The 65736-nt window shown below is 35.2% G+C and overlaps 3 protein-coding genes across 5 annotated transcripts; 1 reads left to right on the forward strand and 2 right to left on the reverse strand.

Moving 5' to 3' along the window:
* Positions 1 to 1643: 1643 nt before the first annotated feature.
* LOC148270844 (circadian clock-controlled protein daywake-like) lies at positions 1644 to 28276 on the reverse strand (the record flags this gene model as incomplete). The annotated part of the gene is made up of 4 exons (XM_088242140.1): positions 28069 to 28276; positions 6436 to 6528; positions 4394 to 4541; positions 1644 to 1777 (listed from the first exon to the last, which is right to left on the reverse strand). Coding segments are annotated over exons 1-4 (445 nt in total), but the record flags the coding sequence as incomplete, so codon positions are not given.
* Positions 28277 to 36931: 8655 nt separating this feature from the next.
* LOC148270845 (uncharacterized) lies at positions 36932 to 54482 on the forward strand. 3 transcript variants are annotated; one of them, XM_088242138.1, is made up of 3 exons: positions 36938 to 37015; positions 49046 to 49170; positions 53389 to 54482. In XM_088242138.1, the coding sequence occupies exons 2-3, from the start codon at positions 49144 to 49146 to the stop codon at positions 54235 to 54237; spliced, it is 876 nt and encodes a 291-aa protein (XP_088098264.1). In that variant the 5' UTR covers positions 36938 to 37015; positions 49046 to 49143; the 3' UTR covers positions 54238 to 54482. The 3 variants fall into 3 exon arrangements, 2 of the variants coding, with proteins under 2 accessions (XP_088098264.1, XP_088098263.1); XR_015825266.1 differs by lacking the exons at positions 49046 to 49170; positions 53389 to 54482 and adding an exon at positions 47128 to 48000 and having other exon boundaries at positions 36932 to 37015; XM_088242137.1 differs by lacking the exons at positions 36938 to 37015; positions 49046 to 49170 and adding an exon at positions 49964 to 51708.
* A 6827-nt stretch (positions 54483 to 61309) lies between these two features.
* LOC148270846 (uncharacterized) lies at positions 61310 to 62867 on the reverse strand. The gene is made up of 2 exons (XM_088242139.1): positions 62069 to 62867; positions 61310 to 61855 (listed from the first exon to the last, which is right to left on the reverse strand). The coding sequence occupies exons 1-2, from the start codon at positions 62537 to 62539 to the stop codon at positions 61637 to 61639; spliced, it is 690 nt and encodes a 229-aa protein (XP_088098265.1). The 5' UTR covers positions 62540 to 62867; the 3' UTR covers positions 61310 to 61636.
* Between the last annotated feature and the right edge of the window lie 2869 nt (positions 62868 to 65736).

The raw sequence follows: 65736 nt of genomic DNA on the forward strand, positions 1-65736 counted from the left end.
TCTCCATTCTATGTCAATCGCATAAATCACATTGAATCAGTCCAACATCGCTTGCTTCGAAAAATAGCGTGGATGCTTGGACTAGAGAGAGATAATTATTCTTATGCTGAAATAGAGTCAATGTTAAATATTTCTAGTCTACAAAAACGTAGAACTAATATTGACTCCATATATATGTTCGGCATACTAAATGGTATAATCGATGTTCTCTCATTACTGGGACTAGTAAAATTCAATATTCCGACTCGTAGATTGAGAAACAATGAAGTACTGTTCATCGATCAGTATAGGACAAACTATGGCCTTAATTCTCCAATGACCTGTCTTTGTCGTATTGTTAACTCAAGACAAGATCTGGACTTTTTTGGTTTGAGTTTACAACGATTTAAACGAGCACTAACTAAATAGTCCAGATCTTGTCTCGATGTCCCTTATGTTTGTCAATGCTTCTTTTCTTTTTTTTAAAAAATGTTTTAAACTCTTCTTTTATTGTAATATTTAAACCTTATAAATTGTATATATGGACAATGTCCGTTAATAAATAAATAAATAATAAATAAATAAATAAATAACTTATTATTTATAATATTTCAATTTTGTTTGATGGATTTTTTTATTTCGAGTATTTCCAAATTATTTAATTTATGAGTTATATTATTTAAATGTGATAATAAAGAGGGCAACGTGAGTTGCAATTAGTCGGCTGTGACAGTAAAAAAAAGTGGTTCATTAAACAAAGTAATTTTACTAAATGTTATTAAATATTTGTATATAACCACTTACCGACTTTTCTATGCCTACCGGTTTCGAGACGTACCCGTCTCTTCGTCAGGACACTAATTAAGTCAACATGCAAAACCCACTATACACCTTAACCATAGTTGTTGCACAAAACTATAAAACCAACACGACATGCATTTTAATAAGCACATGCACTGATTAGGACAAACATGCACCGATTAAATTATGAATATATTCTGTTGTTTGATAATTAATGAAAAAAGTAGAGGGGTTGGAGGGAGGGGGTAAGCTTAATAGGTGTAATAGGGTGACCATTACAGTGGAACATCGTATAAAGGACTATATTGGAAGTTTGTTTGATTATTGATCAAAGGAACATTATTTTTTAAAGCTTTCCTAATGTGAAATATTTCCATATTATTTACTTTTAACGCTTTATTATTTGCATGTAAGATTTTGACTCCTGTAGTTTTATTAAAGTTATGATTTAAATTGATTAGGTGATTTGCGAATTCAGAGAAATTATTATTGTGAAGACACATCATATGTTCTTTAACACGAATATCAAAATTTCTTGATGTTCTTCCAACGTTGACTGAAGGACAAGAATTGCATTTATTGGTGAAGGTGTATAGTGGGTTTTGCATGTTGGTTTGCATGTTGGTTTAATTAGTGTCCTGACGAAGAGACGGGTACATCTCGAAACCGGTAGACATATAAAAGTCGGTAAGTGGTTATGTACAAATATTTAATAACATTTAGTAAAATGTTTGACCACAAAGTTAATGCTTTAAATATTAATAAAGTAATTTTATTTATTCCTTTAAAATATAACAATGAACTACAAAGTTAGTGCTACAAACATCCAAAATAATATTAATGAATTTTTTTCTACAACTTACTCATTGTTATGTTACATTTTCCCTTTCCTTGGACAACAAGCAGTAAGATTCGCCCGTCCATTACATAATCAGCCACAAAATCTACCCTCTTAGAAAATGAGTCAGTTATAAGTCTATAGTTCTTCAAGTCAGCGCTGGAAATAAAAAAAATCACCCCATTTAAAATGTGAGAACGAAAATAATTTAAAAGTTGACATAATTATAAAAAAAAAATGTAAGGATAAGGTGTTATATAGATATTGGTTTCAATAAATTATGGATCCACACTCAATTCTACGATAACTTGATTCTATTTTCAAACACAATATGGATATTACTTTACCATAGTACTGCCCTTCCAAGCAATAAGGCATTATCTAGCAAAAATTAAACAGTGCGTTTTCTAATGCAATATATAAATATATATTTATATATATACTATATATATTTATATATTGCAATGTTCGTATGTGTGTCCTCGATGGACTAAATAACTACTGGACCGATTTATGCGTGTTTTTTTGCGTATTTACGAGCTTCATCTCGGGTATTTCTATACCTCTTAAAATCTTTCATCTGTTCTGCAAAAAAAAGTAAGCATTCGACGAGAATGCATGTACTAAAAAATTGGGAGGAAGTTTTTTTTTACATGTGAAAAAAGTTTGTATTTAAATGTCTACCAACAACATTAGTTTTTTATGGATCCCAATCAGATTATTTCCTTAATTTCCTTGTAATTACTACGCATGTTTTTTTAAAACTGTATTTTCGGTAATACTAATATTGGTTAACATTTGATACATTCTTAAAAACCGCATTCCTACATTTAGTGCACCCCTGTTGGCAAAAAGAGCAGTTTGAAATTTACAAAAATAATTCTAAATTTCAATATTTATTATTTTAAGTAATGGGATTCAATCATAACAAGTAGGGGAGATCTATAAGGGTTGTAACAGAGGAGAGTTGTTACAATGGCGATTTCAAAAAATCTGTGATCGATAGTAAACTGGCAACGTCGCGCATTTATTGCTTTTTTTAATGCGCCACTTGATGGAATTGGCAACAGCAGTCTACAAGAAGTGGTTGGGTGCATACGACATCTGGACGGGAAAAAATACCAAAAGTAAGTTTTTGGCTAGTACTTTGATGGCCTGTTATTCGATACGTAAACGCTGACGTGATATTATTTTTAATATACCCTGAATCCCTATTCAAGTTTCAAAGCGTGATATTTGTATCTCACACGATTTGCGCTGGTTCGTCACTTACGTCTGCTGAAGTCAGGCTTTCCGTTACTAGCCTATACTCTAAAATATAAGCACTATTTTTTATTTTAATTAAATTTTTGTAGTGCAAGTTAATTATATGTATTTTTGCCACTAAACATGTTCTTTTTTTACTCTTTTACCAAAACATGATAACATCGGCTTAAAACAAGTTACATTAATTTACAATAAACATAAAAACAACAAGAATAACAATATATATACAAACAATAGATAACAAAAATATAAGACCAAGAAAAAAAAATTTTTTTTTGAAATAATGAACATATAACTAAACTAACAAAATTCCAACATAAATTAAAATAGGCATTAAAAGAAAAATCCACCAAACACCCGATAGCGCTTATTTAACAGAAAAGAGAAACTTACAGTAAAATATATAAAGGAAGATAAAACTAAATAACTAAAAAAATTACAACAAAATAATAACAAACATAATCTTATAATAATGATAAATTTAAACAATTTAAATAATAAACACAATGTAGCACAGTAATGAAGGTAAAATATTTTATATATGGTATGTACATAATTCTACTTAAGATTATTTCATTTCCCCGAAAGAATTTTTCATATTTTGTGTGTTTCAGTTCTTTTAAATTCTATCCCATTGTTCATAAAAAATCTATTACCAAAATACCCGCTCTTGCTCTTTTTTTATCTTGTAATTTATTATTTTTTATCTTTATTGTGTAACATGTTCGCCATTATTAAATTAAAAGGCATTTGTGCCGCGTATACACTAATAAATAAATAGTTTCAGCTCTTCAGCTTTACTAAAATCAACAAATGGATGAATTTAAGAAATATGGATGTTTAAACATAGGCATGTGAATGTTACACATTGTGTAAAGTGGTCACTCAAACCAGCCAATGACAGGTCATAAGCCCTTTAAATGCCTAGACTTCCATATTCCCTATTTTAAAGGTATTCTCCATCCATGTTGTAATTTGTTATTAAGATGCGTCTACTTTAAAACAACGAAATAATCGTCGTTTCCATATTGACGTCGAACAAAAATCTAAACTAATCGCTCACCTAATAGCAAATTTTGATAACTCGATAAACGAAAAATGAGTTTGAAAATAAAATTATTTTAATACTTAGGCATAAAATATTTATTACATAGGTACATTATATTTGTGAAAAACTTTAATTGGATTTACTATTTTTGTATAACAACCGTTGCTTTTCCCAAATAAAAATAAAATATAAGCCAAGAAATGTAAGAGAAATTTATTGTAAAAGAAAAATAATTAATTTAAACATACATTACAAATATTCCCCATTTCTGTTTAATATGTCGTTTCATTTGAGCTCAAAGATATTTTGTAACTAATTTAGCACAAATCACCAAAACGTATTAAGTTACTCATATGCTGCGGTTGTTGACAGAAAATTGGTGAGGATATTTCAGAAATTCTATGCGAAAGAGATGCTGTCTAAACTATCATGTGATAAAATACTGATTATGTTTATCTTACTTGTATGTTGTTAAGTTGGATTCTGTGATTCCATATATTTTAATATTTTTATACAATTGTCGAATATTAACTGGCCCTGATCCGGTATTTATATCTATTTCGGCAACTTCCAAGGGCTCCAAGTTTGGCACTTTGAGTTCTGGTATTCCTGAAAAAACAAATACATTAACATACTGTCATCTTGAAGGTAAAACTACTGAGCCGCAATATTTAATACAAAATACATCGCGGTATCGACATAAATATTAATGGGGTGTTTTCACGTTTTATAAAATTATTATTTTAAAATTAGATACTTTGCCATACAATAAAATGCTTTAATTTTTATCGCGTGTAAGAAAATATTTTTTATATCCATTTCCCGTAGCATTGAACTTCCTCATTGAAGTTCCCATGCAGTAACCTATGCACTACTGGGAGCGGATAGGGAAATGTTTTTTTTTGTGTTTAAAAAATACTTTCATTCATATTATCTAATAATTCTTATTATTGCATAACATAGTTACCACACAGCTCAATGTTCGACAGTCTTGTGAATTTTTACTTTCTTTTCTTTAATAAAAATATATAATTACACTAATTTTTATTTGGCAAATAAATTCCATAAATATAAGTGCATAATATTTTTGACCGCAACATTTAAAGTATACTTTTAGTAAGTGAAATACAGGGATATGAAGAAAATATTTATTTAAAATACCTTTATGCAAAAAATATACATTTCAGCAACCCATAAAAACTCGCACCCCGGGAATAACAATGACAAATTAAAAAAAAAAATACAGGAGAGCCCATCCCATCCGCGTTATTAGTAAACTAACATTCAATTAAAAAATAAAGACACAAATTAAAGTTTACTCACTTGAGCAATTCAGTTTTAAACGTTTTTAGAAATAGTAGTGGCATAAACACATAATATAGTATGTTTTTCATTGAATTGTTTGCTTTTAAGGCCACATAAATGTTAATAAGAAGCCATTAATTCTGCGGATTAGCATTATATTCAGAAACATTTCTGCACACTTAACTCAAAAGCGACAACTTTGGACTTGTGCCATTATTATCACTCAGGTGCAAACTTGTGAATAATATAAAAACAGTCAAACAACGTGGAATAATTACATAACTTTGAAATCAGCATTTTTGAGTTACTCACTAAAAACACATATTATTATTTCCCTCCATAAATGCTACAAACAGGCAGGTGCATTCATTGGAAATCACATAACGATGATTTGTATGCATTTTTTTTGTTTTATTATTTTAATTTAAAAAAAAGGAATAAACCCGCTGAACCTCTATTTTAGAGGCTTGTCAGCAGGTAAGAGAGAAAAGATATGGAAGGAAGTTGTGAATTATACACAACACCCAGACCAATTGAGAAAAAATACTTTGTTGGATTTTTTTTTTCGCACCGCCAGTTTCAAGGTTGGCCGTTTAGTCAACTGAGCCACGATGACTTGTCTATTTGTATCATTTATGGAGGAGGATAAAAAAATGTGTTTTTAGTGGGTAACTCACAAAATCTGATTTTGAAGTTACCTAGTTTAGTAATTACCCCGTGATAGGTAGTTTAATAATCAGAAATTTAACCATCATAATTGCATTATTTTTTACAGATGTTATTTTCGTACACTCGTATATTTATTTAATAAATAATTGCAGTGAAAAATATAAAGAACAACAAATAAAATGACCAAAGACTACCTATTCGTGGGCATATCATTAAAACTGATCGAAAAACCTTTCTCTATTATTTGAAATAATGCCAATAAAAACAAAGAAAGTTTAAGAAGATTTCATATAACATGATGTAATATAATTGTATTTATTTTTAATTAAAATATTTAAGAAGGCCAACAAATACGATAATTTCAACATCTGGTTGTTTTTCGAAAAACCACTTAGAAAATAATTTAAAGAAAAAAAAAACAAATTAAAAAAGAAATGTCTTAAAATTAATCTACTTGAACAAGTAGATTTTCTTGACGTTTTAACGACACTTTAAAATTCTACGTATAAAAACATAGTTCTAAATTTACCATTTTTCATTTTTCTTAAGGCATCAGGAACATTGAACTTCAGGCAATTGCTCACGTTAGGGTCATTTTGGCTGCATCGTTTGAAATTATCAGCTGTAATAAAATAAAGAAAACACAAAATTAAAAATAACTTTCATAATGGTCTATCCGAGGAAAACTTTTAGTAAATCACACATGAAATCACAGGTTGAAATGAATAATTTTTCATTTTTTAATTTAAGCATTTTAATTTTTTTTAAATTTGTTTAAAAAAAAAAAAAAAAATTATAAATCATATAACACAAAGTATTTTACAAGTATAATACGTTGAATTACATTTCCAGGAGTTGTAACAACTCAATTCGGGACATAAATAATATTAACATTTAGAAAATTACCCATATTAAGAACAACAAAGAAACAAAGCAAGTTTAGCACCTTTATAACTAAATATAGCACAACAATATTTACGCCAAAAATTTTTTCTTACACAAGCAGAATAAATATATAAAAAAACGCTTTTAAGAATAAAAAAAATAGTGAATCTACTAAGGGAGATAAGGTCAATAACATCACATGCCATGCAGATGATGTTGCCATAGTGATGATGAGAACATATCCATCTCAGTTAGTAAATATCTGGATGCCTAAGAAATGTCGTATAGTACAATGAACACATGATTATTGGAAATATAATTCGGATATACAAAACGTGTGTCCGACCAAATCATGGTGTATACAACAGAGGCGAAGATAGACAGAGATAAAATAAAAAATACGAAAAACCTAGTAGAAAAACTAAATAGAAAAACCAAATAACTGCTCAGAACGTCAGAAGAACGTGATCCTAAAAAGGATGATATAATAAATAAATTACAGGGAAAAATAATTTTAGTAAAGGCTAGTTTGGTTGTGAGTAACCTTTTTAGCTCGACCATGCCGTGTCGCCCGTGTCACATCTAGGAATATGAATATATTTTGCAGCCTTAGTAAATGAAGGAGAAACGAAGTACAGTGGCCGGTATCAAATAAATGACACCGGGCTTAAGAAAGAGACTGCCGGCCTAATCGGCTTTGTAAAGCGTCGTCTTTGTTATTCATACATTAATACAGATACATGACTCGTGCGATATAGACGACCCTCTACAAAGTCGGCAGTCTCTTTCGTAAACCCGACGTACTTACTATTCACTGCCGGGCAGTAGCGGCGTTAGGGTAGGGCGCGGTCGGGCGACCGCCCAGGGCGCCAGATATAAAGGGGCGCTGCAGGAGCCCCATTTTACTTAATCTAGCGACAAACTCGTTATAGTGGCCCACGATGAGACTATAACTACTCCAAAAAAGTAATTTGAAGTTGAATTTTTCTACAGCCTTTTGGACACTACCTTAATTTCACTCAATGAAAGATTTGAAAAGTTAAATGAGTACTTAAAATCTTGGTTCAATATAAAAAAGATTCCGGAAAAACCAGACCTTCTCAAACTCTGTGGTAATTTCCAATTTAAATTAACAGTAGATTCTAAATCCGATATAGATGGTTGTATGTTGTGTGATGAAGTCTGAAATAATTTTTGCCTGATCAGAATGTGGTTAATCCTGTCATTGTTTTGAATTTTATCAAAGATCGTAACTTACAAGGACTGTACCCAAATTTATGGATAGCGTTACGAATATTGATCACTATACCTGTAACGATTGCTAGTGGGGAAAGGAGTTTTTTTTTAAATCTTAAACTGAGAAAAACTTATCTACGATCGACAATACCCCAATCTAGATTCACAAACCTGGCATCTTTGTCAATCGAAAATGAAATTGTGGAAAACATAAACTTAAGTACGTATAAAAGGGTTCATTGATAGAAAGGCTAGAAAATCAAAATTTTACTAGTATTTTTTTAATAAATGGTAATTTCACTATAAACCTTGCCTTTTTTCGTATGGGTCTGAAGGGATGAAAGATAGGGGGCGCCGTAGAAATCTTGCCCAGGGCGCTGGTAGTGCTAAAACCGGCCCTGCTGCCGGGTACTGAAGGCTTGAGGGAGAAAGTGACCCGTCGCCGCGTCTGTTACACTTAGCTTGGTTTTTTAATGCAACACATTTCGTCAATTTTGACAAAAATGCAACAATTATTTAACTCTAAACTTTTTAAACACAATATTTTTTGGAGCAACTGGCTCTAAAAAATATAACTTATTATAATAAGGCCCCCGTGGTGTACCTAATGGCTAATGCGTTTGCCTCACGCATGGGGGTTTCCGGTTCGATTCTGGGTGAGGTCACCATAGTTGAAATGTTTTTTCAAGCCTGGGTGTTCTGTTTTATTTCATTCACTATTTTATTTTATTTGTTTGGTTGCCTAACACAGAAAAACAATTTACATAAAACATAAAAATATTTCGATTTAATGTTATTTTTTAAAAACAAAATTGAACCAGTAATAGTCCTTATTAAAATATTTTCAAACGAATCGGAAGACTTAGTAGACTGAAAATATTTATGTCAGTCTAGGTACTGAAATAATAATAATAAATATGTGGACTCAAATCAATGTAAACGCCAACTCAATAAATATGGTGGTAATTTACTTTTTATTGGAAGTGGTGATTAAACATCCGTATTCCCGGAAAATAAGCCGGTCTGAAAATGGCAGTTCCGGATAAAATCATATTACCCTCACATAACAAATTCTTGAAAATTTTATCGTACCGGTAACCATTTTGTGAGTTATGTACCTAATAATATTATACCCAATCAAGTGGCAACATTTTTTCCTATTCCGCAATGTTACGCGCACACGTAGGTACTATTTGGCATTTCTCTGTGGAAATTAAGTGTAAAATCGTGACTAGCGGAGAAAGTGCACAGCCACTTGTGTTATGTAAACCTGCTACTGTCTCTTCTCTCAAGTTCAACAGATTGCGGCCATTGGCGACCGTTCCCACGGTAAATTTGGTCATAGAAAAACATCATGGCCACAAAATTTCCAGCCCTCTTTGTAATAAATTGAATAAAGTTATCGAAATAACAGTAACGTATTATTAATTTATTTGTTTCTAAGTAGTAATACAAAAATATGTTATATTATAATATTCCCAGTGAGTTTTTGGAAAAAAACCCTTTTAGGGACAGTCAAAATAAATTACAAGGAAGGAACACTTATTTGCTGACAACCTCCGCCTGATTGAGTTTTCCGTGGTTTTCAGCAAATGCGGAGAAGTTCCTTAATAAGTCCACAGCCGATCATCCCGCCGGATCCTCACACAATAGTTAGAGCAGGTAGAAGGAACACACCTATTGCAGTAAATATAAGCCTTATACATATTAAGGATTGCAAAAAATAAGCAACTCACATCTAAAAAAAGCTTTCTACTAATAGAATTAAGAATAGTCCAGAAACCGCATACGCACATCAAACAGAAGGCGACTCAACTACTCATAAATGAGTAGGTTTACGTTTTAACCAATTAGTTTCATTGTAGACGTCGCTCAGTACGCAACTTCTGATTTGAATTCAACTATGCCGTGTTGTGTCCTTTTAAAGTTTAAAAATACTGCTAGGATCTTAAAGAAACGGGATGCAATCACATTTCATCTGTAATTTGCAAATGAATGTGTACAAAACAAATGCATTACTTGAAAATTGAATTATTTTTCCATTTGTCAGATTGTCAAAGAAAGAAAACGGAAATTTCGTTAATGTTGCCAGGGTAGATTTTTTTTACCCTACTCTGCTCATCTAGTAAACGAACTAATGAAAATTAGACCTCGGATTAAACAACGCCGTGGGGAAATTTGAACGGAATTATCTTTAAAACGTCAAATGTTATTTAACATGATTTAAAAATATCCGTTTTATGTCAAATAAAATTTGTTTTATATTTTAAGTTCAAAGTTCATTAATTCAATTACCCTTATTAAATGACCCTTTACTTATCTACTCTGTTGTGTCAATCAATGTTTCCGCGTGCACAATAAAATTTTAGAGAAATTAACAGATTACTTTTTTTTACATTATCAAGCAACATTACCCGGCGACTTCACACACACACTTGGACACAGTCCGATGTATTCAAATATCATTCTACGCTCCTTCTGGACTATTCTTAATTCTATGTTTCTACCTTTTTATGAAAAAATCTGTAAAATGGCAGAATTTTATGTAATTCAAGGTTAATCTAGTAAAAAAATTTATTTGTAATAATATTTTATTTCCATCGTACCTGTGAGTAAAAAATAATGTATTTTATTGTAACTAAATGGACCGAATAAGTCTGTAAATAAATAAATAAATGATTGGGATACAATGCAGTTCTCTATGCACCACTTGGTGCTCCCTATGAAGATAAACAATGAGGATAATGATAACCTACAATAATTAGTGACGCCAAGATGGATGTTAGAAAATGTCGACATATTTTATGGTTTTATAAAAGGCATTTAAGTGCGGATACTCATGCCAGGTACGGTACAAGTAACATAGTTTCAGTAAAGCTAGGGTTTCCTAGGACAGCGGTGCCCGCATCTTAACGGCCGTAGTGAACAATGATGCGGTGGACAGCCGTCGTAACATCGACTAGAGAGCGGTTTCCTAAGGAAACGGTGTTAAATGGTGTTGATAACACCGTTTTCCTAGGAAACCACACTCTAGTCACCGTTACGACGGTTGTCCACCGCATCACCATTCACTACGGCCGTTAAAATACGGGCACCGCTGTCCTATGAAACCCTAGCTTAACGCCAGGGGTGATATTATAAACGCGCTCGCGGCGGTAGAAAAAACTTTTATCTCGCGTATTTTGTATGTAAATACACGAGATAAAAGCGGTTCAGAATAGCACCGCTAAGACAAGTGTTTTGTCAAGCTCAGCGCATTTTCTCTGTACAAGTGATATGCAAACATTTTGATTCCGATTTGTCGCTTAAGACCTTAATTTTACGTTGACAATAAATACTAAAGTCATCATTATGTGAAGCAATCGAGAGACTTTTTCAATGTGTTAAGTTAGAGCCGACATTTTATTATTGAGAACTTCTTTTCTTCTTCTTTCTCAGCCTGTTACCGTCCACTACTGGGCAAAAGTCTCCTCCATTCGCCTCCATGTTATCCTGTTCTGTACAGACTGCATCCAGGATATCCAAGTCACACTGACGTGCTGATGTGCTGAACTAGGTGATCTCACAACCTTTTTTATAGGTTGGTAATACTGTCACTGACATATCTGTCAAATTGCCAATATCTGCATTTGTCCAATAGTCACGCTCGTGTTTTGTGAATAACGAAAAGTTAATTTAGCGAACTTTACAATGTCTGATTTTGTTGAGCAAAGAAATTGGATTAAATTTTGTTTGCGGAATGAAATTTCCGCAGAAATATTGAGACTGTTGCATAAGGCATTTGGTGACTAGGATATGTCACAAAAAAAATTACAAGTGGTATAAACAATTCAAAGAAGACAGAGAATGCGTCGAAGACAAAAATCACCGTGGAGGACCATCAACATTCACTGATGAACAACACGTCAAAGAAATCTTGGTTCAGTGGTAAAAAATCATCCATTGACAATAAAATACCTCGCTGGTACTGTAAACATTTTATTTGAATCAGTTTAGACCATTTTAAAAGATGTTTTGTGCCTGAAAATAGTGAAATCTCGTTTGATTCTAAAAAGACTCAATTTTTTGAAAAAAACAGCTTCACGTTGAAATCTGTGAAACAATGCTTCCTGACTATCAGGACAAGATGAAATGCATGATAACTGGAGATGAGACTTGGATCTATGCATACGACCCGGAAACACCGACCAATCAAGCGAATACTGTGCGAAAAATGAGTCAAAACTCAAGATTACGTTGACAGTTTTCTTCGATTATCGTGGTGTTGTGCATTATGAATTCCTTAAGCCGCGCCGGGCCAAACTGTTAACAATGAATATTATTTAGCATTATGTAACGCTTACCGGTTATACGCTTAGACAATACCCTGTCTGCTTAATCTATAAGTGTGAAAGCACTTCAATGAATGAAATGAATCACGTATATACACATAGCGTTACAACGCTTACGTGAAGGTATTCGCAGAAAAAAACAATTCTTGGTTTTTGCACCACAATAATGCACCATCTCACATTGCATTGGTGCTTCGAGACCATTTCGCCAATAATTCAACTCATATCATTCCACAACCATCGTATTTGCCTGATTTAGCACCGCGTGACTTCTGGCTATTCCCTAAGAGAAATCGCTCCGAGGATACCGTTTTGATACGATTGAAGAGATAAAAACCGAATCGCTGCGCGCTGAAAGGCCATTCCGAAAATATACTTTAAAAATTGGAAAAAACGTTGGCATAAGTGTATTGTACCGGGAGAGGAGTACTTTGAATGTGATAAAATAGATTTAAAAGAATAAATAAAGATTTTAAAAGTTACGCACGTATCAAAACTGTTTGTGGCGAAGGTGCTATGAACCGAACAAACTTACTTAAGTGGCGTCGTGAGTTTAATGAAGAAAGAACGAATAATCATGACGAGCAAAGGAGTGGAAGACCTTCAATTGTGACCGATGAGTTGGTCCAAAAAATCGACGATACTGTTTGTGAAGATCGCCGATTGACAGTAGATGAAATGTCTGCGATGGTTCCACAAATTTCCAGATCTCTGTTTTACGAAACAATTACAGAAATGCTGGAATATCGAAAATTGTGCTCAAAATGGGTCCCAAAACAACTGCCAGAGCAGCACAAATTGAATCAGGTCGCTAGCGCTCGCGAGTTCTTTGAGCGATTTGAATTGGAAGGTGAGGATTTTCTGAGCTCCATTGTGACTGGTGATGAAACATGGGTGGCTCATTACACCCCTGAGACAAAAAGACAGTCATCACAGTGGCGGCACACTAGTTCTCTAACTGCCGAAAAATTCAAAACCTCAATTTCGGCCAAAAAAATCATAGCATCCGTGTTTTGGGACCGAAAAGGGATAATTTTGATTGATTTTTTGCCTCAGGGGGAGATGACTACTGGAGCACGATACTGTTAGACTCTACAAAAGCTCGAAAGAACAATTCAAAACAAACGGAGGGGAATGTTGACAAAGGGAATGTGTTTGTTGCTCGACAACGCCCGCTCGCACATGGCTAACTCCACCAAGGCGCGTTTGAACTCGTTTGGTTGGAGATTTTGAACCACCCTGCATACTCCCCTGACTCACTGCTTTCAGATTTTGATCTTTTTACCTTCCTGAAGACTCGCATGGGTGAAAAAAAAATTCTCACCGATGAGGAGGTGAAACAAGAGGTCTTGAAGTGGACGAAGGAGATGGCAGGAGAGTTCTATGAGGGCACCAAAAAGCTTGTGCCACGACTTACAACCTCCATAGAACGGGAAGGCGACTACGTGAAGACTATGAAAAACTGGTGTGAAAAAACATATCTTGAATAAATTATTTACCTCGACCTTGTTGTATATTGAAACCGAGTCCTTACGCATGGTGAGCAAACGAATTAATCAGCAAAAGAAATTTGTAAAATTTAAACACAAAAATAAGCTAAATTTTAATTGAATATCCAACATGCATACATTATTTGCAAGGTAAAATACGAAAAAATAATTTTCTATGTAATAAATAAAGCGAATTTCAATTCTCGTATTTCATAAAGTGACACGGTAAGTCCTTGTTAGATAGAAAATAGTAATTATAAATAATATGTTCAATCAGCCACGGGACTTGAACTGTAAACTTTACTAAAACCTTGACTCGCACCATTTACCTAATTATGTTAAAGTAAGAAACATTACTTAATGAGGAATATTTCCGTCTTTTCTGTTCCCAAAACAAGCAATCAATCACTCTCGCTCTGCTCTGAATTTCATCTAAAGAGGACTTCAGCTCTACGGGAAATTGGATATAAAAAATGGTTTTTTACACGCGGTAAAAATAAGGGCATGTAATTGCGCTGCGAAGTTTCTCGAAAATGCATAAAAAAATAATTAAAATGAACTACTTTGAATGACGAAACGAGTTCTTGCGAATTAATCAATAATAGAGTGTTGTGATTTATTTCCGGTTTACGGGAAGCCAATCCACCAATCAGTAGAACTCACCGTAGAGAACTTGTGACGTCACAGTCGTAATTGCAAAACTTATTAAATGGCTTAGTTGATAGTCTATTAACGAATAAAAAAATGAACGTCCTCATTGTAAAACGAGAAATAAAAATATTCAAAAGCTTTACCTATTTACTATTTGTAATCCATAGGGCACTGCGTTGGTAAACTAAATGTTGAGTATTTCTATCATCTATTACATAGCGGTGAGGAGATGAGTCCTACGTTTTAGGTGCCAGTCCAGCAACAATGGAAAATTGCAGTTTTAACTACCTTTAAAATCAATATTTCACGTCCATTGGTAGGTGAAGACGGCAACTTCTACACTACGAGGCGGACTTATTTCCACTCGATTTCCTTTTTCGGAATTTTCACCTGAGAGTAGGAATCGCGAAAACACTCGTCCAGGGTTCTGGTTCTATTTCACACACATAACTGTATTCTTTATCTGCCTGGACACAGATATAATTACATATCTATGATATTAGCAATGCTAACTATTCAATTGAAGATTATGGAAATAACAACTGATATCGTTCGCCATAGTAATTATTTTATTTGGTAATGATTCAACAATGTTTGAGTATGTCCAAATGCTTGCAGACAGGCTGGATTTCCTCCCTAGGGAGTTATTCATATTAAAATTTATTTCAACAGAGATGGAAAACATTTTTGAGAAGGGAATATGGAAGTCTAGGCATTTACATGGCTTATGACCTGTCATTGGCTGGTTTAAGCGGCCATTTTACACACTGTGTAACATTCACCATTCTGCCTATGTTTAAACATCCACATTTCTTCAACTCTTCTATCTGTTTACTTTTGTGAAGTAAAAGAGCTGAAACCTTTATCATGTGGGTGAGATTCATCCGGCTGAACCAAATCACCTACTAGACCATGTTACACAGTGTGTAAAGTGGCCACTTAAACCAGCCAATGACAGGTCATAAGCCCTGTAAATACCTAGACTTCCATATTCCCTTCTCAAAAATGTTTTCCCTCTCTGCTGAAATAAATTTAAATAGAAATGATTCATTTAACATTTCCGACTAGTCTTGAATTACAACGTTTTGGACGCTCGATCCAAATGACAAAATGGCTCCGTATTGTAAAATGGCCAATCGACGATTAGCCATATTGTCAAAAATTTTCCTTTTTACAAATTTAGCCACGTTTAGCCGCTTTTAGCGAAAATTTTAAGTCTTTTAAAGAGAGCGTTAGGGTAACTAAATTAATGGTGTAATTTGGCTAGCCAATATGTATTCCGGCTAAAACGAAAATCCCAGTGCAACAGATATAAAAACAGTGTGACAAAAAATAAGAAATAATAATATCGTTAAATACAAATACTTCACGTTTTTAGCTTAAAACAAAAGAACTCAAGACGATTAAAAATACAAATAATTAATTTTGGATGAATAGGCACGAAAAACATCCTTTGAATACTGAGAGGTTAGAATATTTTATACGTACAAAGTTTGTATTATTATTTTGAAAATGGTCTGATGTCGTGATCAAATAATAATATTTATATTTTGTATTCATGCAACATACGTTTTGCCAGTTTCAACGTTAGTATTCTAGAATTTTCGAACGTCTTATAAAATGTATTTTACATTAATTTGATTCAAATCATTTGCAATACTGAGTAAAACCATTTTTATAAAGCGCTCTTGAGGTGATACCACGAATATAGATGTATTAAATTTATCCATGTTAATAATGAGGTGTCACAATGGATTACTTATATAGTGCCATTTTTACACCTCAGAAGTTTTGTGTAGTTGTCAATTTTGTCTATATTACCACGTTCTTCATCTTTTCGAAGCGGGATCCGGGAATTATGTCCGCGATCTCAATTTAGAACTAACGCTGTATTCCTTCACTATCATACAGGGAAACTGAATAACGTAAATGTACTGACTATGTGTATTCGATTGATTTATTTATTCATTCACAGTTCTATTTTTAATTTTCGATTTTTGAGACATTAGTACCGTCTCGTCGGGACGTTCTGGAATGGGGATACGTAGTAAATGGTTTTTCAGAAATATAAAAGAAATATTTATCTTACATTTTATGTGGTGCTTCTTGCCGATGGCCAGATTTTTTGTATTACTTAATATTAACATAATATCGCAATATTGATTCTACAGACCCTGGCAGCAGACGACGTTTTTTATCGTTACTTTTTATTGGGCCAACAACATTGATATTACTTTTTCCAATATAGTTTTATGAAATCAAAAACTGAAATTGAAAATAAAAAAAATCTTTCACAGGAGCTATCGACATCCGCTCTATGGAGGCAAGTTCAGCTTCCACGAAGTTGTTTGGATACATCAATTGCTGAAAGCATTTCACATTTCACAGTACGGCCGTGGAAGATTTTTGTTGATTTTTGAGCGTTGTATTGTGTAAGTTTAAATCGGTTCATTATAGGTTTCATCGGGACGTCGGGACAGAGGGCTCAATAACGGTGATAGTCTTGATATATCGGGATGGATGGTGACCCCAGACAAATTGATGGTGAATATGCGAAACTGAAGAAAGACACTTGTCTTTTTGAACAGCTTTGGGAAAGAGACGGGCACTTTCATTGGAATACCTCTTTTTATTAATGAATAATTTACTTTGTCGTGATAAGGATTTATTTCAATAAATAAGAAAAAAAGGTAGGTTTTAAGTTGTTTTCCAAGACATCACTTGCACTTCCGCTGGAAGAGCCATGCCACAGGGCCCGCGACCGCAAATGCTCGTTTAACTAATTTAGTGCGTTGCTTACGTTTGTGTATCATGACGTTTCCTATAGCTGTAGATTCCAAGTGAAGCATACAGTTACGTTGTGTATGAAATAGAACTAGAATCCGTGACGAGTGTTTTGACGGGTAAAAATCTTGTAAAATAAAATCCAGTGGAGATACGTCCGCCTCGCAGTGTAGTGGTTGGTGCTTCTGCCTGCAATGTTTGAGGATTCAGGTTCGATTACTGGCAGGGTTGACGTGAAATGTTTCACGGTCCCTGGAATGATACCTAAGATGAATAAGTCTCTCCTCACTTTTTTATGAAACAGACTGCATTTGTTGTATCAATGTAGTGTTTTATGCACCATCGCGTGAGGATCAGAGTATGATGAAGATTATTTACAAGTTTCGTCAATGAAAACTAAAAACATTTTTTTTATTTTGTACATTGTTGTGGTGAAGGGGCTAGTCAGAAGCAATGGAGCTGAGAGTTAGAGGACTTTCATAAAAAGTTAAGACTTCAAGCAAAAACAAAAAACAAATAATCTCGCTTTTTCCCCGTAAGGGTAGGCGGAGAGGATATAACGTCATATCACATATCTTCTTTTGCACGCTCGCCGATTATTTCGACTTTTCACATGTCCATCTTCAAGTGTTGACGGATTAAGTTAAAGACTAAAAATTTGATGTTTGACTTTTAATTACTCCTTTTTAAATTTGTTGTTCATTGTTTTAGTTATTATTTAATTTGTTTCCTATCCTTCATTTCCTATCTTCATTTGTATTAGAAACGCGCCGACAAACTAATATTTATTATTAGTTTAGCGCAATTCATCTTTAGATTACTTCTGTATAAGTATTTTATATATATCGACCCAGGGTCGCGATTATGAACGGCTATCTTAATCGGTATATACTGAGACGGTATAAACTAATAACGATATTTATGTACGAAAGTGTGTATATTTGTATGAAAATTCGAAGTATCTTCGTCGGTAACCGGTAATTGAACATGTTTAGAAAAATTGTAAACACATTCTACTTTTCATACAGAAAACTTAATTTTACTTTGTAGATACATTTTAACTTCCCATCATAATCGAGGCCCAGGGCTGCTATTCCAAACGCTCTCGCGGCCGTAGAAAAAGCTTTTATCTCGCATGTGTACATACAAAATACACGACATAAAAGTGTTTTCTATGGCCGCGAAAGCGTTTGGAATAGCAGCCCTAGTAGAGTAAGCAATAAAAGTTTTCTGTTTTTTTTTGGTTTTATATTAATAAAAAAAACTCATACATACCTACTTATTAATTTGGCGCAATTCCCGCATAATCTTAATAAAAAAATAAATACGAGATTCTTTATTAATTAAAAAAAAACAAAACATTAATTGGCTCTTCTGTAAAGTTGCTACATGTTGCTTGGTAAATTTTTCCTTTCCAGGGTCGGCGTCGATACATATTTAAATAAATAAATAATACATAATTCAACTAGTTGTTTAAGTGGATAATTTTACAGTGTCTTTTTTACAATAGTTCTTCTATAGGTTTTCTTAGAAAACGCAATGCTTATTGTTATTAATTTACATTACAGTATTTTTTATGCAAATGTACATCAAATGACTAATATAAGTCGACAACAAATGACCTTTGAGAAAGGATGTTAATAATTGTTCAAGAAACACATAAAACAAGTTAATATACGCATACACGTAGATCAACTTGCAAAGTTAGTAGAAAAACAGTATAAAACATATTGGAAATATGATCACAAGCCCATAAAGTTACTGTAGATAATGTTTTTTATAAACTAAATTATCAGTTCATAACAGAATCCTGGTAACGTACGAATACCGATAAAAATATATTAAATGGATTTAGAATAATAAATTGTATTGTCAAAATCAATATGTATATTGTGGAAAAATGTTTTCATACATAAATTCATAAAGATTTTTTTTTAAATACGTCACTAGAAAAACGCGACATGTTTGGCCTTGATATGTGACTGGAATTTGAATGGTCAGGAAACAATGGAATGGCCGTTTTTGCGGGAATTTAAAATTACTGTTTTAAAAATATTATTTATGCTACTAATAAGATAATACTAATAACTTTTTTTTACTGGACAGTATTTCACAAGCCTTTATTAAGAGGGATATTTCCCTATCGGCCTGACACTGGAGAAGAGACGCAGGGCGCAGGTGAAGGGAGGAATGGATACAGATTCTGGAGGAAGCCAGGGCCTACGACGTGCTGGGGCGCCACTGGTGTTAAAATCAAATCCTTACTAGGAAAACAATTTTGTGTAGAACGCACTTAGATGAGTAATAAAGTTATCCATGGAATGTCAAACGATAATCCTCTCGTTATGTGTATAATCAAAAGTGATTTTTATGATTTTTCTTCTATCTTCTATAAATAATAAGGAATAGTATAAAAACAGACAACTGGTTTAAGTCGTTATCACACGTAATAAGTAATGGGTAATAATAATTAAAATAATTCATCGTAAACGTCAAAGTTAATTCCTCTTAAGCTCTTATAAACAATGTAATTAATTTTCATGAATAATAATCACATTACATCTACAAGTGGTGTAAATGAAATCTTTATGATTAAGTAATAAATTGATTTAGATTCTTGAATGTTAGTAGATCGACGTGAATTCCATTTAAAAAATATTAATTAACGTATTTTAAATTAGTTAAAAATACAAGAATTCTTAAGTAAAATGTTCGGTAATGTATTTTTGACAATTGTGTATTTTAGAAAAATATCAATGAAGTCGGAATAAAAAAATAAGGATTTAATCTACGATTCAGGATTTTTTTTCCAAAATTAATTTCGGTTTTTGAAAAAGGATTCAGGAAATGTAATTTAATTAAGTAATTTTATTGACCAATAAAATTATCTTAAATAAATCAATCTTTAAATTTTAACATTTAACTATTTTTAGGAAGCAAATTTTATGAATTTACCCATACAGGTATAAAAACTGTACTGCTTAATACTTAAAATTTCCGTGTCCAAACAGATAAAGAGTACAGTTCTTTGTGTAAAATAGAGCCAGAACCCTGAACAAGTATTTTTAACTCGATGGCAATACTCAGGCAAAAATGCTGAAAGAAATCGAGTGGGGTAAAGTCCACCTCGAACCTAGGCTCCATTCCTGGCATGGTGGACGTAAAATAATGGTTTAAGAGGTAATTCTACACTATTTGATTGAATACCTGGGCTGGCACCTGAAGCGTAAGATTCGTTGCGTCCCATTTAAAACCGATCATAATACGATTTACTTGATGTGTCAATGCGGTGCCCTGTGTACCACTGCACCAAATAAAAAATAATATAATAAAAACCAATACACCCTTATTTTTTTAAGAAGGAATTTTTGCGTTCTTATGATTAACACAAATATTTTGATTTTGGGGGGCATTTTCAATGAGTTGTAAATAACTCACTATTAGAAAACGGAAAGCAAGTAGTGTTAGAGCGGGGTACGAACCTCAGACCTCTGATCCGTGAGTCCGCGACACTAGCCACGGGACCACAGCCCGGTTAATTTTATCGTGTCGCTGGCTGCAGCAAGTCGTGTGGATTTATAACTATCCAGCGTGAAATTGGCCTATTGCGTTGTATATGGGTTGTATCTATTATTTTTTACTTTTGTATATAACTATTTTATAAAATAAAATATAAAATACTTAAGTCCATATAAAAAAAATAAAGAAAAAACAAATGAAAAATTTAACGATGCTTCGAGATAATTATCAATGCGATAATTATCAAAGCGGAAGTGTTTGGAAAAAAATAGGTTTTAATAAGAAAAGCAAATGGACTTAGATCTATGAGCATGTTTTCATTAGTATAGGACTTTAAACCTTTGTCTTCAGGGCCCCGATTACAATGGGAAGTTAACATTCATCTTCAATTTTATTTACAAAGGAAAATTAAGTTTTCTGTATGAAAAGCAGAATATGCATACATTTTTTTCTTTTAAACATGTTTAATTGTAGATTACCGATAAAGGTACTTTAAATGTTTCTGCAAATAAACTTATTTTCGTACACAAATATCGATTTTTCTTTATAGACAGTCGAAGATAATTCTGTTAACTTCCCATTGTAACCTGGGCCCAGGAAGTCATACAACGAAGAGTTCAATTGGTTTCAGATTTAAAATGTAGTCTAGATTAAAAAAGAAAATGGTTTTAAGCCCCCTGCTCTCAACCAATAAAATTATTCTGTGATAACATTGCTGGGCCTTAATTACAATTTAAAGTAAACAGAGTTATCTTCTATACATTTTATATTTGAAGTATTAACTTTGTGGTTATTCATTATAATAAAATAAAATAAATAAAACAGCTTTGTTTTAAACCACTAATTAAAAAAAATAAAATATTCATAAGTTACGTAAACCTTGACGAAGAAGCTTGTTTGCTTTGAAACCGGTCGGTGAAAAAAAATCAATAATGAAAAATTAGTGGTTAAAAACAAAGTTGTTTAATTTATTTTATTAGTTATCTTCATTTGTCAATAAAGAAAAATATTATTTTCTCCACAAAAACGTGCATGTTTGCATTAATAATTAAAGTATCTTTGTCGATAACTTGTAAATGAACGAGTTTAAAAATACATTGACTTTTATTTTATTAATTTGAATCATAATTAATAGTCATAAATAAAAAGTAATATAAACATGAGTTTTATATAGGATAAGTCTGTTGACTTTCTACCTGAATACGGACCCTGAAATAGTTAAATTTTACATATATAGTAAACGTTTTACAAAGAAAATTTTTCAAAAATTATAATTATACATTGGGTTCACAGTAAATTCTATCCAAAAAGATGCAGAATAATTTTATTAGATGGTGCGTGTATGCCATTTGTGATTTAAAATATATCGTTTAAATGACTATCACAGCTTGCTCCTGCACTGATTGATCGGGTGAAGTAAATTTTCGATGACTCTGTACAGCATTTCAGATGGTATGGCGACCATGTTGCGGAGAATGGTTGTTGGTGTAAACCTGATATTTAACATAGCCCCACAGAAAATACTTTAGTGGTGTTAAATCACAAAATTTTGGTTTCAAAATCAAAATTTTCAGGCAATTACTCCATCGCGACATTTGCTGTATGGCAAAGTACAGCAAGGCGCGTCTTGTTGAAAATAAATATCGTTCTCATCAATTTGGGGAAAGAAAAAATAATTCAGCATGGCACGATAGCGCTAACCATTTACAGTAACGATACGTCTTTGCTCATTTATAAAAAAAAATATGGCCCAATGATGCCACCATACTATAATCCACACCATACAGTGAGTTTTTTCGGATGTAATAGAGCCTCATCAATCACATGAGAGCTTGATGAAAATCGGAATTTCCTTCACGAAACGCTCTTTGAGTAGCAACAAAACTTCTCGAATTTTGATAGAATATTTAAACAGTTTCCAAACCTTGGAGCATTGTAAAACGATTCATGATAAAATGGCAAACGTTACTGTTTGAAATTTAAATATGGCCGCCATGAGCTATAAAAATCCTATCGTCCCTATTGGCAAACCCTGAGTATGCAATGTTTATGACATGGTTTAAGATTTAAGTGTTTTATCAATTTACTGTATCGACGTAGTGTTCTTGGGTTTTATGGCTGTACTATCCGCCGGTAGACAAGGGAACGTTGATGATGGGGTAGAGAAAGGTGCTAACCTTTTGAGACTAATTTTTCTAGCAGTATGAGTGAAAATTTTATATCATGATATATTTTTTGTCTGTTCCTTGCTGTATTTTTTATTGTATTTTATAATGTATAATTAATTCCTTATGTTTCGGAACGAGTTTTAGTTTATCCTGGGAAAAAATATGCATTTGTATATTACGTCCGTTCATTAAAAAACACATTTAAAAAATCGTGTTCTATCAAATTCAAATCTTGCACTGATAGTTCATAATGTTTACCTTGAAAATATGAGATTCAAAATATTACCCACAGTAAATAAATAATAAAGAGTTCAAACAACTTAAAACCTTTCATTGCCATTGAAAAAATGCCTTAAGGTTTCAAGTTGAAGACCTTTTAACATTCGTTTTAATTAAATATAAATTTCCTTGACATTAATTTATAGTATTTAAACTGACCTTTGTAGTTTTTTTCTAATGTCCAATATTTTTATTGAAATTATGAAATTTCCACACTAATTAAGGTCGATACAAAATTATTTATTTACCTTTAATCAGAAAAAACATTGGCCATTTCATTAAAACGTTTAATTTTAAAAAATGTAAGATAGTGTTAAATGGCAAACGTTTTAAACATGTTTTTATGACGAATAATGAATGAATTTATAGAATTGGAACTCGGGAGTTTTTGATTCATCGGCTACTCTCAGGTGAAAATCACAAAAAAAGTAATAGAGTGGAAATAAGTCCATCTCGAAGTTTATTAATCAGAACATTTTCCTACCATGCTCGAGGCCCGCATTCTATTCACGACAGGCTCGATGGAATATCCGTTTTTGAAGATAATTTTTCACAATTATGTTTCGAGGTCCCTGGATTGGATTCGAAGTGTGAGACTGATCATCTTGCCTTCACGTATTAAATCATCGCGGTTTTCTGCATTTAGAGTACCAGCGGAGCGCCCTATGTATTACTCGGTGCGAATAGAGAAGTTATAATAGCTAGTAAAAATAAAAAAAATTAAGACATTTATTTTATTTCACGCTCTTAAGACTTTTACTAACATAAGAGCCATATAAGATACGAGGTTATAAACAACAAAAAGTTTAAAATACAATATAAAGAAATAAAAGGTAGAACAGTGTTTAGATAATAGAGTTGGAGAAAATATAAAGAAGCTGTAAATGAAAGAAAAATTTGTATAAAATATTAAAAAAAAAAAAAATAGCTAAACAAATAAATTATAAACTCATGTTACGACAAAAGACACGAGTGGACATAAAGGTGTTATGTGACGAAAATAAAAAGCAGAGATATCTGGGGTTAAACGGGGGGTTTCATTATTATTCCTTTTATTTTTTCTGTTCATGTATGTATCTTCTTAAATAAATAAAATAAAATTAACATATACGGCAAAGTTTTATACACCAGTACAATTATTATTGATAATACTTCATTTGCTCTAAAAATTAGTTTTCTGCTACGTTTTGATGGTCTGGTTGGTTTTATATGAAAGAGCTGTACATAAATTTTTATTTGTGTAAAAAAGTATATTTTTGAAAATTAGCAACTCCGAGCGGCCTTTATCTACTTACTGGTGGTTTAACTTAGGCTGGCGCGTTCAGAAAACTCACACGAACGCATTTAAAATCTACAGGTGTTGATTAAAAAATAAACGTTTTATTAAATTTTAACCAAATGTGCTACCTTTTTTTTAAAATTCGGTGTTGGATCAGAGGGTAGTGTTTATAAAAAAAAATGTAATAAAAATTTACCAAAATACTTTGTCTTATTATTTTTTATTTTTCAAATCATTTTTAAAAAGTTCTAGTTTACTAATTATAGTCCTTCTAAGAACAAGGGGCAAATCAAATTTGAAAAAATGATTTTTTAATAGTCAATTACTGTAAAACTAGAATGCGAAGCTGTAAATATGGTTTTAAGTATATAAATAACAACATTTATTGTTTGTTTGTCAATAAGTGTGTATAGGTACGTATTTTTTCCGATATAATTTGTACTGCGCATTTTAATTACACTCTATTAAATATTATTATGATGATCACAAAATATTAAATAAAAAAGAATGCTTGTTTAAAAATAAATACTCGTAAATATATTACATTTTCTTAAGTCATTGTTTTTTCCCGCTCTAATCCAAAAGAGATTTTTACAACATTTAATAAAACAATACATATGACATCAAGATTTTTAAAATCAGTATTCTGTACATTAAAAATGTTTTTGTGTAAGTTTTGCGAAAGCGCCATCACTACACAATCGACTTATTCATGATTTGATTAAATGAAAATACCTACATATTTATAAACCAGTATTTTAATCCATAACTTAATACTCGTACATATTTTTATATTTTTACCATTAAGAATCACAGCGAAATTCAGACGAACGCAGAAGCATCCTGTGTATATTAAATTACCATATCATTAGCAACTAATAAAGCAATAGTTTTTTTTATGTCATAAGCGCGTCTCAGTGCGAGAGAGACAGAGAATATTGTCATAATGCGTATGCCGTGCGATGTCATACGTCATACCATGGGCTTACTCACGGATACTACACAATGCGTATGTGAAAGCATAGCACACGCGCCAGCTTATAAAAATCCACCGGTACGTGTTTAATTCGTTTCGGCAATTCTAGGTTCTGGCATAGTGATGCGGTATAACTATGCTTGGGGTACTATTCTGAACCACTCTCGTGGCACGAAAACAGTTTTTCTCGTGTATTTTGTACGTAAATACTCGAGATAATTCGGCCACGAGAGCGTTTGGAATACCAGCCCAGAACCTTCAATTTAAAAGAGTCAAATTGCCGATGTGAATTTTCCAATTTTGCTAAAAACAATGTAGAAGTAAAGTATTTAAGGACAGCCAAAATAATCTTACTAAATAATACAAAGAATACATTTCCAAAAAGAGTTTTGAACTAATTAAAAAAAATAAAAAAAAATAGTTGAAAAATTTATTTCAACACGGAGCGAAAACATTTTTGAGAAGAAAATATGGAAGTCTAGGGATTTACAGGGCTTATGACCTGCCATTGGCTGGTTTAAGTGGCCACTTCACACACTGTGTAACATTCACCATTCTGTCTATGTTTAAACATCCACATTTCCTTAACTTTCCATCTGTTGACTTTTGTGAAGTAAAAGAGATGAAACCTCTATCATGTGGGTGAGATTCATCCGGCTGAACCAATTCACCTACTAGGCAACGCCTGAAAAAAATTATCAATTTTTTTACTTCTTCTTTTACCAAGTAGTTAATTCAACAATGTTTTGAGTAAGTCCAAATGCTTGCAGACCGGCTGGATTTCTTCCCTAGTGAGTTATTCATATTTACATTTGTTGCAACAGAAAGGGAAAACATTTTTGAGAAGGGAATATGGAAGTCTAGGCATTTGCAGGGCTTATGACCTGTCATTGGCTGGTTTAAGTGGCCACTTAACACACGGTGTAACATTCACCATTATGTCTATGTTCGAAAATTCATATTTCTTCCATCTGATGATTTTAGTGAAGTTAAAGAGCTGAAACCTTTATTGTTTTGAAGAGATTAATCTGAATGAATTATTTTCCACACTAGGCAACGCCTGAAAACAATTTTCAAATTTTTAAACTTCTTCTTGGACCAGTTGGTCACAGCAATAAAGGTTTCAGTTCTTTAACTAACATTAAAATCAACAGCATAATTGAAGAAATATGGATGCTCAAACATAGGCAAAGTAGCCACTTAATAATCATCAAGTCATAAGCCCTGTAAATGCCTAGAATTCCATTTTCCCTTCTTTAAATGTTCTCCATCTTCGTTGTAATTTGTCATTTTGACTTTATATGAGTTTAATCTAAATTTCAAAAGGCGTAATTTTCTCATTTATAGTAGGTATTTTTACTTTTATGATAATAAATGTTAGTAAATATTAGTATTTGACCACTTACCGACTTTTTATGTTTACGGGTTTCGAGACGTACTCGTCTCTTCGTCAGGACACTCACTACACCAACATGCAAATACTAGAATAAACTTTCCCTTCTACCATCATCGGTAGTATGTACATATTATGTATACCATGGCAAAAGTGAAAGTGTATTTTAATGTTCGCATGTTGGTTAGAGAGTGTCCTGACGAAGAGACGGGTACGTCTCGAAACCGGTAGGCATGAAAAGTCAGTAAGTGGTTTAGTACTCATATTGACTAACATTAATCAAAATGTTTGTTCAGAAAGTTTATGTTTTGAAAATCAATAAGTTTTATGACCTAAAACTTTCAAATAAAATATTTATCAGTGTCTGATTATTAATTTAATACGATTGTGAAATTAATAATTATTTTTACATAATTGTAAATAAATTGATTCCGAATTTATTTATTTATATATTTGATCATTTATACACTTTTTTGTAAACTTTTCCCAGCTAACAAGGGTGCATAGACTGCATACCCCGTTCCAAGCTAGGCAATAATAAAATAATTAGTCAATTATATTATAAAAATCGCTTTTACTCGCCTCCACTTTATTTCCTCAACCCGTATTTTCTTTTCTTCACCTTCTTACATTGCTCTTCTTATTTTTTTTTTCATCACCGTGTAACGTATTCAACTAGTATTTATTTATTTATTCATATTTCTTGTCTTACAAACTATAATTAATAATAAAAATAATGTGCCCTCACTGGGTACCCGTGCCGAGGAGACTTAACAATATACTTTTTGAAAAATATTTTTACATTTGAGAATAAACAAAGAAGACTAACTGAATAAACAGAAATAATTAACAAAACGTTCAGACAGTTTTAAACACTACATATTTACGTTGATAATTTATTATATTTGTGAAAAACTTGATCTATTAACTGTTTTTATTTTATTTATTTGTGTATTAAATAAAATAAAACTTAAAAAAAAATATTTTTTCAGAAATACCTAAAATTATTGTTTTTAATTATTTTTATTATTTTTTTAAAGGAACGATTTAAAAGAACTGCGATTTATTTAAAAGTACAAAATAATATGATTTCTTTACTCTGTATCAGAGAAATAATATGTTAAATACCATAAATTACTATAAAATTAAATTAACTCATTAAAATACTCACGCAATCGCTTTTCTGAAGCTGCAAACGCTACACCAGACAAAAATAAATTAATAAAAATAAATTTGTACATTTTTAAAAAGCAATTTTTGCCCGAACAAAAAGTCGATTTGTTTGATAAAACTGTTTGTAAAAATATTTGTAACTTATTCGAACGGCGCAACCAAAAATATCGTGTTTTTATGTGCAAATAACGCGTCCGAGCAAGTGAGAGTTAAGTGATTGACTGATCGGAGATTGGACTCGATACAAACAGCATATTGAATAATATATTACGTGTTATGTCCATACCTATGTTATGTCAACAATCATGGTATCATTTCATGGTAATTTCTATAGAGTATGCTTATTTAGGAGGCAGGAAGTTTGGGCAGGGCGAGTCTAAGAAAAATCAGGAAGTCGGTTTTCCGGATGACTTTACTAGAAAAAATAACGATTTATCATTACCATCAAACCCTCATCTACACCTGATGGTGCACATGTGCATAGGGCACTGCATTGGTTAAGTAAACGCAGTACGAAGATCAGTCTTACGCTTCAGGTAATATTCCAGACACAGTGAAATATTACAGTGTAAATCCACTTTATAAATAAATATTTCATGTTGAACCTATCAGGAATCGAACCCAGGATCTTAACCGTGTTAGGTTAACGTGAAATATATGTTTTACAAGTAATTTCACTGCCCCTCACCCTAGATAATCACCTTACCTTCGTGTAACGGATCGTCGTAATACGCTATATTTGACGTACTAGTACGTAGATAGGGAAACGATGAGGGCGCTAAATTTAAAATTAGAACCCACAGAGTCTTAACCCTGGATAATTATATACCGGGCATCCGATAAAAACTAATCTAATTCGTAAAATGTAGAATTTCCAAAACAGCCTAAAAACTATTATAACATTTTTAAAACGACGTTTTTTCGTATGGTTTTTACATTCATTCTTTTTGTTCTTTAAAGCAATGCCGATGTCTAATAAGTATAAAAACTTAGGGTAATACGGCGCATTTGACAATATGCCCTATATTAAGTTCCTTAGTTTATGCACTGATGGCGTTGCAAAAGCGCTTATTCATTAACCATTGCCAGTACTTTTGGAGAACGGACCGCATGGCGATCGCAGCGAAACATTCATTGAATTACAGCTGAAAACCCAAAATAAGCATGAAATTCACTAAATATTTACAAAAAATTATTAAAAATTCACAAAAAATTTTTGGAAAACATATTTTTGATAGCTGCTGTATCAAAAATAGCTGCTGTAGATGAATTTTTCAGAATAAATTTGGAAAATGAGGTCCATGAATCGCACGCAACTCTGTGTTTGTTTGTGATGTCATTTTGCAAGCGTTTTGTTTTTACGTTTAGAATGTTACGTAGTGACTATTTGGGGTTATATTTCACCGTAAGTTGGGGTTTCATTTGTTTTAAAATGCCTCGACAGTACGAAACAAAACATCTTCGAGCACGAGGGACGAAGAAAGCACTACAGAAAGCTGTAGAAGATATTATGCAGAAAAAGGCTCTATTCGTGAGATCTCTAGACGTTTCAACGTACCTGGACGCACTTATATGCGCAATAAGGATATTGATTTGGAGAAGATTCCACTTGGTCGTAAGTACTATTTGGCACTAGAAAACGAGAAAAAAATAGTTGTGCATGTGCAATAAACTTTTGTAAGAAGGCCTTAATTTTTAGTTGTGCCGTAATACTCCACTAGTGGGGTAATGTCACAATACGGTTGTGTTTTTCTTTCTTCAAATTTAAAAGTTTTATTTTTATTTCTTAATGGTTAATCGTGCCAAATCAATAAATAAACCATTTTCTGGTATTTGACTTTAGATAATATTCTTTTTTCCACATTCGAAAAATCCCATTCCTTTTTTTGTTGCCATATGACTTACTATATTTGGAAAAAACATTTGCGAACAAAAAAACTAAATTCAAAAAGAAGGTTAAGAAATATGTGTTAAATAACTTAAACATGAAATATTTGTACATTATTATTATTATTAGAGCACACAAGAATACGTTTATGTGTGCCATATTTCAAGATTCAAAATAAAAAAAATTGAATTAAAAATCCCTCACCTTTCCCGAAACTGTTCATAAAAACTGGTGTCTGAAGTTTCGTAAATTAACTATTAATTTTTAAATCGATTTAACTAAAATCAAATATTTCTTTACAATCAAACAGCGAAAAAAATAAAACAAATTAATCAATCAAATGCACACGGCACACGTTCAGTTTCCCAGTATGATAGATTCATCTCGAAGATTGCTATTATATTTTTCACAGAAAATCTTGATTCTCCCAAGAAAAATAGTTAAAATATAACAATATTTTAGAACGACCGCGTTTAATTAAGTGAAATTGCTTCGCAAATATGAGGACAATTTATGTAGGTACTAAACTTCAGCGAATTACAATAAACCGTTGTGTAGATACTTTTTACGATTTTCTTTTTTAAGCACGCGACGAAAAAAACGCCGATGCATGTATGAACCGTGTAAAAATAATGCTTAATTAATGCTCATTTAAACATGATGTGAAGACTATACGAACAATTTATTAAAAGGCATTTTATTCGAGAACCCTGTAATTATATTCGTGAGATTTTTTTTTGTAACCGTGAGAGAAATAATAAAAATAATATTCCGGTTTACAAGACGTCACTCCCCATTATCGTTCACAAAGATGTTTTTTTCTTTTACGCAATGGGAAACGTTGAAAAAAAAGTTAGGAAATTTATTTATTTTCTTTTTCTGCCAAACGGTTTGATAGTTAGCGCGTTTGTCTACTAAGCAAGGGGTCTCGGTTTCAATTTCCGACGTGGTTGAAGTGAAATATTTATTTTAAAATATGATTTTAGATTATAATATTTTAAAGTCCTTCGACTGGCACCTAAAGCGTAAAGCTAGGTTTACACAAGGACAATACGATAGATATGACAATATAGTCTCGTCCCAGCTCCGTGAATAGCCCCGACCACGTAGGACAGGACGCTGGGACAATACTAAAATTCTGCGAGTGAGCGCTGCGAAAATGAATACATGACGACGAAAAACATGATTTATTTTATAATAATAATATTATAATATAAATGCATTTTTTCAGCCAATATTCCGGCAGAAAACCTTCGCGGGAGCGACACGCACTCGTCGAGTAAGTCGATATTGTCCTACGGTCCTGTCCGTCCGCGTTTACACGAAAACAATGCGGCCGCGTGCGGTGGTGAGGGTTATCATTGTCCTGCGGAGATAGCTTGCCCTACAAATTGCTGCTTACACGTGGATAATAGGTTAGATCCTGGAACAGAACAATATTGTACTGTGTAAACGCTATTTAAGACGTATCATTTTACCCCTATGTAACGAAAATGATTAAAACACGCCACGGTTGGTGTACCAAACTACCAAAGCACTGCCCTGTGTACCATTAGGTGCGGAAAGGGAATGATGGTGATGATTTTTGGAATAATAATTAGGGTAGACTGGGTACGGTTGTGACAATTTTCCTTTGATCACCCATAATTTTGTTTGTATGCCAATTAGCTGAAAGGAAGGAGTTTTATATAGTAAAGTGTACATTTGTCTACGTATAAATACTAAAACTTTGTCCCTCAATACAACGGTTAACTCATAGGAGCAAATTAGAAAAAAAATAAAAAATGACACAACCGACCACACCCCAGGGGCGATTGTGACAATGCCCAACGCACTCCTTCACAAAAAAACACCCGCCATGACAATATAAAATATTTTACTGCTATTGATGTTAAACTTAAAACAAGGAAAAACACAATTTTTCTATCTGTTCACATATAACAACAAATTGATAAGATTAAGAAAGGGTCTCTGAGATTTTTTGGTCACGTAGATCGAATGGACGACGAAAGAATGGTGAAACAAGTATATATGGCGAAAATAAACGGCAACGTGAGACGAAGACGACCAAGGAAGACGTGGCATGATCAGATAAACCAACATCTTAAGTCTGGTCATGTCAAAAGCAGACAGAACCGAAGGGCATGTATGACAAGATGTATGAATGTTGAAGAAGCTAGGAATGTATGCCAGGATAGACGTGTGTGGCGGTCCATTCTCTCTGCCTACCCCTACGGAGAAATGGCGTGATGGTAGTAGTAGTAGTAGTACTTTTTACTGCAAAAAAGTAATGTAGGCCTGTGTAGACGTTAGTGTCGCGCGATGGTTGACGCAATATTGCGGAAAACGTTTAGACGGGCACGCCGTTCTTCACTCCCCTTGCGCCCTTCCCGCTATTCCTTATAGTTTCGCTAATGCGACGACTGTCACAACCGCACCCTGGCACAACCGTACCCAGTCTACTCTACATTAGTAAAAAAAAACAAAATGTTTATTGTATGCAGCACGAAGCTAAGGGCTATCCATAATCGTATTGATAAAACTTTTTAGGACAACTCAAAAATTAAATTGTGATGAAAATGGAAATCATTTTGTGGTAGATTGGGGTTCGAACATCGAACCCTCTGAGCCGTGATTCCGTGACACCCACGGGACCACAACCCGGTTCATCAAAATTATGCTTGTACATAATTGAAAGCAAAAATATTAAATTGATATTGATTAGCGCCTGTAGCTTGTATTGTAAGACCAGTAAAACACACCCATAGAGTAAACAAACAGAGATGCAAATCGAATATTCATAGCGTTTTGGGGAAAGTCATTACGAAATCCGGTACTTGTGCACATAATAAAATGCCGGTAAACCTGATTTAAGTGGACCAACTATATACATATTATACTGTGCTGGCTGTTACTTGTCCGAAGGTATTATGTATTCTATAAAAACATTGACGAATCTTCGATAAAATCAGAGACCGATTTGATTGATCTTAAAGATACATTCTCCAAATAATTGACCTACATACAAATGAACGCGAGAATTTGTGCTTTTTGTTAATAAAATAAACGGGTACCTTATAAATTGATTTCGCTCAGAAAAGTTTTTTAGGTTTATGAAAAATTAATTTAAATTCATCCAGGTGATGTAGATGACGTGTATAAATTATAAAAAATATCATACGAAGAGTAAAATGATATAAAAAATAATAGTAAACTTATAAAAGAAAATACCTAACCCTAGGTATTTTTTAATCAGAGACCCATCTTCTGTTTCATACGAATAATGCAAAAGGTCATGTTTTTATTAAATTATCTTCAAGTATTAGCATTTATCTGCTCATTCGAGGCAATCGCTATCCCCGTAATAATCCCTGTAAGCTAAACCCGGAAGAAAGGATAGTCATATTACAGTTCAAATATAACTTTTTAAAACTCGAATTGATAAGTTCGAAAGATGTGTAAGAGTCAGACTAGACTATTTCCTGCTAGTCTAATATTGATTTGGCTTATTCTTAAACTTCAATTTTTGTGCATCTGTGTGTCTCTGTAAGCGGTAGCGCGTGCGCATTATTAATGTTATTAGTGTGGTACTAAATTGGTGCACAAAACTTTATAATAAATGTTATTTGCCTAAAATTGTACAAACATACTTTAAAAAATTTGAGTATTATTTAGATCCCAACACATTTATAGGAAGTAATAACTACTACATATATAATATAATTATTTTTAAAAATCTTTCACATTGTCCCAGCTGTCCCATGTATGTATTGTTACTATTTTAATCCTTTTACATTTGGGTGGAATTTAATTTATGTAATTCTTAATTTACAGAGAAAACATCAGCAAAATGCCAATCACCATAGATTACTTTAAATTAACTACTACATATTTAATATAATTATTTTTAAAAATCTTTCACATTGTCCCATGTATGTATTGTTACTATTTTAATCCTTTTACATTTGGGTGGAATTTAATTTATGTAATTCTTAATTTATAGAGAAAACATCAGCAAAATGCCAATCATCATAGATTACTCTAAATTAAAATCTCAAACTGTTAAGAAAATTATAAAAGAATCTGGTTAAAGGTTATAGTGCAGGTATCCAGGGAGGCTCTTTGTGGACACCATATGCTCCAACAAGGGAGCCTTCAACTAGAGAGACATGGAATGATGATGATACAAAGGGATAGAAAAGTAAAGTAAATGACCTTATAATATATATGTAAAAAAAGGTTTTTTTATTTATTTTATTATAATGAATAACCAAAAGGTTAGTAAATATAAATGTAATATTTTTACGAATGAACTGAATTAAAGTTACTATTTTCTAAAGTAAAGTGATTTGATTAATAGAAAAAAATATATATAGCTTTAATTATGACAATTTAATATACTTTATTTAAAAAATAGTAACTGTAAAGTGCCCATGTTAAGACTTGTCATAAAGGCAGTGCTTTATAAATGCTACATTATTATTATTGTTAAAATATTCAAAGTAGTTACTGACAACATAAAGAAGAATCCATCATAGAATATTAGAATTTATCTGTAAATTTATGTAAAACTATTACTGTAAAACAACTCAAATCTACAAATGACATAATTTACCTAATTCTAAGAAGTAGAAACTTAACATATAAAACGTTTTTCAATGAAAGGTGTATTATTTGATTTGATGTATTTAAACTAACCATCAAATAACGCTATTATTTTTAATTTGATCTTAAAAAATATAAAGAAAAGAGGTAAAGTATGTTAGAAAATAAATGTTTTATTTATAAATTGCACAATAAAACAAATGCACTTTTTTTTTTTAACAAGTCAGTTTACAAAATACTGTTTAAGTCAGCAATAAAAAATACTTGCAGGAAAAAATAATTCACAAAATAAATTCAAGTAAATATAAAAACATTTTTTAAATATCACAGATGTGTCTAAAAAGCATTGTCAAAAGTGTAAATAATATAAAAAGTAAAAAAAAAAACAGTATAAAATAAAATAAAAAGTATGTCAGTGCGTTAAAATGTTTAATAATGAACCAAGTAAACACAATTTTTGTTTGTGTGAGTATGGACACTAATATTTTCAATGTTAACTTTCTGTCACGCATACATAAATAAAGGTCATAAAAGATTTTAACGCACTGTTCATAATATATGTAATGATTCATTCGTAGTCAATCGTCTATAAAATATAAAAGATTTAAAAAAAAAAACTGAAAAGATAACGATTATAATAGTTCACTTGTATTTTCTGTACCCTTTCTGATGTCTTAAAGCTAGTGAATCAGGTTCTGGGACATTTTTTCGCCGGAAATGATAGTCAGATTCGAGATCCTTCCCACCATATTTTGAATCAGTGACTCTATGTTTATCGCCCTTTTTTTGTGTAACTATCATGCTCTCGGTAATGGGAAACTTAATGTAGACTTCCGGTATTTTAAGAATGTATTTCGGAACATCCGAATCACTAAGGACTTGTTGGGGTGTTGATTCCGTTGGAGATTTGTCAGCATGCCTGGAGTAGTTATTCTTCGAGCTACGATTTTCCGAATGCGTTCGCAGATGCCTGTTACATTTTTCATGAAAAATTTCAGATGTAACGGGAAAGCGGCGTTCGTGTTTGTCTTCTCGGTAACTGTTTTGGCTTTCCCTACTCAAAGGAAAACAACGATAGCATTTGCACTTACAATATCGTTGCGAGTGCTCTACAGGTTCTGGGAATGACGTCTGGTTGTTAGTTCTGTATTCGTACGATGGTTTTTCTTTACCTCTGTTTGGTTTTCTAGGACCTGTAGAATGACCTTCAAATCCATACGGAGATTTATCTTTCCAATTATTTTGTTTTGTGGATTCAATTGAACGACATTCAAATCTGTAAACTCGTTTGTCTTTTTCTTTATCGGATTTCCTAGCATCGATAGAATGACATTCAAAATAATGTTTGTCTCTAAACTTCTTTATTGTCTCTATATCTTTCCAAGTCATCTTTTTGGATGTTGTCGGTTCCTCATCTAGAAGGCCTTCAGATGAATGATGATCAGAAAAATCATCGTTTTCGTTTTCGGCCTTGTCATAGTTTCTGGACATTTTATGCTGACGCTTAACTTCTTCAAATCTTTTTTCTGAATTGTCAAGCAGAGTCGTGTCATCTTTACAGTAACACTTACGCTGAAAATGTTTTTTTTCTTTAGAAGAAGGATCTTCGTTCGGAGGAGAATGCTTGTAAACTTTATCGGAAACTAAAAGTTTTTTTATTCTATTCCTTAGAGGAATTTCGCCATTGAAGCAGTTTTGTTTTTTCATATTTGAGGATATATTTCTATAAAGATCAATATTTTGAATACCATGAATAAATTTTCAACATATATGGTTTGTACATCTGGATCAAATTTAAACAGCCAATGCGTAAGTGATAAACATTTTTATGTCAGAAAGATGCATTGAAGTGATAATTTAATATACCTTTGATTCAATAAAAAATCGTCCAGTGTATTAAGTGTATCGGTTAAATATTGATTAGCTTCATCCATAAAGTATCTGTTAATTTTTCTCAGTTTTATCACTTCATTTAAAGACTTCATTTATTTACTTGTTTTGATTTTTGACAGATCGTTCCGCCGTTGCTGTCAACAGAAACCAAACTATTTGGCCATAGTAACGTGCTGTTTTACCGACATGAAGGATAATATATTTTCTAACTCAAATCGTCTTTAATCATAAAAAAATATACTCAAGCGCTAGCTTACACAGCATTAATTTATTATTTTTGTTTTAAATATGCTGATAAACATGCTTATATTTTTTTGTACCTTAACCCAATAAAATAAAAGTAAAATATTTATTTACGGTAAAACAGTCAACTGTTGTACTACAAAAAGGCTTCTAAGATATTTTTTGTTTCAAGTTATTTTCAAAAGATGGCGCTAGCGCATAGTGCATGTGTGGAAAGATTGGATAGTGCTAAATTTTTAAGTCAGCGGTGTAGGTAAACTGTAAATGAATTAATATAGTAATGGTAAAATCTGTGAAAATCTCGGTATAGGCATAGGTAAGTCTGTATATGTATATGAATGTAAATATTTATTGCCATCTTACAATTATTTGGAGCCATAGTGGAGACTATATTGCACAATACATCAATATTATCCGGAGGTGTTTTGAATATCGCAAAACGACGCATTGACAAGGATTAGTATGAGAATCCGATTGTGTAATACACCCTAATATAATAAGACGAATTTATTAATGTTGATAACATACCTAAACTGTAGTGACTTGTTTATCTTCTTTCCGTCAATGCACAATGTACTTATTTTCCCACAAATGCATTTAGGTACATACCTATCAAAACTGGTTTCCCAAATATTGCAACAATAAGAACACTGCGGATTTTTTTTTGTAGAACGCTTTTGCTGGAACACGCATTCGTGCCGGTGAAATATTTCATTGTGATAATCTTAACTTGCGAGTAATTTTTTGAAAAAAGGGGCGTAGGAGCTCACTTCTTTTCAAGCTTTTTACTAAAAATAATCGTACCTATTCAAACACCATTTGACAGTTAAACATAGAGGTATATATTTATTTCGCCGCTAAACAGTTAAACTAGCCTCTCAATTGGGCGGATAGGCAGTTCATTAAATGAGAGTATTCAATTGAATGGCTAGGCCTTTCGTTCAAAGAATTAAGATAGCTCAACGTTCAACGTGTGGGCTGGTTAGGTTAGGATAGGTTGGGTTATTGCTTAAGTTTAAAAACCTATTTTTTAAAATTATTATACTAAACCCAAACTATCGTATTCTAACCTAACTTCACATTATAAAATAAAAAAATAATATTGTTGTATTAAAATTAAATAGACTTAAGCTAGGGTTTCCTAGGACAGCGGTGCCCGTATCTTAACGGCCGTAGTGAACGGTGATGCGGTGGATAGCCGTCGTAACGTCGACTAGAGAGTGGTTTTCTAGGGAAACGGTGTTAAATGGTGTTGATAACACCGTTTTCTTAGGAAACCACTCTCTAGTCACCGTTACGACGGTTATCCACCGCATCACCGTTCACTACGGCCGTTAAAATACGGGCACCGCTGTCCTAGGAAACCCTAGCTTAAGCGAAGTTTAGCCATTCAATTGGATGTTGGTGTTCCGGACGCGTAAAATCGAATAAATTAAAATAATACATTAATTAGAAAGGATCCCCGGTAAATGTATAGAACTGATGGCTGGGCTCTCAATAAAGATAAAATGGTCACTTTCGAGCCTGGCCTCAGTATTACCGGGGAAAAATAGCTAGGTTAAAATGAATAAAATGTACAAAAATATATTATGTAAATGTCATGTTGCGCGCGTCGCGGCTGCCGACGAAATGGCCCGTACGGGCATTGAGCGCCCGTATTTACGCCACCTGCGGCCGGCGGCATGTAGCGAGTGGCGGGGAAAGATTACCCCCACCACTCCGAGGCAGCCGGCGCGGGTGGGATGGCCGACTCACGGAGCCCGACGCGCACCGCTTTATAAGGCGGTCAATTGGAGATATTAAATCAGTTGAGTTCCTAACTCTGAACAGTTCACACGTGTTTTATTCCGTTCTCCGTCCTGTTCGCCTTCCTGCACTTCGCTCTTCGCTCCGCTCTGCCTGCTGACTGCCTTCGCCTCTCTGCACCACTTGGACCGGGTGGAAAGTCCTTTTCAGGGCTATTGAGGTTGACTTGCGGTCGGCGCAGCTGTGCTCCTACCTTCCGACTTTGTCTTTGGCTCTGTCTGGGAGGGCGGCTTCCCACTTACGCCGGGAAGCTTGACTGCGGCAGACGCGGGTGACGAACCGGCGAAACTTTCATCGTGGTAACGCGTACGTTACATTTGGTCCTTCGGAGCTAAGGATCGTCGCCAGTGGTCTCCAGTCTACAACACACCTACAGCATGCCGGTCAACAGATCGCCTGTGTCGACGCGTTCGGGAACGCGTCGAGACGCCGGCACGGAGCACGAAGAGGAGCTTCAGGAGCCCCAACCGGGGTCTGTACGAGCACATCAGGAGGAGCCCCAGCCAGGGCCTTCACACGACTGCCAGGAGGAGCCTCATCAAGGACTTCTGGAGGAACAAAAGGACTCGGACGAGGGATCCGCACCCTCGGAGCGGTCCATCTCATCGGCGACATTTCGCCGACAGATGGAGGAACGCGAGGCGCATCACGAGAGGCAGGTGAGCAGCCTCAACGAGATCATCGCCGCGCTGAAGGCCGCCAACGCGAGAGAGGACGCCAGACGAGACATGGCAACCCCCCTCACGCCCACCATCGAGAGGGACCTCACATCGCACGGGACGTCGGAACCGGCTCACAAGCCGCTGCCGCTGACGTCAGACGCGTCTAGGACCGACGCAGCCCTCAGTACGAGGGAGGCTGCCGCCGCACGCCACGCCGCACGCTACGCCGCTGATCCGGAGGATACCGGAGCGGCGTACATCCAGCAGCCGAGCCACTACGACAGCAGCCGGGCGAGAGACGGGGCCGCTTGGAAGCGCCCTGTCACCGACGCGGAAGCAGCCTTCAGCACAAGGGAGGCCGCCGCCGCACGCCACACCACACGCTACGCCGCTGATCCGGAGGACACCGGAGCGGCGTACATCCATCCACCGAGCCACTACGACAGCGGCCGGGTGAGAGACGGGGCCGCATGGAAGCGCCCTGTCGCCGACACGGAAGCAGCCTTCAGAGCAAGGGAGGCCGCCACCGCACGCTACGCCGCTGATCCGGAGGACACCGGAGCGGCGTACACACTTCCGCCGAGCCACTACGACAGCGGCCGGGTGAGAGACGGGGTGCCACGGAGGCACCCGGTCGCAGAGGCGGACTCCAGGACGAAGGAGGCCGCCAACACACGCTACGCCGCTGATCCGGAGGACACCGGAGCGGCGTACACATTTCCGCCGAGCCACTACGACAGCGGCCGGGTGAGAGACGGGGTGCCACGGAGGCACCCGGTCGCAGAGACGGACTCCAGGATGAAGGAGCCCGCCAACACACGCTACGCCGCTGAGCCGGCCTACGCCGGAGCGACAAACGCACATTTACAAGGCCGCTACAATGAGCGGCATCGGGACAATGAGGCGCCACCTGCACACAGCCGAAGGGAGGACGCCGACGTACGCTACGCCGCCGGGCCAGGCGAGCCCGTAGCGGCACGTACTATACCACTGGGGGGCTACGAGTTTCGTGACCCGGTGAGCGCGTGGGTACAAGAGGGGCTACCCACGGAATACATGCCGCCGGGTGCCACCGGCGAGCCTGTGACGAAATACAGACAGCCGCCGGAGTGGCACACGTTCATGGCGAGGCAAACCGGCGCTAGGGATCTACCGCAATTCTCCGGCGACCCGCTAGAATGGCGAATATTTAAGGCGCAATTTGATCAATCGACACAGATGTGCTCCCTTACAAACGCGGAGAACATTCTCCGTCTGCAACGAGCCCTCACAGGACGGGCCAAGGCCACAGTGTCGTCTTTGCTGGTAGATCCCCGAAATGTGCCGGACATTGTGAAGATGTTAGAGGCCGCCTTTGGACACCCGGAGATCGTCGTGGACAGAGTACTGGAGCGGATAAGAAAACTCCCTAAACTGGCCGACAACGCATCCCTGGAGGCCCTGACGGACTACGCGGTCGCGATAAGAAACGTCGTATCGACCGTAGAGGGCCTCGATGGAAGCCACCTCTCCTCCCCGAAGCTTCTGTCCGAGATGACTCAGAAGCTGCCACGAGTCGAGAGGATGATGTGGATTATGTCACGAGCGGATACCGTGAGAAAAGCTACCCCCAGGGATCTGGCACTGTGGCTAGCGAGACTGACCGGTGCAATACCGAATGCGGGTTGCATCGGGATCAGCACGGAACCCGCCCGAGTGGAGAAAAGGCGTACCCAAGAAAGGCACGTGTTTCTCACTCAGGACAAAAAATGCCTGTTCTGCGACATGAGTGGACACGCATTCGGACAATGCCGGAAGTTTCTCCGGAAAACGGTAGAGGAGAGGTGGACAATTGTGCGTGCCAAGTTCGTGTGCTACGGATGCCTGGAACCGGGACACAAAACGACCACCTGTGAAGCGGCGAAGTGCGACGAGTGCCACGGGCGGCATCATCGGTCGCTACACCGCGAGAGAGGGGACAGTACGCCGAACGAGCAAGTCTTATTGACAAGGCGAACGGAAGTCCCAGTGACCTTCAAGGTAGTGCCAGTAACCTTGAAGGGCCCGCGTGGGTCAATGGAGATCCACGCACTACTAGACGAGGGTTCATCGGTAACTCTCCTCGAGGAGGATGTCGCCCGTGCAGTGGGCGCCACCGGGGCCTGCGAGGAGTTGAGACTCATCGGTGCCAGTGGGAACACGGACACGCTACAATCACAGCGTGTATCCGTAATCCTCGTTAAAGGAAACAAAGAATTTGGTGTCCAGGCACAGACGGTGCGGGTCATGGATCTGCCGCACCGCAACCGAAAGAGCACCAAGACACACGGGCCAGGCATCAAGCCGAAGATGTTAATCGGTCTTGATTACGCCACCCTAATGGTATCTACAGGCCCGCCAGTCCTACAAGAGGACGGGCGGCTAACCATCGAGACGGCCCTAGGAGCCGTCACCTACGGCGGGGCTGTGCACCCCGCCTTTGAATTACCCCCAGACGGCCAGGGTGAAAGGGACTTAGCGGAACTGGTAAAGAAGAGCTTCGCCGTTGACTCGCTAGGTGTAACCACCCTGGAACGTTGCCGCGCCGCAGATGTGCGAGCGGCGGAGCTCATGAGCAGCTCAACCACACAACTACCATCCGGACGATGGGAGACCGGTTTACTGTGGGCGAAAGACGGGGATTCTTTGCCCTGCAACCGGCAAGCAGCCATGAAGCGGCTGCACTCCCTGGAAAATAAACTACGGAAGGATCCGATACTGGCGATCGCATATCGCGCCAAGATGGCGGACTATATTGAAAAGGGATACGCCGTCAAACTAAGCCGCGAGGAGGTAGACGCCCACCATTCGCGCAAATGGTACCTGCCCCACTTCGCGGTGACAAACCCCAACAAGCCTGGCAAGATAAGGGTCGTGTTCGACGCCGCCGCCCAGTTCCAGAGGACGGCGTTGAACGACCATCTACTGACGGGACCTGACCTGCTTTCATCCCTCCTCGGAAACGTGATCCGCTTCAGAGAGGGACGAGTAGCCATCGCGGCCGACATACGGGAGATGTTCCTGCGGATAAGAATCCGGGAAGCCGACCAGCAATCGCAGCGGTTCCTATGGCGGACGCAGGACGGGCAGGAGCCCGACACGTTTGTCTTCGCGTCCATGATGTTTGGAGCGAAGTGCTCACCCAGCAGCGCGCAATTCGTGCGAAACACAGTCGCACGAGCACACGCGAAAGAATTTCCCGCCGCAGCAGAGGCGATCGAGCACAATATGTACATGGATGACTACCTAGACGCCACAGACAGCGAAGAAACAGCTGCAAGCCTGGTACGAGATGTTACCCTCGTACTCGGCAATGGCGGGTTCCGGCTCACCGGGTGGGCTTCAAACAAACCAGATGTCCTGGAAGAAGTAAAGGCCGACGACCGGGCCAATACAGCAGTCACCATAGGGGAAGAAGTAATGACGGAGCGGGTCCTCGGGATCGTATGGGATCCCAAGAGCGACCTATTTATATTTCGGCACGGAGCCGAAAGTGCAGCCATCCCGGAGCGACCCACCAAGCGCGGCATGTTGAGCGCCGCCATGAGTATCTTCGACCCAGTAGGCTTCATTGCGTGCCTCACGATACGGGCGAAGATATTGCTGCAAGCCATCTGGAGGACAAACACAGGTTGGGACCAACCGCTGCAACCGGACCACGCCGAAAAGTGGTTGGAATGGCGCGACCTGCTGGCAGCGAACGGCTGTACAATACCGAGATGCTCGCTGCAAGGGCAGAAAGAACCCGTGACACTGCACGTGTTCTGCGACGCGTCAGAGCAGGCATGCTGCACAGTGGCATACTTTGTGGGGGCCGATACCACAAGTTTCGCAATGGCGAAGTGCAAGGTGGCCCCCCTAAAGCCTCTGTCAGTGCCTAGACTAGAACTCCAGGCAGCGCTACTAGCGGCAAGGATGGCCGCCACCATAAAAAAAGAGAGTCGAGCTCTCATCACCCAAACCGTGTTCTGGACGGACTCGAGCACGGTCCTGTGTTGGCTGCGAACCGACCCACTGCGGTACAGCACGTTCGTCGCAAACAGGCTGGGCGAGATTGACGAGCTCACAGACGTACGGGACTGGAAATGGGTCCCCACCAAGGACAACCCAGCCGACATAGGGACCCGCGACAAGGGCCCACCCGACCTTGCGAGGTCGGGACTATGGTTCGGAGGCCCCGGCTTCCTGAGAAAAGGGGAAGCCGACTGGCCGAAAGAGAAGAAGTTACTACAACAACCGGACGAGAAGACGCTGGAGCGGAAACAACCCCGCCACTTCGTGGGCCACATCAGACGGACGGAGGCCCTACCCCAGGTGCAGCGCTTCTCGTCGTGGACCCGACTCGTCAGGGCGACGGCATGGGTGCTGCGATTCATCGCACGATGCCGCCGCCACGAGTCCCTACCGTCCCCAGGGGGGACCTTTGAACTTCACGCCTCAGAAACACGGGCCGCAGAAATCATGCTGCTGAAGCGGTCCCAGGAGACGGCTTTCGGAGAAGAGCTGGAGCTCCTGAGACGAAAGGCGCCTATCCCGCCGCACAGCCGCCTCCATGCAGCGGCACCCTTCTTAGACAAAGAGGGAGTCATCCGGATGGGAACGCGCATCCAAGCGGCACAGAGCTTCGCAGAGGACTGCAGCGCGCCGCCTATCATGGACGGGACCTGCCCATACACCCGGCTGCTGATCACGCACAGCCACCGGAAGGGTGGCCACCCGGGAGTCGAGAGGACGATCGCCGACCTGAGAGCCAGCTACCTCATCCTGCGACTCCGCGGGGCTGTGAGGAAGATAACACGATGGTGCCCGCTGTGTAAAATGCTGCGCAGCCGGCCCCAACCCCCGCTGATGGGGCAACTGCCTGAGGCCCGACTGGCCTTCAGGACGCCGCCGTTCACGCACTGCGGGCTTGACTTCTTCGGGCCGATGATGATCACCAACGGCCGAAGAAAAGAAAAGCGCTATGGGGCACTGTTCACCTGCCTCACCACACGCGCGATCCACCTGGAGCTAGCGTCGTCCCTCGAAAGCGACTCCGCCATAATGGCCATAAGAAGGATGGCCGCCCGCAGAGGCTGCCCACACGCGTTATACTCGGACAACGCTACCAACTTCAGGGGAGCGGACAAAGAGCTGAAACAGGCCGTAGACGAGCTCCTGGCGGACCCCAGAATGCTCGCCGAACTTACAGTTCGCAAAATTGAGTGGAAATTCATTCCGCCCTCATCACCTCATATGGGGGGAGCGTGGGAAAGACTCGTGAGATCTGTAAAACGAGCCCTCCACGCAACCCTCAACGAGCAGGCTCCAAGAGAGGAGACCCTCAAAACCATATTGGCTGAAGCAGAGTACACCGTGAACAATCACCCGCTCACGCATGTGTCAACCAAGCCCAACGACGAAGCACCGCTGACCCCGAACCACTTCTTGCTCGGGTCAGCCAACACACAGCCAACTCTGGCATATTATAACAAAAGGGAAGAAGGGGCCTGCCTTCATAAGCAATGGAGGATCGCCCAGAAAATGGCCGACATGTTTTGGCGCCGATGGCTGAGGGAGTATCTTCCCACCTTGGCGCACAGGAAGAAATGGCGCGAGCCCGCGCCTCCAATACAGGTCGGGGACCTCGCGCTCATCATGGACCCAAATCTGCCGCGGAATTCTTGGCCTCGCGGCAGAGTCACCCGTGCAGAACCAGCAGCTGACGGACAAGTACGAGTCGTCGAGGTGCGGACCACCAACGGCACCTACACCAGACCAGCGGTGAAGATCGCCGTACTAATGAAGGAAGAGGAACAACGCGCCCAGCAGGAAAATAGTACAGACTAGCTGCACGGGGGGAGTGTTCCGGACGCGTAAAATCGAATAAATTAAAATAATACATTAATTAGAAAGGATCCCCGGTAAATGTATAGAACTGATGGCTGGGCTCTCAATAAAGATAAAATGGTCACTTTCGAGCCTGGCCTCAGTATTACCGGGGAAAAATAGCTAGGTTAAAATGAATAAAATGTACAAAAATATATTATGTAAATGTCATGTTGCGCGCGTCGCGGCTGCCGACGAAATGGCCCGTACGGGCATTGAGCGCCCGTATTTACGCCACCTGCGGCCGGCGGCATGTAGCGAGTGGCGGGGAAAGATTACCCCCACCACTCCGAGGCAGCCGGCGCGGGTGGGATGGCCGACTCACGGAGCCCGACGCGCACCGCTTTATAAGGCGGTCAATTGGAGATATTAAATCAGTTGAGTTCCTAACTCTGAACAGTTCACACGTGTTTTATTCCGTTCTCCGTCCTGTTCGCCTTCCTGCACTTCGCTCTTCGCTCCGCTCTGCCTGCTGACTGCCTTCGCCTCTCTGCACCACTTGGACCGGGTGGAAAGTCCTTTTCAGGGCTATTGAGGTTGACTTGCGGTCGGCGCAGCTGTGCTCCTACCTTCCGACTTTGTCTTTGGCTCTGTCTGGGAGGGCGGCTTCCCACTTACGCCGGGAAGCTTGACTGCGGCAGACGCGGGTGACGAACCGGCGAAACTTTCATCGTGGTAACGCGTACGTTACAGTTGGCATTTAATGAACAGCCTAGCTGCCTGATTTAACAATTTGGCGTCTACATATATACGTATATTAAAGCAGTTTTTTATAAAATGTCAGAAAAATTTTAACCATTTTCTACTTATTTTTATGATTATTTTAGACTGAACCTAAAGTTGTTGAAGTTGTTTTAGTTGAACTTAAAGTTAAACAAATAAATTAATAAACATCTACCACTGAAAAAGAAATAAATATATATACAGCGTGGAGAGAATTTAGCTAGTGTCAAACTAATGTCTCTTTCTTTTTCCCAAGTCTATAAATTTAATATATATTCATATAAAACAAAAGTACAAAAACTTATTAAAAAAATGAAAATCAAATTTAACAAAAAGGGCAACACCAAAATACAAGAAGAAACAGAAAGAAATAATAATTATAATAAAAAACACAATTAAACAAATGGCCTGGTCATAAAAAATGAGGAAAGTTAAAAAGAATATTGAAGATACAAAAGAAAAATATAATTGAATAAAAGTTCTTAGTGATTTCTAAAGTTTTGACCAATTTTCTTAAGAGAAATCGTCCCGATTTCTTTTCCTGCAATCTATCCTAAACGTAATGATTTTGAATTAAACCAAGTAACGCCGTGTTTTAATACTATGCTGTAGGATTTTAACAAAGTAAAGTTACGCTCCTTTTTAATATGACAGTAGAATTTTTAAACAAAGAAAAGTTACGCCATTTTTCAATATGGACAAGATAATTTTAACAAAGTAAAGTTACGCACTTTTAAAAAAAATGATGACTGTAGCATTTTAACACAGTAAAGTAAACCCTTTCCTAAATTATGACAGTAGGATTCAAACAAAACAAGTTACGCTCTTTCCTAATAAGATAACAGAAGGATTTGAACAAAGTGAAATAATGACCTTTCGAATATGACAACGGTTGGTTTTTAAAAAAAGCAAAGTTACGTCCTTTCTTAAATGGCGAGATTAAGATTCAAACTAATTGAGTTACGCCTTTTCCTAATATGATGACAGTAAAATTAGAATAAAATTAAAATAACAAATTTCCCTAATATGATGACAGTAGGATGAAGTAAATTTATTCCGTTTCTTAATCTGATGAACGAAGGGTATTAAAGCAAAGTTATTCCCTTTCTTAATAATGTGATGACAATAGGATTAGAAGAAAAAAAATGCCCTTTCATATTATAATGACAATAGGATTTAAATAAAGTAAAGTTACACTCTCGCTTAATCTGAAGGATTTGAACAAAGTAAAGTTACGCCCCTTTTCATCTGATTCAATAGCGCAATCCTTGGAAATACATAGTCGATAGTTACCCATGTTATTTTTAATTTGTTTCACGTTTGGCTGTCAATCAATGACTTTTTGTTCTAGCCTAGAGATACTGTCCATCTCGCATTGTGTTTGCCTTCAGTGGCACATAATGTTTTTGCTTATTAGGCCACTAACTGAGGTCAGTAGTACGCAGTATGGCCGACCATCCTTACGTCCTTACCCTGCCGCCGCCACCGATATTGCAGAAGTCATTACGTGACAAGCGTCTCAATATACTCCATAGTTTGGAAGCCAGGAGAATAAAACTACGAACATACATAAAATAAAATAAAAATAACACTGTTTAATTTAAAAAATAAAATTTAGTTTATTTTCAAATTCTGTACTACCCCTCATAAAAAAGTTCTGTACCTCTGTTCAAATATATTTTAATCTTGATAAACTCCCTAAAACGTAAATCCAGTACTGGCATACAAAGATTTTGATGTACGTGTTCAACATGTTTTTTTATTAAAAAATTAAAAAAGTGTTTTCGGGCATTTATGCACATCAATAAAGGTTTCAGCTATTTCACTTCACATAATCAATAAAAAATATCTTTGGCATTTTTTAATATTTCCTTCCTCTAACTACTTTCTCCATTTTCTTTTTCCTTCCCTATTTTCCTATTCATTTTGTTTTCCATTTATTTATTATCCTTGTGAACTGAATGTAATTTATTTATTTATTATACAGGGTGTTATTTAAACCCTGTCACATCCGAAACCACGATGATCAGTATGAGCAAGAAGACATATTGGCACATTAAAATAAATTTTTATAACGAATAAAATTTAATGGTTGCTTACTTCTGCAGGGGAGAAACGAGGAGGGGGAGGGGAGAGTCTGATATACCGTAAACCGCGCGGCGGCGCCCCTCTCGCTTCTCCCCTGCAGAAGTACGCAACTATTTGTTTTTTTTAAATATTTTCTTTAAAAATTGTTCGTTTTATAAATTTTTTTTAATATGCTTATATGTCTTCTTGCCCATACTGATCATCGTGGTTTCGGATGTGACAGGGTTTAAAGAACACCCTGTATGTACGGCTCAAGTCAATTATTACAGTTATATGAAGAAACATATGTACAAGAAACTAAATAAATAAAAAAATTGACTATGTAGCAAAGACAAACAAGGACAATAAAATAATGGTGTACAATATATTCAAGAACATGATCAACATACAAAATTCCGAGATAAGTTGTGCCAATCCATTTATTTCCCACAGTGTGTTAATGGCGAAGAGATCTACGAAAAGCTTGAAGATCTTTCTCAAAGAATTCTAAGTCATGCGACGAATTGACTAATCTACACATTTTGGATATTGGGGCATAAAAACAAAAGTTTCTTTTAGAAGATTTGATAAAAAGTAAAATTTGACTTCTGGTGACACGTTGTTAAGTTTTATACTGTTGGTATGTGAAACCCGTAATTGGTCTAGTAATTTTGTATATGTTGTTAAATTTTGTATGTGTTGTTAAATTTTGTATGTGTTGTTAAATTTGGTATGTGTTGTTATATTTTGTATGTGTTGTTAAATTTTGTATGTGTTGTTAAATTTTGTATGTGTTGTTAAATTTTGTACTACTGTTGACCTACAGGTTTCAATAAATAAAAAAAACATTCACCAAGAGAGAAATGCGGATGTTTAAATGGAGGAAAAAATGTAAATGTTACACAGAATGTGAAGTCATAATTTAAAACAGCCAGCGACAGTTCGTAAGCCGTGTAAAAGGCTATACTTCCACATAAACTTTTTTAAAAAGCTGTCCGTGTATTATATAAAAATATGTAAATATGTTTTAACTTCGTGGGACTTTTGCCTTGACGAGGTGAGATGAGATGAGATGAGATATTCTTACATATCTTTGATGAATTTAGATCTCAGCAGAATGTTCGTACAAGGATGATCCCGCAATTTGAATGATTGAGTACCTTAAACACGAATGACTTTTGTAAATATTTTTTTTTTTGTAGCCTCAATAGTGTTTAACATCCTGGATTAACATTAAGTTCTCCAAAACAAAAGCCATCTTCAGAAGGAGTATTCATTATTGGATTGGAATATTTATCTAATGGAGGAGACTGCTGCGAGACATTGGGTACATTTACTTATTTGAAATGGTGCGCACACGGTGCTGCGTTTGTTTTTTAAAAGTGTTATGGGATTGTTACTTGTATCTTATTTTTTATTGTTGTATTTTTATGTATGCTTCCACTTTTGATTGTGTTAAAAAACTCACCACAGGGCTTTTGTTCTCGTAGAGTTGGGGATAAATTAATATTTTATATAGTAGCGGAATTGGCTGCTTTGAAATATACAGACAAATTTAATCAATCGAAATATTTTATTATCCTCATTAAACCTATTTAGGATTATATGGGGAGAAATTCTGTGCAAACTGTTCTAACTGGTTTAGTAGGTAGATGTTTTGATAACTAAAATATGGATAACTCTTGTTGTAAAATGTATTAAAATCATTCACCGTTAGAAGTAAATAGTTATAACGCACTTCAGTGGTTTGCAAATATAATTGAAACTAAAATATTTCATCATCATTCCCTTTTCGCACCTAATGGTGCATAGGGCACTGCATTGGTACACCAATCGTAGCGTATGTTGATAATTTTTGGTACATGAAGGAAATATGACCAGTCTTACGCTTCAGGTATCAGTCCAGGGACTGTGAAATATTTTAGTGTGAAAACACCCCTTTAAATAAATATTTCACATTAAACATGCCGGGAATCGAACCGGAGACCCCTTGCATGGCAGGCAAACGCGCTGACCATTACACCACAAGGCCGACGAAGATGCATTTTAAATTTAAGCACAGTCAGATGTCATCATTGATGTTTTTATTTAAAATAGAAATAAGTAGTATAATAAATTTTACTCATCTCTCTTAAAAAAAAGCATTCAAGGTTGCAGTAATAAAAAACACGGTTTTTATTTTAAATCGTTTACTAAGAAAATAATATTCGTAAACCCGCGTCATCTAAACGATTTAAATTGTGATACATTTAGATAAAAATGTCGGATTATGAGTTTTTACTAACATACAAATATTATTAATTACGGTGTTTAAATTCATGAAGTAAAAATTAAGATTATTTACGGGTAGAGTTACTACCATATCTATTGATATTTCTGAAATGACAATTTTTTTTTTATATATTAATTTCCATAAAAAAGATGTACACAAAGATGAGACACAAATGTGCATACTTATTTTATTAAAACCAAAATTTGATGAGCAAAAAGTTGTTTATTTATGTTTTGAGTAATCATAGAAGTGTACTGGTTATACTATTGTACAAGGAACATTTTCACATATGAATCACAAAATGAACAAAAATGCAGTTATACTCTTATGTCCGCCCACCAAAGAAATATAAAATGGTAAAAATGGCGGATTTAAAAAAAACGTACTAAAACGAATTCGTACTCCGTGGACGTGTTACCTGTACATTTACTGGTTCGACAACAACAAACCAACGCCGTTTCTCCGTAAGGGTAGACACAGAGGATAGAACGCCACATCACTCTAACTTAGCATACAGATCTCGCTTCCTCTACATTCATACATCTTCTCATGCACGCGCGCCGATTATTCCGACATTTGACAAGCCCATCTTCAAGTATTTGTTGGATTTGGTCATGCCCTGTCTTTCTCAGTGTTCCTCCATTAACATTCGTATTGTAAATATTCTTAGCCGTTCTTTTTTTTTTAAAAGAAAGAAATATTTGCGTTCTTATGATTTACCCAAATACTTAATTTTGAGGGACATTTTCAACGAGTTGTAAATAACTCACCATTAGAAAATGGAATCAAGTTGGGGTAGAGTGGGATTCGAACCACAGACCTTTGGTCCGTGAGTCCGAGACACTAACCACATGACCACAACCCGGTTAATTTCACTGTCTATTTGCTCTGCATGTTCAAACCAGCGCTGAGCTCCTTTCCTAATTTTGTCGATAATGCTTATCTCAGCCTTACACAATGTACGGATCTCTACATTTGTACATCTATCGTGCATAGTTTTACCACACATTCGCTTGCTTTTTTCATAATTAAAAAAAAAACGGATATATCATTGAGTTTTTAATAATATTAATATTCATTTCATCTACCTCTGATAAAAATAAAAACGTGTTGATAAGCCGGTTTCGAGGTTAAGCGGGTTGTTCTTTTATTTTTGTTTTTTAATAAATTCTTAATGAATGAAAGAAATCACAAATCATGTTGATTACCCCTGCGGTGTAAGAATAATGTGATGTTCCGCTCAACAGTAAGCAAATCACCAATGTAGTTTATACTTCTCAAATAATGATCGATTCAGTTTATTGTGAAGACTTCGACAAGTGTTGACATACACGTAGATCTTGCAACTTGTAAATTCATTAATTATAAATACCTAAATTAATTCATCCAATAACGGTTAATGAAAATATAAAAAGTCTAACGATTTAAAAAAACATAAATTAAATTTGTAAATCCCTCCAAAACAAGCTTCCTTCGAAAAATAAAAAAAGTATAACATTTCAGTTAAATAACAGTGCTTTTTAAAATCTTAGAAAAATGAGTTCAATATATAGCCGCTCAAAACAAATAATTATTTTGCTTCAAATATGTTTGGTAAGTATTTTAAGATTTTTTCTTATTTTTTATGAGTTAAAATAAGATTAAGTATAAATAATAATTAATATTTCGATTACCGACATGGTTGATGTGAAATATTTATTTAAAATTATGTTTTTACAGTAAAAATATTTCATAGTCCCTGGACTGGTACCTAAATCGTGAGACTGATCATGTAACAAAAATGATCTAGATACGCTGCGATTGGTGTGCCAATGCACCATTAGGCGCAAAAAGGGAATGATAATGATGATGATGAATGTTTTAAGACGAAGCTGTATTTAATAAATAATAAAATGAACGTTAATTTAAAAGGAAACGTAATTATTTTTTAAAAGGACATGATATTTTAGAAGAGTTATCAATGCAAATAATATATAAAAAAGTGAATAAATTTAATCTTTGTAATTTCACTTTTAAAACTTGCTTAAATCTTTTCTCTTCAATGAAAAGCTTGAAATTTTAGAAATAAACTGAACACTGTACCTACACGCACACTCAGTCTTCTCCAAAACATGTCGTTATAGTGAGGACTCTAAAAATCATTTTGTGTATGAGTTTTTACATATTGTATAGTAATAAAGAATAAAATATCTATCTGGGGAGTAAAATCCAGTTTTGTTTACATATATTTGGCTACACTAAACTATAGTTTATCAAACTAAATAGTTAAAAACGAAGTGTTAAAAAAAGTATTTTCAGGCGTTGCCCAGTAGGTGAAATAATTTAATTAGACGAATCTCACCCTCGTCAATTAAAAATCTGCCTTTTTACTTCACAAACATTAACAGATGGAATAATTGAAGGAATATGGATACTCAAAATAAGCAGAATGGTGAATGTTAAACAGTGCGTAAAGTGGCCAATAACAGACCCTATAAATGCCTAGCTTTCTATATTTCCTTCTCTACAATGTTCTCCATCTCTGTTTTAATATGTTAATTAATATAATAGGACGACCAAAATTAACCACGTTGTGGTCCAGTGGTAGTGTAGCGATCTCACGGATCTGAGTTTCGAGGTACCAACCCTATTTTCTAGGAAAGTTATTTACTAGTTGAGAATAGCCCCAAAATAATACTTTTTATTGTAAACAATATTTTGTGTACGTCTAAATATTTGTAGACATGGATGGATTTCAATCCAAATATCAGAGACCAGCCAACGACAGATCATAAGCTATGTAGATTCCTAGATTTCCATATTCCCTTCTCGATTTCTCTCTCTGATGCATTAAATTACATGAATATAGCTTCACTTGATCAATGAATGGTATATTTTTCAAAATTTATAAATTTTGTCGACCTCGTGGTGTAGCGATCAGCGCATTTGCCCACTGTGCAAGAGGTCTCGGGTTCGATTCCCGATACGGTTGACATGAAATATTTATACAAAACTAAAGTGTTTTTTTCACTAGAATATTTTGTAGTCCCTGGACTGACACCTGAAGCGTAATACTGATCATCTTACCTTAATGAAACAAAAATGATCAAGAGACGCTGAATTTGGTGTACAATTGCAGTGTCCTAAGCACTATTCGATGCGGAAAGGGGAATGATAATGATAAATTTTATAAAAAACTCTATAAAAAAAATACGAATTCGAATTTCGTATTTATTCTCACAAATTAGTGCAATTTGTAATTTCGTAGATAATTAGATTTTTTGAATATTTCAGATGTTAAAATGTGCAACATCAAATCCACTGTTTTTCTCCAACCCTTTTGGAAATACTAAGGCACCTGATGGAGATTCCGAAAATGTCAGCATTTATACCACCCCAATGGCAAATGAGGAAGGAAGGGCTGCCACAACTCCACCGAGTGTCTACCGCCAGATAGCCAAAAATGTTTTGGAAAGAATTGCATCTCCTGTAGTAAGTCATTTCATATTAGTCAGTGCAACAGAAAGATCAGCGAAACTTACAATATCTTCGGAAAAACCATCACTAAAAGACGATCAACTTGAAATCGTCGAAGATCCTGTCACAGAAGTTGAAGACGATACAATTTCAACTGATCAAAACGACGTACAGATTGAAGAGGTTAACAGCAAAGAATCAACGAACCCTCTCTACGTTAAAACAAATCCAAGCTTCAATAGAACGTCCAGAAGAGATGATTCCAAACCAGAAAGAATCGTTCTTTATCCCGTGATGGAACAAGTCAAAAAAGAAGCTAGTGAAGTTCAAGATTTAAACAAAGTAACATCAAACTTCTTCAATTCGGTATCTGACCTTCCCGACGACGAGGAAAATGAACTGGAAACGAACAAAAATAGGGAAGAAATTGATCCAGACGTTATAACAAACATCAATGAAAAAATTGATGTTTCTACGGATAGTGAAGTAGAGACTGAAGATGATGAAGATTTTACCGTGACAACAGTACGATCTGGTTTAAGAAGGAACTTTTCCGAAAGTGGTGCAATTTACATTTTAGAACTTCTCGGTTCGGCTTACGCCATTTTAACTGGCCTTCTCCAGTCTCTGTTTAACAGAAACCCGAATATGGACACGATGAAGTAAACGGCTGTTCTATTTAATATTATATTTGATTAATTTATTATTCAGTTATCATAATGCGTCTTTTGTAATAATCGTCATGTGTGAAGGACAAACACCGCGATGCATTTTGAATGAAAAGTTCCCATTGATTTGTTTTTCCCTTCCAACTATGGACTACCATTCATTGTATATTTGTTACCTTAGCTGAAGTACGGATGGAATTGATATTAATGTGACTGTTAAAACAATGATCACCGCAATAAAAATATATCAATAATTATTGTTTCAAGTTTAAATGTAGTAATTATTTATAGGTTTGTAAAAGTGTGATTAAATATTTTTAAAAACTAACGAAAAACTATGTTTATATGAAGATACTATGAACATTTTTTGAGTCATATTTTTGTGAATTTATGAACCTTTTTCGAAAAATTGCAAGACAATTTAAAAAAATGCATTACATTTTTAAAAATTACACAACTCATCACGAGTCATGAGGTAAAGAAATAAGCATGTACTCAAACATATGTATCAGAAAGACAAAACTTTGACGAAAGTGTAGCAATTATTTAAAATAACTTTAAACTTTATTTAGTTAGAATGAATTTTAAACAAAACAAAAAAGCTTAAACACGTTAAAAAAAACACGTAAACCATTGCATACATTGCATGAAAAACTAAATTATTGTGTAAAAACTCAATTGTATCTTATCTTAAGTCACAAAATTCAATTTTATTTAAAGCAATTAAAAAGTATTACGAAATGGAAAAAAATATTTATGAAGAAAAAAACATATCAAAATTTAAAATAATGGTCAAGACATATGTGATAAACAATTTATAAATTAAATATATTTGTAATGTTATTATTAGAACACACATAAAAATATGTATGATATGTGTGCCCTACTTTAAGATTTAAATAAAAAAAAAAAAATAATAAAAAAAACCATTAAACAAATAGTCATTTCGTTTCGTAAATTTGTTCGTTTGTCATATATCCATCTCATTCTAACGCAATTAACACCGTATTTTGCTCTCGTACCCTCTCATACGATACAAATGAATGTACGAAACGAATTAGTTACAGAATAAGCCCACATAATATTTTGGTGAAAAGAACAATAATTAAAATCGATACCAATTTAATAAAAAATTCATCATTCGCATAGGTACTAAATATTTGAATCAACTCTAATAACAAAATGTATGTTCAACTTCAAACTTTAAGACATGAAATCAATTTATTTTTAAATATTTATATATTTTTTTTGATCAATACAGATTTTTATTTACCATCATTATCGTAAGTATTACTAATGGCCAGTTGAACCAAAAAAGTTAAGTTAAACGAAGTTTAAAATTAAATAATTGTTGCATTTTTGTAAAAATGGGCAAATGTGTTGTTTTTCTTTATTTTTTTATTCGAAAACAATTTTTTAACTAAATTTTTTTGGTGCAACCTGCTCTAAGTTGATGTAATAATGTAATTTTACTCCGTAGGGTGCATTGTCTCTGCACTGACTCGCTGCGATATGTTGCAGAATGTGTGGTGGTGGGGATTAGGAAGGGGACAAGCTAAGGGGTTGAACGTTACACGATTGGTTAATTGGTAGACATAAAAAGTCGGTAAGTGGTTCAATACTAATATTTACTAATATGAATTAAAATGTTTGACCACAAAATTAATGCTTTGAACATAAAAAAATAATAAATGGATCGCACTTAACTGGAGATCCAATGTAGTGGTATATGCTCCACTAGGTACGAGTAGGGCAATGATGAAAATCAGAAGCCATGGAGGATTATACATTCAGAGGAGAAGCATTAAAAAAATGTAATCAATTTTTCGTAAATTCATAAATTCAATAACCTTTCATTTGATTACGTACTGTAACCTTTGCACGTAATAGACTAGATATTGTGAAATGTATATATTATAAATAAGGACTCCTCGGCTTTATAATGTTCCCTCAAACTTAAAATAAGAATTCTTCAAAGAAGAACAGGAGCTACTCGGAAAATGGAATGAGTGAAGTCGTTTTCTATGGGAGACGTTAGTTCTCGGTTAGTTTCATTCTAGAGACTCTCAAACGAGAACGTATTTCAACAAGGACCGTACGTGATGTGACGTGATAATGTTCTAAGTAACCATGATCGCGTGTAGAGCCCTTTTGCGACAAAACGTCTTATGTATAAAAAAAAAGATTTCGTCGCCATCATACTTCTACATACAAATAAATTTACAAAAATTAATTCTTAGAGTGATGCTTCGATGTTCCCCAACTTTCCTATCTGAGACATTGTTTCAATTTTCAAAGGTACTAGATATTAGATCATTTTTTTAAAGAGTGACGCATTTCTGGTCATGTGGCTACAAGCAGATCCCAACCGAATACCCGTACTAGGTTTTCCTGTAATTTGAATTTTGTAATACCGAAGACACGTTGACTTTCGTTCAGAGAAATTGATCTTTTGTGGTCTCAAGAGTGTTTAATGTCCTGGAAGAACATATTAAATTATTCAAAACGAAGGCCATCTTCAGGAGAAGTGTACAAGTGTGGATTTTGTCTAAGAGAAGATACCATTGCAGGAGACTGCTGCGAGACATTACATAGATTTATATAAATAACTATTAAGCGTGTTGTCTAGATATTTATTGAAATTTACGTTCTATAATATTTTTTATTCGTAGTATTCTTTAATAATATGCATGCTTTCACTTTCTATATTGTTATATCCCAACTCAACACAGGGCTATTGGCCTCATAGGTGGGGGATACGTTATTATTTTTTTTGTAATATGTGTCTTTGTATAAATAAATAAAATTTTAAAAATAATAAAAAAGATCACATGAAAGTAAGGTGATCAGTTTAAGTCTTCAGGTACTGTAAAATATATTGGAAAGTTAAACCACTTTGACCTTTCCAGGAATCTTACCTGGTACCTTAAGCATTAACATAACAACTGAAATGGCTCAAAATTAGACAGCGGAGAGACTATAACTCCCTCTCACTTCTGTTCGATGTACTTTATAGTCCTGACGCTCCTATATACCTGTGTGAAAAAATTCAACGCTTATTAGTTCATTGTTTACCTTTTCGTTCTAATTCTTAAAGCACTCTCTTAATACCCATCCACAATTCCTCTTTCTTTTCTTACTCATATAGTGTCCATGCCGCTCAACTGTGTTATCTCCCATCCACCATCAAATATGTTACTACAGTATCTCTGTTTAAATCACGTCTGAAGAAACATCTCCTTTCTCTTCCTTAATCTCTCCTCCTTTCCTCCCTTTTCCCTTTTCCTATTGAGTAATGATATTGTTTTAAGGTAATTTATATACAAATACTTTTATTTCTAATTTGAAATATCTTAGTTTTTTTTTATCTTTATTTCATGTTGAATATGTTTTTAACTTGAGTTATAAAAATAAAACTTTTATTTTATTGATTGGTTCGAAGAAATTGCCATTTGGCAATAAGCTCGCTAATGTACAATTAACATTATGTACAAAAATTAAATGAAAAAAAAAAAGAAAGAAAAACGGGGAATGAAGTCGCCAACATTACGAGGAAGAATAATTATCCCCACTCGATTTACCTTTTTAGGGTTTCTACCCAATCTAGCCTAGAATCAAAAACACTCGTCCAGGGTTCTAGTTCTTTTTATACACAAATCTGTATTCTTTATAAGTCTGGACACAATAAATATTTACGCTTCGTTCTAATTTAATTTTACGGGCTGCTGTGAACAGAATCAACATTTTGATCATCCCCCTTTTCACCGAAAAAAAATATTTATACAAATAGGATTACGTTGGATGTTGACATAAGTTGTGTCCGTTTTTTTTTCAAATAAACTAGAAGAAACAATAAAAAATTAGTTAATAATGTATTCTCCTTCATTATTTTACTTTAAAAAAATAATTAAAATAAATCTTTGCATCCTTTTGATTTGTCTAATTATTTAAATTTTGGTTGACATTTTCAACGAGTTGTAAATAAATCACTATCAGAAAATGGAAATCAAGTTGTGGTACAGTGGGGTGCAAATCTTGGACCTTTGATCCATGTGTCCACGCACTAGCCACGGGACCACAACCCGATTAAAGTTTTAGAACAGTTAAAAAAAAATAAAAGGAATAACCCGTTTAGCCTCTATTTCAAGGCTTGTCAGCGGGTGGGATAGAGGGGATATGGAAGGAGGAAAAATACACCACAACACCTAGACCAACTGAGAAAAAACTCTTTCTTGGATTTTTTTCTTGCAACTGGCGAGAATCAAATCCGCGATTCCAGTTTCACAGTTGGCCATCTTACCAACTGCGGCACAGCGCCTGACTAATGTCAATAATGTGTTCTCCTTCATTATTTTACAACAACTTAGTCAATAGTTCAAAGCATCTTCAGTGCAGGTATACTGCGCAAATATCGCGATCAACTTTGGCAGCTTCATTCCCCCTGAACGTAAACACGACGCGTCAAAAATGCTCACTTTCGCCAATTTGACATCTCATTTTGAAGGATTGTAATCAAATAAAACAATAAATATAAAGTAAAAGCAAATACAATTTCTTATAGAGCAAAATAAAAAAAATTCAAATCACACATAACCTTTTATTTTTTTTTTTACGTTAAAAACTATGAAAAGAATAATAAAAAAAACATTTAATAAATTATTTTTTTTGTATGTTTTGAAGTATCGCTCCACCGTGTAAATAAATACCAACGTGCCAAAGGATCACGTGACGTAATTTTTTCATTTGTTGGAAAAGTCTCTGTTGAGTTGTAAATTAATGAACGAGTGAGTGAAAGAAAAGTAATAGGATTTTATTTCGTAGTTTATATCCTTTTCAAATGTATTAAAATAAAATTGTTCTTTTGTATTACCTACCTAAATTCAATGTATTTTCAAATGGTGGCATTTGGATATTTCAGTAGGTACATTTAAAAAAAGGAGTATGGACATTGGGAAAAAAGCAATAATTTTAATATGATATAAAACGAGAAAAACCAGTTTTTTTTAAGGTAAAACTTAAGGTAGGTAATGAAATTGAATCGGGTTGTGGTCCTGTGACTAGTGTCTCGGTCTCACGGACCAAAGGTCCGCGGTTCGAGTTCCACTCAACCCCAACTTGATTCCCATTTTCTAATAGTGAGTTATTTACAACTCGTTGAAAATGGCCCTCAAAATGAATTAAGAACGTAAATATTTCTTTTTCTAAAAAAAAAATATTAAAAAAAATAAAAATGTATAAATCAGCATTCCTATGAATTAAAATACTCACTTTGGAACAGTATAATATAATATAGGTACGTAACAAGTAAAAAATATAAAAAAATACTGTAATTACCATCTCACAAGAATATTTACATTTATATATATAAACTGGTTGACCCGACAGACGTTGTCCTGCCCGAACGTTGGCTTGCCCTAGGTACTTGTTTGTGATTAAATTCCAAAACTAAAAATTGTTGATATTCAAATATAAAATTTAAGTAGGTACTTTTTTATGGTTGAATTCCAAAACATGAAATAAATATTTTTTCAAATATGGAATTCTTTTTGAAAACATCAAACTCCGGTCTTCTCACCAACAGAAGGGGCGTACTTATGTAGGAATACGATTAAAAAAAAAAATATATATATTTTAGTATTACCGAAAATCCAGTAAAAGAAATAAATGAGTAGAAATTATAAAGAATTTTTGGAAAGAATCCAATTGAGATCAACAAAAAACAAATGCTGTTTGTAAACATTCAAAAACAAACTTTTTTTACACACAAAAAAACAGCATCTTTCCATTTTTTGTAAATGCATTCTCCTCGAATGCAACCCTGGTAGATCGATGAATAAAACTTTTATGCTCTTTACTTCTTTTTTAGACATTAGATTGAATATTTTAATATCTACGAACACGCACAGCGCAAAGATCTATATTTATCTGAAAACCGCACGTAAATCGGTTTAGCCGTTTAGAAGGAGTTCAGTGACATCACACGTATGAAGGAATTATATATATAAAGATATTTGTAATGTATACGTGCCACAAGAAAAAAAAGGAGATTTATTACGTAATATGCAGGCAAAGAAAGATACGAGATATATTCTTGTTTGGAAAAAACATAATGGTGCGTAGAGCACTGCATTACTACACCAACCGCAGTGTATATTTTATTATCTGAAAAATGAATAACCCGCAAAGTTTTTATATTACAGACTTGTCAACAGGCGGGAAAGAGAGGATATGGAAGTAAGTTAAATGAAAAATACACTGCCACACCCAAGAAAAAATATTTTTTGTTTTTTTGACAACTGGCAGGAATAAAAATAGCAACGCCAGTTTTATAGTTAGGTTATAAGGTAAGATGATCAGTATTACGATTCAGGTTCCAGTTCTTGTACCTGAATCATCATTTAAAATAAATATTCATGTCAACTTCATCGGGAATTGAACCCGAAACCTCTTGTATGGTAGCCAAACGCGATGACTATTAGACCGCAAGGTTATCAATACAAATAGATAGCTTATTGTGACACAACAAGAACAAAGCGATCCATGCCCATGAACTTGAACTACTAAGAATGATGTTGGTACTGAGATCTGAAATATTATGAAAGTTTTAATTAATATTATAAAAAATCCGTAATATAAATTGTTAAATGAACTCCCTCTCTAAACACGAGCATAATGTACATAGAGAGGTATGTAGAAAAGTTAATTATAATATGTGAAAAAATAGTATCGGCGCAGGAAAGCAAAAAAATTCTAAGCGACATGCAGCAACCTTATAAAAGAGCCAATTAAGTTTTTTTTATTAATAAAAAAAAATTATACATACGTATTAAAAATTAAAATACAAGATTCTTTATTAATGAAAAAAAATGCTTTTATTGACTCTTCTGCGAGGTTCTTACATGTCGTTTAGTAACTTTTTCCTTTCCAGCGACGATATGTACAGATAATAAAACAATGTAGTTTCACTATTTTTGAAATATCAGACAAACATTAATTGTTGGCTTGTTTTGTAAAATTTGTTTTACAAAAATAATAAAATGGGCATCACTTCAATAAATTATTTGAGTACATACAATTTGGAATTTCATTTATTTATTTTAGAAATGATCATCATTCGTCATCTAATTTTACTATAATATTATATATTTTCACGGAAATCCATTTAACCATAACTCAATACTCGGCAATTTAGCCTAAAAACTGTCAAATATTCAAATTTTGCTTTTCATACTGGTCCTGACAAGAGAACAAAAATGAACCCAAAGGAAAATTTATTAGTCACAAGAACCAGTAATAATATATTAAAAGAACAATAAACATTCAAATTACGATTATAGTAGACAAGTATCTGAGAGCAAAAATATGATATTAATTATTTGATATTATTGCAACTTATATTATTCTAAGAAACGTAGAGGTTTTAAGTTCTTGATTTCCATGGATGTTTTACTGTTTGGCTTTGTGAGTTCTATAGCAAGATCTTTCGCGCGGTTATTGGCGAAATCATTTTTGCAGTCTCCTCTTGCCACCATTCTCTCCAGAACCACCTTTAGTTGTTCTGTTGCGGTGTTTTTGCTCAAATCGTTAAGGTCCTTTAACAGCTCTTTTGAGTAGCCCTAGAAAAAGCGCATTCAATAAATTATAGTAAGTTTAAAGCTTGTTTGTGAAAATAAATAAGGTTTTGCATACTTAACTCAATATAAAAAATACTTCGATCTGCTTTAAACTACAACTCATGCTAATGAATTCCCTCGCAAGAACAGAAGAAATAAATTATCTACCAACATATACAAACACAGCTGCTTTAAAAAACATGTTTTTTTACTTACATTATAATTGTTGAGTTTCTGCGTCTTTGCATCCCTACTCAACATGTCATAAAGCAGTATCATGTGCACGTAGCTTTGCGCTGTAACACTCTTCCTCAGTTTTAACCATTCTCCGAAAGTTTTACGTTCTTCAGCGTTGTCAAACAGTTCTTCAATAGATTGATAGTTTGAAGAAGGATTATTTTTATTCTGATTTTTTACATCTTGTACTGTGTTGATTCCTTTGATCAATTCCCTTACGTTTGGAGCAAGATACTGTAAGTTTTCATCAGAAAGTTCGTCAGGCATCAGTTCTAACGGGTTGTATTTGAAGTTGTTTTCATTTTGAACTGGTAATAAGGATAGATCTGGGAAGGATCCATCTGAAATAGAGAAGCTTTCTTCGTCGTCGCTTTGACGGGCTTTCGAGAGCCAATCTCCGTATAGCTGGGGTTGATTGTAGTCTTGTCCATAAATCCCAGGAAGGAACATCGGTTCTGAATTGGGAGATTTCGGATGAAAGTATGTGTGTGATGGGAATAACACTACAGGAAAATGGGCTTCTTGAATCGGGAAAGGATCTCTTATATAGTGAGGACTGTGCTGTGGGTACGGAGACTTAATGACAGGAACTGCAGGTTCTGTGTCTTGCGGTAGGAATATTTCGCTCGGGTAGAGTCCAGGGACGATTGGGGGAACTAAGAGACTCGCTTCTGGACCTGTATATATTCCAGGGAATTCGGCTCCTTTCGGTATTGGTGGTGGTGATAATGGTGCAAAGTTTGCTGGCTTATGAGGCCGTGTAGTCAACTCGGCAGCCTCAGTACTGTAAAAAAATAATTTTACATTGAAATAATTTGTAATGAAAGTACGCACCTAGGCTTATATATCATCAATTATTTCTTGTTACGAATACTTTGGTTTAGAATATTTTTGCGTTAAGTAAATTAGTTTTTTACCAAACGTATATATTATGGATACAGCGGTTTAGAACAATAATAGTCATAAAATTTAAGTACTTAAATAATTGGTAATAATTTTACTGTCGATGAACATTAAAAAATCGAAAGGAGTGTAATTACTACGTTAATATAATATGTGAAATCCAATGAAAATGTATTTTTCTCGGTTTAGAAACGGCTATAAAACAATTGTTTAAATAAAACTACATTTTTAACAATATTTTTTATTAAGAACTTCTATCAAAATATGATAACATCGGCTGAAAACAAATTACATACCTACATATTTACAAATTACAATGTTTGCAGTAACAAAAATGCATTCCGATTAGGTAATCATTTAAAAAAACTTTAATGTTATAAATGAAATAATAGATTTAATTTTAAACTGATTGGATTACGTTGCCAGCCTACAAAAGAAAATATCCTGGTAGAAGGCCTTAAAAAGGAATATAAAAAGGGAACCTTATTTTGATGTAGGTACACACGTCTGTTTATTATAGATCTCAAGCATCATTTAATAAATTTAGTAGTTAATGAACATGTATATTCAGGTATCGCAGCTCGCTTTTCAGAAATGTATATTGATGGCTTTTGTTTATACGTGTGTGACAGAAAGTTTTCGAATATAATATTCTATTGTGTATTAGTACGCACACTAGAATATCGTGTTACTAGTGTTAGTAGGCAAACGAAATTTGTGTGTTCACTTGATTCACCAAAACGTGCACATAATATAGCATATTGAACAATAGAACGCACTGTACATTTCATACTGATTTTTTTTCCTCCAACAATATAATTTTATATATAGGGATATCATATTCTTACGAATTGATCTGGAAGTAATTTTATATTTATAATATATGAAATACAAGTAGGTCCTTAAAATTTTATAAAATAAGATATCAAGGAAGTCAGGACTAGAAATATACAAATATTATCCATGTGTATTGGATCATTCTGAAATAATGTAAAAAATGTAGAAAAAACCTAGATAAACATATGAGTAAAATTTGGATTGATGATAATTGTATTTTTATTTCATTTTTGTAAAAAAATATAAATATACTAGCGGACCGACAGACGTTGTCCTGCCCGAACGTTGGCAAAAGACTTATTATTGATAAGTAGGTACCTAGGTACTTGTTTGTGATTAAATTCCAAAAGTAAAGATTGTTTGTATTCAAATATTGAATTCAAGTAGGTACCTAGGTACTTGTTTATGGTTGAATTCCAAAACATAAAATAAATATTTTTTCAAATATGGCATTCTTTTTGTAAACGCCAAACTCCGGTCAAACGGAGGGGTGTAGGAATACGATTTTAAAAAATATATTGAGTATAATATTATTTTAGTATTACCAAAAATCCAGTAAAAATAAATGAATCGGTAGAAATTATAAGGAATTTAAGGAAAGAATCTGATTGAGTTCCACAAAAAACAAATGCTGTTTGTAAACATTCAAAAACAAACTTTTTTTATACACAAACAAACGACATGTTTCCATTTTTTTTGTAAATGCATTCTCCTCGAGTGCAACCCTGGTAGATCGATAAATAAAACATATATTCTCCTTACCCTTTTTTCACACATTATATTGAAGATTATAATATCTACGAACACGCACAGCGCAAAGATCTATATTTCTCTAAAAACCGCACGTAAATGGGTTAAGCTGTTTAGAAGAAGTTCAGTGACATCACACGTACAGCGGAATTATATATAAAGATAATTAAAATGTTTCACTGTAAATCAAACCTAATATTCTAGTTCTTTAACGTCTGGTGGCTGTTACTTTATCTCCACTTCGTGCAATGGGGAAGTTCAGTGTCTTAAAAAAAATAGTAGATTATCATGGGCCGAATTCTCATTTTTCTATTTTTATGTATCATATTAACAGCGCTACGATTTTTTTGATTTTGCAATTACTCCACCGTGACGTATTAAGTTCTCGTCTGTCAGTTCTGCCGATTCGTCAGTTGGCTTCCCGGAAACAGGAAATTCATGGAAACGCTCTATCAGGTGTTGATTTCGGAGAACTAGTGACGTCGTTCAAAGGAGTTAAATTTGATAGATTTTTAAATATATGTTTTCTAAAAACTTTGCCGTAAAATTAAACACTGATTTTTACCGCGTGTAAGATTTTTTTTTTTCATATCCAATATCCTGTAGCAATGAACTTCCTCATTGGATGTAGGAATTAACGACATCTATTGCCAGGTATAAATACTTAAATATGAGCTTACTACAAAATACAGTATTGATTTAATGGAATATTATTCTAGGCACAAATAAACAATAATATCTTATTATGACTACAATCTATGGCACGTGAACATTAAATAAGTTTTTTTTTAAAACCACACATTTCTTAATGAACTTAACACAGTTAAATATTTGAAAAAACCATCGTGATACTGATACACTCTAATACTTTCATGATTTTATTAGAAATATCAATTAAATTTCTTCGGTTAAGTTTTACTTTGTTTTGTGACCGAGGATTTAATTGTCTTTTTATCAAAATCTTAAACTATGGTGTTCATTTATAAAAAAACATGAATATTATTCTAATACTTTGCCTTAATTTTAAGAAAAATCTTGTCTATGTTCATTTGTCTTTTCAAGCTATAGTATTTTTCTCTCGTAATGTATGTATAGTGAAATGATTGGATTTGCAGTTTGACCGAAGTATGAGATGTGGTGTGAATAAAGTTGAAGTA

This window comes from Micrasema longulum, unplaced genomic scaffold (genome assembly GCF_059751315.1).
Source record: "Micrasema longulum isolate JH-2025_06_02 unplaced genomic scaffold, ASM5975131v1 h1tg003341l, whole genome shotgun sequence".
Lineage (NCBI taxonomy): Eukaryota > Metazoa > Arthropoda > Insecta > Trichoptera > Brachycentridae > Micrasema > Micrasema longulum.

Bases quoted from the DNA above. Each gene is read 5' to 3' on its own strand.
- LOC148270845 (XM_088242137.1), top strand. From the start codon at position 51,652: ATGAGTTCAATATATAGCCGCTCAAAACAAATAATTATTTTGCTTCAA. The intron at 51,709-53,388 runs GTAAGTATTTTA...TGAATATTTCAG, and splicing joins TTTTGCTTCAAATATGTTTG to ATGTTAAAATGTGCAACATC.
- LOC148270846 (XM_088242139.1), bottom strand. From the start codon at position 62,539: ATGTTCCTTCCTGGGATTTATGGACAAGACTACAATCAACCCCAGCTA. The intron at 61,856-62,068 runs GTAAGTAAAAAA...CGCTTTTTCTAG, and splicing joins AGAAACTCAACAATTATAAT to GGCTACTCAAAAGAGCTGTT.